Source organism: Eleutherodactylus coqui, chromosome 1 (genome assembly GCF_035609145.1).
Source record: "Eleutherodactylus coqui strain aEleCoq1 chromosome 1, aEleCoq1.hap1, whole genome shotgun sequence".
Classification (NCBI taxonomy): domain Eukaryota; kingdom Metazoa; phylum Chordata; class Amphibia; order Anura; family Eleutherodactylidae; genus Eleutherodactylus; species Eleutherodactylus coqui.
Window position 1 is genome coordinate 299696767 of NC_089837.1, and position 72089 is coordinate 299768855.

The following is a 72089-nucleotide window of genomic DNA, read 5'->3' on the forward strand; positions in this document are numbered from 1 at the left end:
GAGTTTAGCAGTATGACTGCTAAACTGCGTCCCCCTTTTCTTCTCCTCTCTGCCTCTTACCGTTTTTTGAAATTAGAGGGGTGGGACAGGGGCAGAGCTACGTCCCGCCCCTATCCCACCACTCCCATTGCAAACAGCGGAGAGGGGAGGGAGCTCAGAGCACTAGCTCCCGCTTCCTCCTATTGCAGAGAGACGGCGAGGGGAGGGAAGGGGAGCTAAGCTGTTTTTCCCACTCGACAGCGTATACACCACCACGTGCATCTCACGGTACCGTATATCAGTCGGCTGTTTTTACGAGCCGGCCAATATACAGTTGTGTGAATAAGCCCTTAAATGCAGCCTTCAGTTCTGACAGTGGCATATAAATGCTTCGATCAGAGTTATGGGGTCCTAAACGGCCCTCGTGATCTTATCGCATGGTGCTGTTCAGTTGCCATGTAACCTGGCGCATTGTGAAAGCCTGCGATCCGGCTTGATAGATTGGCTGTCCGTTTGCAGTATAATGTAATACTATGGGATTGATCAAACTGCCACAAGGACATGACTAAAAAAAAAAGGTAAAAATCAGTTTTAAAAAGTTTTATTAATTATTTATAGTAAAAGATAATAACAGTTTTAAAGCAAACCCTTTTTAATAAAAAAAATCTAAATAAAAAAACAAAACCTATTTGGTATCGCTGCATCCATAAAAGTCTGATCTATGAAAGTAACACATTATTTACCCCGCACGATGAAGGTTGTCAGAAATACATATCAGAATTGTCCTTTTTTTTGTCATATAAAAAATGTAATAAAAACTGATCAAATAGTCGAATGTACTCCAAGATGATAGCAATAGAAACTACAGGACGTCCCGCAAAAAATGAGCCCTCACAGAACTACATCGACGGAAAAATAAAAAAATTATGGCTGTCAGAAGATGGCGGCAGAAAATAAATTTTGGTTTTTTTCCCAAAGATATTTTATTTTTTTATAGGCAATAAAGGGGAAAAAAACTATATTAAGTCAGTCTTGTAGCAATCACACTGACCCATATGATCTTTTTTCAGTAGTGTGTACACGATAGAAAGAATCCCCCCACCCCACCCCAAAGATGGCGGAATTACACTGTTTTCTATTTCACTCCACTTAGAATTTTTTCTAAAAGTCTTTTAGTATACTATGTGGTACATTAAATAGTACCATTAAAAAATAGAACTTGTCCCGCAGGAAACAGGCCCTCAGACATCTATGTTGTGGGATAAATAAAAGAGTTATGATCTTTAAAAAGTGGGGAGGAAAAAACAGAAGAAAAGAGCCACATCCTTAAGGGGTTAAACGGAATCTGTCGGCTGTTTGTATCTAATTAAAGCTCTTGTAGCTAGATAATAAAACAATACTGCTCATTCCACATCTTGTAATGGCCCATTAAGACACAACGTGAATTGCTAAAAATATATACATCGCTCAAAGCCGTCTTTTGCATTGAGTGTCTCATGCACTGATATCGTGCAGTTTTCGTGCATGAGTCGTTGATCGCTCACTTCAATTTTTCTTGGATTGAGTGATCAGCTGTTATCAGTGCAGTGGTTGTTATCATAGCCGGCTGCGCTGATAAGATTCTCCCTTCCTGTGTCCTGCTGTGAATTCACAGCGGGACACGGGCTGCAGGCATGCAGAACAATATAGCTGTTTGCTTATGCAAAACAGCTGTCTTGTTCTATTAGTGGCTGTGGCTGTGTCCCGCTTCGGCTGCATAACTGTATAGTAGCTACTTAGCTACTATAAGGTATGCAAAGATGATCGCTCAAAACTGTCACTCCAAATGTCGTATGAGCAACTTTTGAGCGATCATCTGTCGGTGTAAATGGGGTCTTAGACTGTCTAATGCCTGCATGCCATGATCGGTTGACTTTCAATGTTTCCCATGCTGTATGTGACTGTGGCAGAACGGTACAGTGGAATACCTCGCCAATTGTTTGCAATGGGGCCTTAAAAGACTTCCCATGACACTCACAGGCTGTGTGATGTGCATGTCAGTGAAATCAATAGGAAACACTTGCGATTCTCCGACACACTTGAAACACGCGCCCGATGATCACAATTTCACAAGTGCGATGCGAGGCGGTTTAGAATGTAAAACAACTTGTATGGGCGTGAAAAACGCGTGTTGGCCAGCGCAATTCCAGACCAAATTTTACCCTCAGAGACTCATCCTTCATTTATACAGAACAGGTGCGCATCTACACTAAATTGTATCATAAGGGCTTCTTTGGACGATCGTCTTTTGCTGGTATTTGTGTGCACAAAATCTGCTTGCGCCAAACGCAGAGAATAGGACCCATTTATTTCAATAGGCTCATTATCATTGGTTTGTTTTGTGCTCGCAATGTGCACACGTGGAAAAGTGTAGGACCTGCGCTGCAAAGGCCACCATAGAAGTCTATGGGAAGTGAGCAAATAGGCAAGTGGAAGTGCAAAAAACGAAGCAAGACGCAGATAAAGAACACATCTGGACCTCATTAGGCTGAATAGCCCTTTAATCCATGGAAAGGGTGTGTCGTGCACATGTGTGAACTAGCCATGCATGCGAAAAAACTGCAGTTCTATGTGCCGTCATGTGCGCAAATCTTCCTCACCGACCTTGCTCATGCGCTGTGGCAACCATTTTTGCATATACACTCCTGTGAGGAAGCCCTAACTTCTGTGGATATCATTGTCTACATACAGGACATATAACCAAAAGGGTGTTTTTATTCTTGCACATTTACACATTGTTTCAGGCATCTCTCCTTGCATATTGTGCACCCCTCAATGACTTTTATGGGGACCTTTGGTGCAGCAATACGCAGAAAAATAGAACAACTGAAATGAGCACGGAGGATAACGAAATTGAACGAATGCATTGCAAGCAATGGGTTGTATTCTTTGCGTGTTCTACGCATAAGTGTATGCACACATGCGCACGCTTCAGCACAATGTATTTGTGCTATGAATGGGGCTGATTTGCGCTCATATTGGCATATTCCATACTATTTGCACAAGCATGGCTGGGTTTTTCCGCACACGGGACACTTCCATGTCCTGAGGACTTATTTACACGAGCATATATCAGCCGGCCGATATACGCTCCCATCTAAGCAGTTCCCCCCTTCCATCCCCCTCACTGGCTCTCCGTCTCTGGTGGAGATAAGCTCTGCTCTTTCCAGCCCACTCCCATTGCTGGCTATGGACAAGGGGCGGAAGCTTAGCTCCACCCCACCCTGCCTACTTCCATTGCAAACCGCTTGGAGGAGAGGCGGTAAAGGGGGACTGCTAAGACGGAAGCGTATATCAGCCGGCCGTTAAAACTCCGGCCAATATATGCTGGTGTAAATAAGCCCTGAGTTAATAGGCCATTTAGCTCAATGCGGCCCAGATGTGTTTTTTTTCAATGAATTGTGCAGCATATTGCACATTTGCGCATGCTTTGAGCACATATTTGCGCAGCTCCCATAGACTTCGATAGGGATCCTTGGTGCGCAGAAATGAGCACGTTCATTTTTTTGCACGCATGCAAAAAAATTAAACGTAAATGAAGCCACTGAAATCAATGGGTTATGTTGTCTGAGTATTGTGTATGCAAATTTCCATTGCGCAAATACACGCAGTATTACGCCGTATGTAGGAGCCCTAAGTGTTCTCAACTCTCCTCCACATCCTCTCTTTTTGGGTTTTTTGGCAGTTGTGTACGGGGTCATCTCCTGGTTCTTCTTCATTAGGGAGGAAATTAGCAGTGAGTACAAAAACACATAACTATTAAACCAATGAATTTCAATGGTTTTATTCAAATTTGGAATGTTTTCACTACTGCCATGCTGCAGGAAAAAAAACGACATCCCCCATTGGTTCCAATGGGGCCGACGGCAGCAGCGTCGGCACCATTAAAGACAATGGGATAAGATCACGATCGCCTACTGCGGCTGTGACAGCTGCGGCAGGGATGAGGGGAATCCCACAGGGATGTGAGGCTATTTCCATGTGAAAGCGCCTTGCATCCAAGGGTTTTTAGAAAGATTGCGGGAGTGATATCAGGGCTGATATCATTCTCGCCAGTGTGCCGGAGCCCTTAACCATCACAATATGCTGTCCTGCTACACTGTAAGTCCATCTGTGAAGTCCATCTGCTTGAGGGTTTAAACACATGGGTAATAGCACGGAGTTTGAATAGTCAAGCCCCCGTCCTGGTTAATGCACTACTGCACTCTATAGTGGTAAGTGTATTAGCGCATGCACCCGTCTGTTTAAGCTCTTACTAAGTAACACTAGTGAGTACTAGCGAACTCCACTGGCATGTATTTGGCTGGGCAGTACTTAAAAGTCAATCTTTCTTAAAGCCAAAGTCTTTTTTACTCCATCTTCTAATATTTCATTATATCTCATATATCTGTTTCTATATACAATCAGTCATTCTTGTTCTGATCTCTCTTTTAGGCATCTTTGCAGCGTATCGGCAAAAAAAACGTTGCTGTGTGGAAATCCCTCGACCAGCAGAAATCTTTGGAATGACTTCTGATGTTAACATAGAGCCAGCTGTCTTCTTTTCCGACCTTGGACGCAGTTAAACTCCCTACCCCTCCCTTGTTTTTCAGCTCCCATAGAAGTCTACGGGAGCTTCCAGTGTATCTCAGAAAAAGATAGGGCAAGACCTGTCTTTTGACACTGGTTATGAAATCGGCGACCGAAAACAGTTATTATTTTTTTCTCGATTTTTGGACGGTTGTGTGAATAAGGCCTTATCCTATATATTCAGCCATTCACCACTCTTGCTGTCTTCATGATAAGAATATACGGTATGCTGCATCTATTCTTGTCTTACTAGTAATACTACTAAAACATTAATATGTTCTCTTTACTCCTGGCCTTTAAGGAGCTTTCCATGGAAAATACTATTGATGACCTATCCTCGGGGTAAGTTATCAATAGTTGATCGGTTGGGGCCCATCGCTGCTGCTCTGTCTCCTGTATAATGGCTGGCGCTGGTAACTGAAGGCACAGTTCTCATTGTTTTCAATTAAATCTGCGCTTGCAATTACAAGCTCTGGCCACTACACAGAGGTTGGAACAGTGGCTACTCCTTTGCTGTCAGTAGGCTTACAATGAGCGGGTCGGTTGGAGTCCTGAGCAACGGATCCCTGCTGATCAACTATTGATGACCTATTATGAGGATAGATCATCAATACTTCTTTGATCCGTTGAGACTTCCGATGCTTCCCGTATGACCTCTGTGTATTTGCGGCACTATCAGCATGCGCCCGCTCAGCTGATCAATTGGGGTCCCGAGCGACAGACCCCAGCCGATCAACTATTGATGACCTATTCTAAGTAATATTCTCCCTGGAAAACTTCTTTTAGCATATTTTTTTCAGGAACTCTTCAGCTTGGTGAGCTAGACCCGAATTGGATACACACATGCATGTAATGTCCTTCAATGCAGCATATGCATAGTCTATTTATGTATCACTGTATAATGGGGCTGTATATATAGAGAATTGTCCTACATGTCCTGTGTCTTTATCCTCACTGCATGATTTCTGGTGATTTGATAATTCCTTAATGACGATTTTACTGGCCAAGTTCAGGATAGTCCATTATGATGTCCCAATGGAAACAATAGGAGTGATTTATCAATCATGCCAAAGAAATGGTTTAAAGTGTATCAAAATTTTGCACGTAGGGCTATTCGATATTATGCGCTTACCGTACTAGATCAGTTTTGTTCTATTCTTCAAGTCATATCTTATATACATATCTACATAAATATTTTGTGAGAACAGTCTTGCGTCTTACAATCCCCATCCCTTTAGTACATTTCAAAACCATTAAGGTATAATTAAAAAGTGTTTAAGATGCATTCTAAATAGAGATGAGCGAGCATACTCATAAGGGCAATTACTCGAGCGAGTATTGTCCTTATCGAGTACCTGCCCGCTCGGAAAAAAAGATTCGGGTGAGCGGTGAGTTGCGGGAGTGAGCGGGAGGGGGGGGGGGGGAGAGAGGGAGAGAGAGATCTCCCCTCCGTTCCCCCTCCGCTCTCCCCCGCCCCCCACCGGCACCCGAATCTTTTTTTCCGAGCGGGCAGGTACTTGCTAAGGACAATACTGGCTCAAGTAATTGCCCTAAACGAGTATGCTCGCTCATCTCTAATCCTAAACTTGCCACCTTGTGTACTTTAGGACATTTTACTTAGTATATCTCCTCTAGTATGTGTTAGGATACACCTAGAAATACCTATAATAGACACTCAGTGCACAGTTTTATTATAGGGGCCTCCACATTTTGCTGTACTTTGAGGTTTTGAGGGGTGTAATGAGGATCAGCTAGATAAACTGTCAGTAGGTCTCTTTAATGTCAGGTACTTTCTTACTTGGATACACTGCATAAGATGAGACTGCTGTATATCTACAATCCTCACCATGTGAATTAACCCCAGTATCAACCCAGCTTTGTCGAGTGCTAAGCTGGCCTTCCCCAGCAAAGTGACATTATCAGATTTTCTCCAATAAGCAGCTCCAAGCCTATAAGCCCCTCCCCCTTTTCAGCCCGCCCACATGTTACACTAGCTTTGTAACAATGCATTGAAATGATGATGTCACAAAGGAATTATGACATAATGCAATACTAACCAATATTCCGTGACACAGTGGACAGCAGTCCAAACAGCAGAGCAGGAGCCAGGAGAACATCACAGAGCAGCTGAGTTAAAGGAAGATCACCCAACAACTGGAAGGATAATCATCCCAACAGCTGGAAGGAGATCACCCAACAACTGGAAGGAGATCACCCAATGGCTACAAGGAGATCACCCAACAGACGATTTACTAGAGGAGGACCTACAGCTGGGATGAGAAGATCCCGTTTCAGGTAGGCAGACCCTCAACTTAGACAGTTTGCATTGATTTCATTGAGAACCATGCTTGCAGTTACAAGCACCAGCAACTACACAGAGGTCGGCGCAGAGACTTGCGATGCTTCCGCTCCGACCTCTGTGTATTTTGCGGTGCTGTCAGTATTCGCCCGCTCAGCTAATCAATCTCAGTCCTGAGCCATGGACCCCAGCCGATCAACTATTGATGACCTATCCTAAGGATTGGTCATCAGTAATATTCTCCCTGGAAAACCCTATTAAGCATCATTTTTTCAGGAACTCTTCAGCTTGGTGAACTAGACCCGAATTGGATACACACATGCATGTAATGTCCTTCAATGCAGCATATGCATAGTCTATATATGTATCACTGTATAATGGGGCTGTATATATAGAGAAATGTACTACATGTCCTGTGTTTTCATTCTTACTGGATGACATCTGGTGACTTGTTAATTCCTTAATGGCACTTCTACTGGGCAAGTTCAGGATAGTCCATTATGATGTTCATCTCCATGTGGAATTATCCCCGGTATTAACCCAGCTTTGTCGAGTGCTAAGCTGGCCTTTCCCAGCAAAGTGACATTGTCAGATTTTCTCCAATTAGCTGCTCCAAGCTTATAAGCCCCTCCCCTTTTTAGCCCTCCCACATACTACACTAGCTTTGTAACAATGCATTACAGTTATGATGTAACAAAGGAATGATGACATAATAATGCAATACTAACCAGAGAGAACACTTGTGGCAATGTCTGAGGCGAAGACAATAAATATATCACCTGTGCAATACTGAGGAAATCCTGAAAACATGACCTGTTAAGGGTCCCTGACAACAGGAGTTGGGAAACACTGATCTACATTGATGCACCAGATTTAATATGATTCCCATGACTGCGTCTCTTACTACATTTAGCACATATAAGGCCATCCATGTGTCAAAAAACTAAATCTGCGCAAATATGAACTGCAGTGTATTACTGGTACGATTTATGTACAGTAAATCTGTCAAAGCCACAGATGGTTTCCAAATTCTGCTTCCCTTATTAAACAGTGCCATATGCGGCATAAAACTAAAGAGGTTACACATTTTTTGCACAACAAAGTCCTGTGCCAAATTATGTAACTTTTTCACACCTTTTTTGCTTAAATAAATTCCCCCATATATATTTATGGGTTTTCTTTGCTTTACCTATATATACTTGGTAAGGAGATTGTAAGTTACTCACACTTCTGATATACCTCTACTGAACAACGCTTGGCGAGCCTGCAAGGCATTGGAATACAATGCGATAGAATCTCAGGGGCGAACTGTATTTATGTTAGTAAGTTTTTTTAACACCATGTGTGCATGTCCTGAAGGGCTGCATACTTGTTGTTAAATAAATGATTGAAATTTTTGATGGTCTAGAAAATTGCCAGTCTTGTCGCTATCAAAACGGGTGCCCTTGAGATGTTGAGGCAGTTTGGAGAGCACTCCTTAAATCCCTATTGCCATAGCGATTTTCCTGAACAGGAGTGGACTCTGTGCTTTCGCATCTCACAGGCGAATTGTATTTTGTTAATAGGTTTAAGGTAGCAAACTGTAACCCAAAACTGTTAGGTAGATGTTCTTGTAAGTTAGATAATGCAATGTAGTAGTTTTTTTTTTTTTTAGTAGTATAAGTAGGGTAGGCGTGAAAGTTAGGATGAGGAGTTAAACTAAATACAGAATGGAGACGACCGTCGGTAGCTGCGGTTCGACTGTCCCTTTCCTTTGAGCGGCCCCTCAATGTTTTGGGAACGGGCGGAGGACATTGTCTCCATTAGAATGGGCTCCCTTGTGATGCTGATGCGCATTGGTCTCCACTCCTTGAATCCACTCCCCTCCAGATGTCGAGTTCAACTCCATTCCAGAGGTCGAGTGTTGAGTTCCCCTTTCCATCAGAAGGAAGGGAGGCTTTGATGTGCGATAGAATCTCAGGGGCGAACTGTATTTATGTTAGTAAGTTTTAGGTGAGCAAAGCAGGTGATGACACTGGCAGACTGGACTGTCAAACTTTCTGGACCATCAGGCCATTTGCAATTTTTTTACCTAGTTAATAGGTGAGGTTGGTGTGACAAGTGCATCAATCAATTCTGGAGATGGATAGGCCGGCGAAAGGGGTTGGAGGTGCGCCGTTTGTTTTTTTAACACCATGTGTGCATGTCCTGAAGGGCTGCATACTTGTTGTTAAATAAATGTTTTAAATTTTTGATGGTCTAGAAAATTGACAGGCTTGTCGCTATCAAAACGGGTGCCCTTGAGATGTTGAGGCAGTTTGGAGAGCACTCCTTAAATCCACTTAAATCCCTATTGCCATAGCGATTTTCGTGAACAGGAGTGGACTCTGTGCTTTCGCATCTCACAGGCGAATTGTATTTTGTTAATAGGTTTAAGGTAGCAAACTGTAACCCAAAACTGTTAGGTAGATGCTGTTCTAAGTTAGATAATGCAATGTAGTAGTTTTTTTTTTTAGTACTATAAGTAGGGTAGGCGTGAAAGTTAGGATGAGGAGTTAAACTAAATACAGGATGGAGACGACCGTCGGTAGCTGCGGTTCGACTGTCCCTTTCCTTTGAGCGGCCCCTCAATGATTTGGGAACGGGCGGAGGACATTGTCTCCATTAGAATGGGCTCCCTTGTGATGCTGATGCGCATTGGTCTCCACTCCTTGAATCCACTCCCCTCCAGATGTCGAGTTCAACTCCATTCCAGAGGTCGAGTGTTGAGTTCCCCTTTCCATCAGAAGGAAGGGAGGCTTTGATGTGCGATAGAATCTCAGGGGCGAACTGTATTTATGTTAGTACGTTTTAGGTGAGCAAAGCAGGTGATGACACTGGCAGACTGGACTGCCAACTTTCTGGACTATCAGGCCATTTGCAATTTTTTTACCTAGTTAATAGGTGAGGTTGGTGTGACAAGTGTATTAATCAATTCTGGAGATGGATAGGCCGGCGAAAGGGGTTGGAGGTGCGCCGTTTTTTTTTTTTTAACACCATGTGTGCATGTCTTGAAGGGCTGCATACTTGTTGTTAAATAAATGTTTGAAATTTTTGATGGTCTAGAAAATTGACAGGCTTGTTGCTATCAAAACGGGGGCCCTTGAGATGTTGAGGCAGTTTGGAGAGCACTCCTTAAATCCACTTAAATCCCTATTGCCATAGCGATTTTCGTGAACAGGAGTGGACTCTGTGCTTTCGCATCTCACAGGCGAATTGTATTTTGTTAATAGGTTTAAGGTAGCAAACTGTAACCCAAAACTGTTAGGTAGATGCTCTTCTAAGTTAGATAATGCAATGTAGTAGTTTTTTTTTTTTTAGTACTATAAGTAGGGTAGGCGTGAAAGTTAGGATGAGGAGTTAAACTAAATACAGGATGGAGACGACCGTCGGTAGCTGCGGTTCGACTGTCCCTTTCCTTTGAGCGGCCCCTCAATGATTTGGGAACGGGCGGAGGACATTGTCTCCATTAGAATGGGCTCCCTTGTGATGCTGATGCGCATTGGTCTCCACTCCTTGAATCCACTCCCCTCCAGATGTCGAGTTCAACTCCATTCCAGAGGTCGAGTGTTGAGTTCCCCTTTCCATCAGAAGGAAGGGAGGCTTTGATGTGCGATAGAATCTCAGGGGCGAACTGTATTTATGTTAGTAAGTTTTAGGTGAGAAAGCAGGTGATGACACTGGCAGACTGGACTGCCAACTTTCTGGACTATCAGGCCATTTGCAATTTTTTTACCTAGTTAATAGGTGAGGTTGGTGTGACAAGTGCATCAATCAATTCTGGAGATGGATAGGCCGGCGAAAGGGGTTGGAGGTGCGCCGTTTTTTTTTTTTTAACACCATGTGTGCATGTCCTGAAGGGCTGCATACTTGTTGTTAAATAAATGTTTGAAATTTTTGATGGTCTAGAAAATTGACAGGCTTGTTGCTATCAAAACGGGGGCCCTTGAGATGTTGAGGCAGTTTGGAGAGCACTCCTTAAATCCACTTAAATCCCTATTGCCATAGCGATTTTCCTGAACAGGAGTGGACTCTGTGCTTTCGCATCTCACAGGCGAATTGTATTTTGTTAATAGGTTTAAGGTAGCAAACTGTAGCCCAAAACTGTTAGGTAGATGTTCTTCTAAGTTAGATAATGCAATGTAGTAGTTTTTTTTTTTTTTAGTAGTAGTAGTAGGGTAGGCGTGAAAGTTAGGATGAGGAGTTAAACTAAATACAGGATGGAGACGACCGTCGGTAGCTGCGGTTCGACTGTCCCTTTCCTTTGAGCGGCCCCTCAATGATTTGGGAATGGGCGGAGGACATTGTCTCCATTAGAATGGGCTCCCTTGTGATGCTGATGCGCATTGGTCTCCACTCCTTGAATCCACTCCCCTCCAGATGTCGAGTTCAACTCCATTCCAGAGGTCGAGTGTTGAGTTCCCCTTTCCATCAGAAGGAAGGGAGGCTTTGATGTGCGATAGAATCTCAGGGGCTAACTGTATTTATGTTAGTAAGTTTTAGGTGAGAAAGCAGGTGATGACACTGGCAGACTGGACTGCCAACTTTCTGGACTATCAGGCCATTTGCAATTTTTTTACCTAGTTAATAGGTGAGGTTGGTGTGACAAGTGCATCAATCAATTCTGGAGATGGATAGGCCGGCGAAAGGGGTTGGAGGTGCGCCGTTTTTTTTTTTTTAACACCATGTGTGCATGTCCTGAAGGGCTGCATACTTGTTGTTAAATAAATGTTTTAAATTTTTGATGGTCTAGAAAATTGACAGGCTTGTCGCTATCAAAACGGGTGCCCTTGAGATGTTGAGGCAGTTTGGAGAGCACTCCTTAAATCCACTTAAATCCCTATTGCCATAGCGATTTTCGTGAACAGGAGTGGACTCTGTGCTTTCGCATCTCACAGGCGAATTGTATTTTGTTAATAGGTTTAAGGTAGCAAACTGTAACCCAAAACTGTTAGGTAGATGCTCTTCTAAGTTAGATAATGCAATGTAGTAGTTTTTTTTTTTTTAGTACTATAAGTAGTGTAGGCGTGAATGTTAGGATGAGGAGTTAAACTAAATACAGGATGGAGACGACCGTCGGTAGCTGCGGTTCGACTGTCCCTTTCCTTTGAGCGGCCCCTCAATGATTTGGGAATGGGCGGAGGACATTGTCTCCATTAGAATGGGCTCCCTTGTGATGCTGATGCGCATTGGTCTCCACTCCTTGAATCCACTCCCCTCCAGATGTCGAGTTCAACTCCATTCCAGAGGTCGAGTGTTGAGTTCCCCTTTCCATCAGAAGGAAGGGAGGCTTTGATGTGCGATAGAATCTCAGGGGCGAACTGTATTTATGTTAGTAAGTTTTAGGTGAGCAAAGCAGGTGATGACACTGGCAGACTGGACTGCCAACTTTCTGGACTATCAGGCCATTTGCAATTTTTTTACCTAGTTAATAGGTGAGGTTGGTGTGACAAGTACATCAATCAATTCTGGAGATGGATAGGCCGGCGAAAGGGGTTGGAGGTGCGCCGTTTGTTTTTTTAACACCATGTGTGCATGTCCTGTAGGGCTGCATACTTGTTGTTAAATAAATGTTTTAAATTTTTGATGGTCTAGAAAATTGACAGGCTTGTCGCTATCAAAACGGGTGCCCTTGAGATGTTGAGGCAGTTTGGAGAGCACTCCTTAAATCCACTTAAATCCCTATTGCCATAGCGATTTTCCTGAACAGGAGTGGACTCTGTGCTTTCGCATCTCACAGGCGAATTGTATTTTGTTAATAGGTTTAAGGTAGCAAACTGTAGCCCAAAACTGTTAGGTAGATGTTCTTCTAAGTTAGATAATGAAATGTAGTAGTTTTTTTTTTTTTTAGTAGTATTAGTAGGGTAGGCGTGAAAGTTAGGATGAGGAGTTAAACTAAATACAGGATGGAGACGACCGTCGGTAGCTGCGGTTCGACTGTCCCTTTCCTTTGAGCGGCCCCTCAATGATTTGGGAATGGGCGGAGGACATTGTCTCCATTAGAATGGGCTCCCTTGTGATGCTGATGCGCATTGGTCTCCACTCCTTGAATCCACTCCCCTCCAGATGTCGAGTTCAACTCCATTCCAGAGGTCGAGTGTTGAGTTCCCCTTTCCATCAGAAGGAAGGGAGGCTTTGATGTGCGATAGAATCTCAGGGGCGAACTGTATTTATGTTAGTAAGTTTTAGGTGAGCAAAGCAGGTGATGACACTGGCAGACTGGACTGCCAACTTTCTGGACTATCAGGCCATTTGCAATTTTTTTTACCTAGTTAATAGGTGAGGTTGGTGTGACAAGTGCATCAATCAATTCTGGAGATGGATAGGCCGGCGAAAGGGGTTGGAGGTGCGTCGTTTTTTTTTTTTAACACCATGTGTGCATGTCCTGAAGGGCTGCATACTTGTTGTTAAATAAATGTTTTAAATTTTTGATGGTCTAGAAAATTGACAGGCTTGTTGCTATCAAAACGGGTGCCCTTGAGATGTTGAGGCAGTTTGGAGAGCACTCCTTAAATCCACTTAAATCCCTATTGCCATAGCGATTTTCCTGAACAGGAGTGGACTCTGTGCTTTCGCATCTCACAGGCGAATTGTATTTTGTTAATAGGTTTAAGGTAGCAAACTGTAACCCAAAACTGTTAGGTAGATGTTCTTGTAAGTTAGATAATGCAATGTAGTAGTTTTTTTTTTTTTAGTAGTATAAGTAGGGTAGGCGTGAAAGTTAGGATGAGGAGTTAAACTAAATACAGGATGGAGACGACCGTCGGTAGCTGCGGTTCGACTGTCCCTTTCCTTTGAGCGGCCCCTCAATGTTTTGGGAACGGGCGGAGGACATTGTCTCCATTAGAATGGGCTCCCTTGTGATGCTGATGCGCATTGGTCTCCACTCCTTGAATCCACTCCCCTCCCGATGTCGAGTTCAACTCCATTCCAGAGGTCGAGTGTTGAGTTCCCCTTTCCATCAGAAGGAAGGGAGGCTTTGATGTGCGATAGAATCTCAGGGGCGAACTGTATTTATGTTAGTAAGTTTTAGGTGAGCAAAGCAGGTGATGACACTGGCAGACTGGACTGCCAACTTTCTGGACTATCAGGCCATTTGCAATTTTTTTACCTAGTTAATAGGTGAGGTTGGTGTGACAAGTGCATCAATCAATTCTGGAGATGGATAGGCCGGCGAAAGGGGTTGGAGGTGCGCCGTTTTTTTTATTAACACCATGTGTGCATGTCCTGAAGGGCTGCATACTTGTTGTTAAATAAATGTTTTAAATTTTTGATGGTCTAGAAAATTGACAGGCTTGTTGCTATCAAAACGGGTGCCCTTGAGATGTTGAGGCAGTTTGGAGAGCACTCCTTAAATCCACTTAAATCCCTATTGCCATAGCGATTTTCCTGAACAGGAGTGGACTCTGTGCTTTCGCATCTCACAGGCGAATTGTATTTTGTTAATAGGTTTAAGGTAGCAAACTGTAACCCAAAACTGTTAGGTAGATGTTCTTGTAAGTTAGATAATGCAATGTAGTAGTTTTTTTTTTTTTTAGTAGTATAAGTAGGGTAGGCGTGAAAGTTAGGATGAGGAGTTAAACTAAATACAGGATGGAGACGACCGTCGGTAGCTGCGGTTCGACTGTCCCTTTCCTTTGAGCGGCCCCTCAATGTTTTGGGAACGGGCGGAGGACATTGTCTCCATTAGAATGGGCTCCCTTGTGATGCTGATGCGCATTGGTCTCCACTCCTTGAATCCACTCCCCTCCCGATGTCGAGTTCAACTCCATTCCAGAGGTCGAGTGTTGAGTTCCCCTTTCCATCAGAAGGAAGGGAGGCTTTGATGTGCGATAGAATCTCAGGGGCGAACTGTATTTATGTTAGTAAGTTTTAGGTGAGCAAAGCAGGTGATGACACTGGCAGACTGGACTGTCAAACTTTCTGGACCATCAGGCCATTTGCAATTTTTTTACCTAGTTAATAGGTGAGGTTGGTGTGACAAGTGCATCAATCAATTCTGGAGATGGATAGGCCGGCGAAAGGGGTTGGAGGTGCGCCGTTTGTTTTTTTAACACCATGTGTGCATGTCCTGTAGGGCTGCATACTTGTTGTTAAATAAATGTTTTAAATTTTTAATGGTCTAGAAAATTGACAGGCTTGTCGCTATCAAAACGGGTGCCCTTGAGATGTTGAGGCAGTTTGGAGAGCACTCCTTAAATCCACTTAAATCCCTATTGCCATAGCGATTTTCCTGAACAGGAGTGGACTCTGTGCTTTCGCATCTCACAGGCGAATTGTATTTTGTTAATAGGTTTAAGGTAGCAAACTGTAACCCAAAACTGTTAGGTAGATGTTCTTCTAAGTTAGATAATGCAATGTAGTAGTTTTTTTTTTTTTAGTACTATAAGTAGGGTAGGCGTGAATGTTAGGATGAGGAGTTAAACTAAATACAGGATGGAGACGACCGTCGGTAGCTGCGGTTCGACTGTCCCTTTCCTTTGAGCGGCCCCTCAATGATTTGGGAATGGGCGGAGGACATTGTCTCCATTAGAATGGGCTCCCTTGTGATGCTGATGCGCATTGGTCTCCACTCCTTGAATCCACTCCCCTCCAGATGTCGAGTTCAACTCCATTCCAGAGGTCGAGTGTTGAGTTCCCCTTTCCATCAGAAGGAAGGGAGGCTTTGATGTGCGATAGAATCTCAGGGGCGAACTGTATTTATGTTAGTAAGTTTTAGGTGAGCAAAGCAGGTGATGACACTGGCAGACTGGACTGCCAACTTTCTGGACTATCAGGCCATTTGCAATTTTTTTACCTAGTTAATAGGTGAGGTTGGTGTGACAAGTGCATCAATCAATTCTGGAGATGGATAGGCCGGCGAAAGGGGTTGGAGGTGCGCCGTTTTTTTTTTTAACACCATGTGTGCATGTCCTGAAGGGCTGCATACTTGTTGTTAAATAAATGTTTTAAATTTTTGATGGTCTAGAAAATTGACAGGCTTGTTGCTATCAAAACGGGTGCCCTTGAGATGTTGAGGCAGTTTGGAGAGCACTCCTTAAATCCACTTAAATCCCTATTGCCATAGCGATTTTCCTGAACAGGAGTGGACTCTGTGCTTTCGCATCTCACAGGCGAATTGTATTTTGTTAATAGGTTTAAGGTAGCAAACTGTAACCCAAAACTGTTAGGTAGATGTTCTTGTAAGTTAGATAATGCAATGTAGTAGTTTTTTTTTTTTTTTAGTAGTATAAGTAGGGTAGGCGTGAAAGTTAGGATGAGGAGTTAAACTAAATACAGGATGGAGACGACCGTCGGTAGCTGCGGTTCGACTGTCCCTTTCCTTTGAGCGGCCCCTCAATGTTTTGGGAACGGGCGGAGGACATTGTCTCCATTAGAATGGGCTCCCTTGTGATGCTGATGCGCATTGGTCTCCACTCCTTGAATCCACTCCCCTCCCGATGTCGAGTTCAACTCCATTCCAGAGGTCGAGTGTTGAGTTCCCCTTTCCATCAGAAGGAAGGGAGGCTTTGATGTGCGATAGAATCTCAGGGGCGAACTGTATTTATGTTAGTAAGTTTTAGGTGAGCAAAGCAGGTGATGACACTGGCAGACTGGACTGTCAAACTTTCTGGACCATCAGGCCATTTGCAATTTTTTTACCTAGTTAATAGGTGAGGTTAGTGTGACAAGTGCATCAATCAATTCTGGAGATGGATAGGCCGGCGAAAGGGGTTGGAGGTGCGCCGTTTGTTTTTTTAACACCATGTGTGCATGTCCTGTAGGGCTGCATACTTGTTGTTAAATAAATGCTTTAAATTTTTAATGGTCTAGAAAATTGACAGGCTTGTCGCTATCAAAACGGGTGCCCTTGAGATGTTGAGGCAGTTTGGAGAGCACTCCTTAAATCCACTTAAATCCCTATTGCCATAGCGATTTTCCTGAACAGGAGTGGACTCTGTGCTTTCGCATCTCACAGGCGAATTGTATTTTGTTAATAGGTTTAAGGTAGCAAACTGTAACCCAAAACTGTTAGTTAGATGTTCTTGTAAGTTAGATAATGCAATGTGGTATTTTTCTTTTTTTTTTAGTAGTATAAGTAGGGTAGGCGTGAAAGTTAGGATGAGGAGTTAAACTAAATACAGGATGGAGACGACCGTCGGTAGCTGCGGTTCGACTGTCCCTTTCCTTTGAGCGGCCCCTCAATGATTTGGGAACGGGCGGAGGACATTGTCTCCATTAGAATGGGCTCCCTTGTGATGCTGATGCGCATTGGTCTCCACTCCTTGAATCCATTCCCCTCCAGATGTCGAGTTCAACTCCATTCCAGAGGTCGAGTGTTGAGTTCCCCTTTCCATCAGAAGGAAGGGAGGCTTTGATGTGCGATAGAATCTCAGGGGCGAACTGTATTTATGTTAGTAAGTTTTAGGTGAGAAAGCAGGTGATGACACTGGCAGACTGGACTGCCAACTTTCTGGACTATCAGGCCATTTGCAATTTTTTTACCTAGTTAATAGGTGAGGTTGGTGTGACAAGTGCATCAATCAATTCTGGAGATGGATAGGCCGGCGAAAGGGGTTGGAGGTGCGCCGTTTTTTTTTTTTTTAACACCATGTGTGCATGTCCTGAAGGGCTGCATACTTGTTGTTAAATAAATGTTTTAAATTTTTGATGGTCTAGAAAATTGACAGGCTTGTTGCTATCAAAACGGGTGCCCTTGAGATGTTGAGACAGTTTGGAGAGCACTCCTTAAATCCACTTAAATCCCTATTGCCATAGCGATTTTCGTGAACAGGAGTGGACTCTGTGCTTTCGCATCTCACAGGCGAATTGTATTTTGTTAATAGGTTTAAGGTAGCAAACTGTAACCCAAAACTGTTAGGTAGATGCTCTTCTAAGTTAGATAATGCAATGTAGTAGTTTTTTTTTTTTTAGTACTATAAGTAGGGTAGGCGTGAAAGTTAGGATGAGGAGTTAAACTAAATACAGGATGGAGACGACCGTCGGTAGCTGCGGTTCGACTGTCCCTTTCCTTTGAGCGGCCCCTCAATGATTTGGGAACGGGCGGAGGACATTGTCTCCATTAGAATGGGCTCCCTTGTGATGCTGATGCGCATTGGTCTCCACTCCTTGAATCCACTCCCCTCCAGATGTCGAGTTCAACTCCATTCCAGAGGTCGAGTGTTGAGTTCCCCTTTCCATCAGAAGGAAGGGAGGCTTTGATGTGCGATAGAATCTCAGGGGCGAACTGTATTTATGTTAGTAAGTTTTAGGTGAGAAAGCAGGTGATGACACTGGCAGACTGGACTGCCAACTTTCTGGACTATCAGGCCATTTGCAATTTTTTTACCTAGTTAATAGGTGAGGTTGGTGTGACAAGTGCATCAATCAATTCTGGAGATGGATAGGCCGGCGAAAGGGGTTGGAGGTGCGCCGTTTTTTTTTTTTTAACACCATGTGTGCATGTCCTGAAGGGCTGCATACTTGTTGTTAAATAAATGTTTGAAATTTTTGATGGTCTAGAAAATTGACAGGCTTGTTGCTATCAAAACGGGGGCCCTTGAGATGTTGAGGCAGTTTGGAGAGCACTCCTTAAATCCACTTAAATCCCTATTGCCATAGCGATTTTCGTGAACAGGAGTGGACTCTGTGCTTTCGCATCTCACAGGCGAATTGTATTTTGTTAATAGGTTTAAAGGAGATGTCCCGAGGCAGCAAGTGGGTCTATACACTTCTGTATGGCCATAATAATGCACTTTGTAATATACATTGTGCATTAATTATGAGCCATACAGAAGTTATAAAAAGTTTTTTACTTACCTGCTCCGTTGCTAGCGTCCTGGTCTCCATGGTGCCGACTAATTTTTGGCCTCCGATGGCCAAATTAGCCGCGCTTGCGCAGTCCGGGTCTTCTGCTGTTCTCTATGGGGCTCCGTGTAGCTCCGTGTAGCTCCGCCCCGTCACGTGCCGATTCCAGCCAATCAGGAGGCTGGAATCGGCAGTGGACCGCACAGAAGAGCTGCGGTCCACGGAGGAAGAGGCCATCTTCAGCGGTGAGTAGAGAAGTCACCGGAGCGCCGGGATTCAGGTAAGCGCTGTGCGGGTGGTTTTTTTAACCCCTGCATCGGGGTTGTCTCGCGCCGAACGGGGGGGGGGTTTAAAAAAAAAAAAACCCGTTTCGGCGCGGGACATCTCCTTTAAGGTAGCAAACTGTAACCCAAAACTGTTAGGTAGATGCTCTTCTAAGTTAGATAATGCAATGTAGTAGTTTTTTTTTTTTTAGTACTATAAGTAGGGTAGGCGTGAAAGTTAGGATGAGGAGTTAAACTAAATACAGGATGGAGACGACCGTCGGTAGCTGCGGTTCGACTGTCCCTTTCCTTTGAGCGGCCCCTCAATGATTTGGGAATGGGCGGAGGACATTGTCTCCATTAGAATGGGCTCCCTTGTGATGCTGATGCGCATTGGTCTCCACTCCTTGAATCCACTCCCCTCCAGATGTCGAGTTCAACTCCATTCCAGAGGTCGAGTGTTGAGTTCCCCTTTCCATCAGAAGGAAGGGAGGCTTTGATGTGCGATAGAATCTCAGGGGCGAACTGTATTTATGTTAGTAAGTTTTAGGTGAGCAAAGCAGGTGATGACACTGGCAGACTGGACTGCCAACTTTCTGGACTATCAGGCCATTTGCAATTTTTTTACCTAGTTAATAGGTGAGGTTGGTGTGACAAGTGCATCAATCAATTCTGGAGATGGATAGGCCGGCGAAAGGGGTTGGAGGTGCGCCGTTTGTTTTTTTTTTAACACCATGTGTGCATGTCCTGAAGGGCTGCATACTTGTTGTTAAATAAATGTTTTAAATTTTTGATGGTCTAGAAAATTGACAGGCTTGTTGCTATCAAAACGGGTGCCCTTGAGATGTTGAGGCAGTTTGGAGAGCACTCCTTAAATCCACTTAAATCCCTATTGCCATAGCGATTTTCCTGAACAGGAGTGGACTCTGTGCTTTCGCATCTCACAGGCGAATTGTATTTTGTTAATAGGTTTAAGGTAGCAAACTGTAACCCAAAACTGTTAGGTAGATGTTCTTCTAAGTTAGATAATGCAATGTAGTAGTTTTTTTTTTTTTTAGTAGTATAAGTAGGGTAGGCGTGAAAGTTAGGATGAGGAGTTAAACTAAATACAGGATGGAGACGACCGTCGGTAGCTGCGGTTCGACTGTCCCTTTCCTTTGAGCGGCCCCTCAATGTTTTGGGAACGGGCGGAGGACATTGTCTCCATTAGAATGGGCTCCCTTGTGATGCTGATGCGCATTGGTCTCCACTCCTTGAATCCACTCCCCTCCAGATGTCGAGTTCAACTCCATTCCAGAGGTCGAGTGTTGAGTTCCCCTTTCCATCAGAAGGAAGGGAGGCTTTGATGTGCGATAGAATCTCAGGGGCGAACTGTATTTATGTTAGTAAGTTTTAGGTGAGCAAAGCAGGTGATGACACTGGCAGACTGGACTGCCAACTTTCTGGACTATCAGGCCATTTGCAATTTTTTTACCTAGTTAATAGGTGAGGTTGGTGTGACAAGTGCATCAATCAATTCTGGAGATGGATAGGCCGGCGAAAGGGGTTGGAGGTGCGCCGTTTGTTTTTTTTTTAACACCATGTGTGCATGTCCTGAAGGGCTGCATACTTGTTGTTAAATAAATGTTTTAAATTTTTGATGGTCTAGAAAATTGACAGGCTTGTTGCTATCAAAACGGGTGCCCTTGAGATGTTGAGACAGTTTGGAGAGCACTCCTTAAATCCACTTAAATCCCTATTGCCATAGCGATTTTCGTGAACAGGAGTGGACTCTGTGCTTTCGCATCTCACAGGCGAATTGTATTTTGTTAATAGGTTTAAGGTAGCAAACTGTAACCCAAAACTGTTAGGTAGATGCTGTTCTAAGTTAGATAATGCAATGTAGTAGTTTTTTTTTTTTTAGTACTATAAGTAGGGTAGGCGTGAAAGTTAGGATGAGGAGTTAAACTAAATACAGGATGGAGACGACCGTCGGTAGCTGCGGTTCGACTGTCCCTTTCCTTTGAGCGGCCCCTCAATGATTTGGGAATGGGCGGAGGACATTGTCTCCATTAGAATGGGCTCCCTTGTGATGCTGATGCGCATTGGTCTCCACTCCTTGAATCCACTCCCCTCCAGATGTCGAGTTCAACTCCATTCCAGAGGTCGAGTGTTGAGTTCCCCTTTCCATCAGAAGGAAGGGAGGCTTTGATGTGCGATAGAATCTCAGGGGCGAACTGTATTTATGTTAGTAAGTTTTAGGTGAGCAAAGCAGGTGATGACACTGGCAGACTGGACTGCCAACTTTCTGGACTATCAGGCCATTTGCAATTTTTTTACCTAGTTAATAGGTGAGGTTGGTGTGACAAGTGCATCAATCAATTCTGGAGATGGATAGGCCGGCGAAAGGGGTTGGAGGTGCGCCGTTTGTTTTTTTTTTAACACCATGTGTGCATGTCCTGAAGGGCTGCATACTTGTTGTTAAATAAATGTTTTAAATTTTTGATGGTCTAGAAAATTGACAGGCTTGTTGCTATCAAAACGGGTGCCCTTGAGATGTTGAGACAGTTTGGAGAGCACTCCTTAAATCCACTTAAATCCCTATTGCCATAGCGATTTTCGTGAACAGGAGTGGACTCTGTGCTTTCGCATCTCACAGGCGAATTGTATTTTGTTAATAGGTTTAAGGTAGCAAACTGTAACCCAAAACTGTTAGGTAGATGCTGTTCTAAGTTAGATAATGCAATGTAGTAGTTTTTTTTTTTTTAGTACTATAAGTAGGGTAGGCGTGAAAGTTAGGATGAGGAGTTAAACTAAATACAGGATGGAGACGACCGTCGGTAGCTGCGGTTCGACTGTCCCTTTCCTTTGAGCGGCCCCTCAATGATTTGGGAATGGGCGGAGGACATTGTCTCCATTAGAATGGGCTCCCTTGTGATGCTGATGCGCATTGGTCTCCACTCCTTGAATCCACTCCCCTCCAGATGTCGAGTTCAACTCCATTCCAGAGGTCGAGTGTTGAGTTCCCCTTTCCATCAGAAGGAAGGGAGGCTTTGATGTGCGATAGAATCTCAGGGGCGAACTGTATTTATGTTAGTAAGTTTTAGGTGAGCAAAGCAGGTGATGACACTGGCAGACTGGACTGCCAACTTTCTGGACTATCAGGCCATTTGCAATTTTTTTACCTAGTTAATAGGTGAGGTTGGTGTGACAAGTGCATCAATCAATTCTGGAGATGGATAGGCCGGCGAAAGGGGTTGGAGGTGCGCCGTTTGTTTTTTTTTTAACACCATGTGTGCATGTCCTGAAGGGCTGCATACTTGTTGTTAAATAAATGTTTTAAATTTTTGATGGTCTAGAAAATTGACAGGCTTGTTGCTATCAAAACGGGTGCCCTTGAGATGTTGAGGCAGTTTGGAGAGCACTCCTTAAATCCACTTAAATCCCTATTGCCATAGCGATTTTCCTGAACAGGAGTGGACTCTGTGCTTTCGCATCTCACAGGCGAATTGTATTTTGTTAATAGGTTTAAGGTAGCAAACTGTAACCCAAAACTGTTAGGTAGATGTTCTTCTAAGTTAGATAATGCAATGTAGTAGTTTTTTTTTTTTTTAGTAGTATAAGTAGGGTAGGCGTGAAAGTTAGGATGAGGAGTTAAACTAAATACAGGATGGAGACGACCGTCGGTAGCTGCGGTTCGACTGTCCCTTTCCTTTGAGCGGCCCCTCAATGTTTTGGGAACGGGCGGAGGACATTGTCTCCATTAGAATGGGCTCCCTTGTGATGCTGATGCGCATTGGTCTCCACTCCTTGAATCCACTCCCCTCCAGATGTCGAGTTCAACTCCATTCCAGAGGTCGAGTGTTGAGTTCCCCTTTCCATCAGAAGGAAGGGAGGCTTTGATGTGCGATAGAATCTCAGGGGCGAACTGTATTTATGTTAGTAAGTTTTAGGTGAGCAAAGCAGGTGATGACACTGGCAGACTGGACTGCCAACTTTCTGGACTATCAGGCCATTTGCAATTTTTTTACCTAGTTAATAGGTGAGGTTGGTGTGACAAGTGCATCAATCAATTCTGGAGATGGATAGGCCGGCGAAAGGGGTTGGAGGTGCGCCGTTTTGTTTTTTTTTAACACCATGTGTGCATGTCCTGAAGGGCTGCATACTTGTTGTTAAATAAATGTTTTAAATTTTTGATGGTCTAGAAAATTGACAGGCTTGTTGCTATCAAAACGGGTGCCCTTGAGATGCTGAGACAGTTTGGAGAGCACTCCTTAAATCCACTTAAATCCCTATTGCCATAGCGATTTTCGTGAACAGGAGTGGACTCTGTGCTTTCGCATCTCACAGGCGAATTGTATTTTGTTAATAGGTTTAAGGTAGCAAACTGTAACCCAAAACTGTTAGGTAGATGCTCTTCTAAGTTAGATAATGCAATGTAGTAGTTTTTTTTTTTTTAGTACTATAAGTAGGGTAGGCGTGAAAGTTAGGATGAGGAGTTAAACTAAATACAGGATGGAGACGACCGTCGGTAGCTGCGGTTCGACTGTCCCTTTCCTTTGAGCGGCCCCTCAATGATTTGGGAACGGGCGGAGGACATTGTCTCCATTAGAATGGGCTCCCTTGTGATGCTGATGCGCATTGGTCTCCACTCCTTGAATCCACTCCCCTCCAGATGTCGAGTTCAACTCCATTCCAGAGGTCGAGTGTTGAGTTCCCCTTTCCATCAGAAGGAAGGGAGGCTTTGATGTGCGATAGAATCTCAGGGGCGAACTGTATTTATGTTAGTAAGTTTTAGGTGAGAAAGCAGGTGATGACACTGGCAGACTGGACTGCCAACTTTCTGGACTATCAGGCCATTTGCAATTTTTTTACCTAGTTAATAGGTGAGGTTGGTGTGACAAGTGCATCAATCAATTCTGGAGATGGATAGGCCGGCGAAAGGGGTTGGAGGTGCGCCGTTTTTTTTTTTTTAACACCATGTGTGCATGTCCTGAAGGGCTGCATACTTGTTGTTAAATAAATGTTTGAAATTTTTGATGGTCTAGAAAATTGACAGGCTTGTTGCTATCAAAACGGGGGCCCTTGAGATGTTGAGGCAGTTTGGAGAGCACTCCTTAAATCCACTTAAATCCCTATTGCCATAGCGATTTTCGTGAACAGGAGTGGACTCTGTGCTTTCGCATCTCACAGGCGAATTGTATTTTGTTAATAGGTTTAAGGTAGCAAACTGTAACCCAAAACTGTTAGGTAGATGCTCTTCTAAGTTAGATAATGCAATGTAGTAGTTTTTTTTTTTTTAGTACTATAAGTAGGGTAGGCGTGAAAGTTAGGATGAGGAGTTAAACTAAATACAGGATGGAGACGACCGTCGGTAGCTGCGGTTCGACTGTCCCTTTCCTTTGAGCGGCCCCTCAATGATTTGGGAATGGGCGGAGGACATTGTCTCCATTAGAATGGGCTCCCTTGTGATGCTGATGCGCATTGGTCTCCACTCCTTGAATCCACTCCCCTCCAGATGTCGAGTTCAACTCCATTCCAGAGGTCGAGTGTTGAGTTCCCCTTTCCATCAGAAGGAAGGGAGGCTTTGATGTGCGATAGAATCTCAGGGGCGAACTGTATTTATGTTAGTAAGTTTTAGGTGAGCAAAGCAGGTGATGACACTGGCAGACTGGACTGCCAACTTTCTGGACTATCAGGCCATTTGCAATTTTTTTACCTAGTTAATAGGTGAGGTTGGTGTGACAAGTGCATCAATCAATTCTGGAGATGGATAGGCCGGCGAAAGGGGTTGGAGGTGCGCCGTTTGTTTTTTTTTTAACACCATGTGTGCATGTCCTGAAGGGCTGCATACTTGTTGTTAAATAAATGTTTTAAATTTTTGATGGTCTAGAAAATTGACAGGCTTGTTGCTATCAAAACGGGTGCCCTTGAGATGTTGAGGCAGTTTGGAGAGCACTCCTTAAATCCACTTAAATCCCTATTGCCATAGCGATTTTCGTGAACAGGAGTGGACTCTGTGCTTTCGCATCTCACAGGCGAATTGTATTTTGTTAATAGGTTTAAGGTAGCAAACTGTAACCCAAAACTGTTAGGTAGATGTTCTTCTAAGTTAGATAATGCAATGTAGTAGTTTTTTTTTTTTTTAGTAGTATAAGTAGGGTAGGCGTGAAAGTTAGGATGAGGAGTTAAACTAAATACAGGATGGAGACGACCGTCGGTAGCTGCGGTTCGACTGTCCCTTTCCTTTGAGCGGCCCCTCAATGATTTGGGAACGGGCGGAGGACATTGTCTCCATTAGAATGGGCTCCCTTGTGATGCTGATGCGCATTGGTCTCCACTCCTTGAATCCACTCCCCTCCAGATGTCGAGTTCAACTCCATTCCAGAGGTCGAGTGTTGAGTTCCCCTTTCCATCAGAAGGAAGGGAGGCTTTGATGTGCGATAGAATCTCAGGGGCGAACTGTATTTATGTTAGTAAGTTTTAGGTGAGAAAGCAGGTGATGACACTGGCAGACTGGACTGCCAACTTTCTGGACTATCAGGCCATTTGCAATTTTTTTACCTAGTTAATAGGTGAGGTTGGTGTGACAAGTGCATCAATCAATTCTGGAGATGGATAGGCCGGCGAAAGGGGTTGGAGGTGCGCCGTTTTTTTTTTTTTAACACCATGTGTGCATGTCCTGAAGGGCTGCATACTTGTTGTTAAATAAATGTTTGAAATTTTTGATGGTCTAGAAAATTGACAGGCTTGTTGCTATCAAAACGGGGGCCCTTGAGATGTTGAGGCAGTTTGGAGAGCACTCCTTAAATCCACTTAAATCCCTATTGCCATAGCGATTTTCGTGAACAGGAGTGGACTCTGTGCTTTCGCATCTCACAGGCGAATTGTATTTTGTTAATAGGTTTAAGGTAGCAAACTGTAACCCAAAACTGTTAGGTAGATGCTCTTCTAAGTTAGATAATGCAATGTAGTAGTTTTTTTTTTTTTAGTACTATAAGTAGGGTAGGCGTGAAAGTTAGGATGAGGAGTTAAACTAAATACAGGATGGAGACGACCGTCGGTAGCTGCGGTTCGACTGTCCCTTTCCTTTGAGCGGCCCCTCAATGATTTGGGAATGGGCGGAGGACATTGTCTCCATTAGAATGGGCTCCCTTGTGATGCTGATGCGCATTGGTCTCCACTCCTTGAATCCACTCCCCTCCAGATGTCGAGTTCAACTCCATTCCAGAGGTCGAGTGTTGAGTTCCCCTTTCCATCAGAAGGAAGGGAGGCTTTGATGTGCGATAGAATCTCAGGGGCGAACTGTATTTATGTTAGTAAGTTTTAGGTGAGCAAAGCAGGTGATGACACTGGCAGACTGGACTGCCAACTTTCTGGACTATCAGGCCATTTGCAATTTTTTTACCTAGTTAATAGGTGAGGTTGGTGTGACAAGTGCATCAATCAATTCTGGAGATGGATAGGCCGGCGAAAGGGGTTGGAGGTGCGCCGTTTGTTTTTTTTTTAACACCATGTGTGCATGTCCTGAAGGGCTGCATACTTGTTGTTAAATAAATGTTTTAAATTTTTGATGGTCTAGAAAATTGACAGGCTTGTTGCTATCAAAACGGGTGCCCTTGAGATGTTGAGGCAGTTTGGAGAGCACTCCTTAAATCCACTTAAATCCCTATTGCCATAGCGATTTTCGTGAACAGGAGTGGACTCTGTGCTTTCGCATCTCACAGGCGAATTGTATTTTGTTAATAGGTTTAAGGTAGCAAACTGTAACCCAAAACTGTTAGGTAGATGTTCTTCTAAGTTAGATAATGCAATGTAGTAGTTTTTTTTTTTTTTAGTAGTATAAGTAGGGTAGGCGTGAAAGTTAGGATGAGGAGTTAAACTAAATACAGGATGGAGACGACCGTCGGTAGCTGCGGTTCGACTGTCCCTTTCCTTTGAGCGGCCCCTCAATGATTTGGGAACGGGCGGAGGACATTGTCTCCATTAGAATGGGCTCCCTTGTGATGCTGATGCGCATTGGTCTCCACTCCTTGAATCCACTCCCCTCCAGATGTCGAGTTCAACTCCATTCCAGAGGTCGAGTGTTGAGTTCCCCTTTCCATCAGAAGGAAGGGAGGCTTTGATGTGCGATAGAATCTCAGGGGCGAACTGTATTTATGTTAGTAAGTTTTAGGTGAGAAAGCAGGTGATGACACTGGCAGACTGGACTGCCAACTTTCTGGACTATCAGGCCATTTGCAATTTTTTTACCTAGTTAATAGGTGAGGTTGGTGTGACAAGTGCATCAATCAATTCTGGAGATGGATAGGCCGGCGAAAGGGGTTGGAGGTGCGCCGTTTTTTTTTTTTTAACACCATGTGTGCATGTCCTGAAGGGCTGCATACTTGTTGTTAAATAAATGTTTGAAATTTTTGATGGTCTAGAAAATTGACAGGCTTGTTGCTATCAAAACGGGGGCCCTTGAGATGTTGAGGCAGTTTGGAGAGCACTCCTTAAATCCACTTAAATCCCTATTGCCATAGCGATTTTCGTGAACAGGAGTGGACTCTGTGCTTTCGCATCTCACAGGCGAATTGTATTTTGTTAATAGGTTTAAGGTAGCAAACTGTAACCCAAAACTGTTAGGTAGATGCTCTTCTAAGTTAGATAATGCAATGTAGTAGTTTTTTTTTTTTTTAGTACTATAAGTAGGGTAGGCGTGAAAGTTAGGATGAGGAGTTAAACTAAATACAGGATGGAGACGACCGTCGGTAGCTGCGGTTCGACTGTCCCTTTCCTTTGAGCGGCCCCTCAATGATTTGGGAATGGGCGGAGGACATTGTCTCCATTAGAATGGGCTCCCTTGTGATGCTGATGCGCATTGGTCTCCACTCCTTGAATCCACTCCCCTCCAGATGTCGAGTTCAACTCCATTCCAGAGGTCGAGTGTTGAGTTCCCCTTTCCATCAGAAGGAAGGGAGGCTTTGATGTGCGATAGAATCTCAGGGGCGAACTGTATTTATGTTAGTAAGTTTTAGGTGAGCAAAGCAGGTGATGACACTGGCAGACTGGACTGCCAACTTTCTGGACTATCAGGCCATTTGCAATTTTTTTACCTAGTTAATAGGTGAGGTTGGTGCGACAAGTGCATCAATCAATTCTGGAGATGGATAGGCCGGCGAAAGGGGTTGGAGGTGCGCCGTTTGTTTTTTTTTTAACACCATGTGTGCATGTCCTGAAGGGCTGCATACTTGTTGTTAAATAAATGTTTTAAATTTTTGATGGTCTAGAAAATTGACAGGCTTGTTGCTATCAAAACGGGTGCCCTTGAGATGTTGAGGCAGTTTGGAGAGCACTCCTTAAATCCACTTAAATCCCTATTGCCATAGCGATTTTCGTGAACAGGAGTGGACTCTGTGCTTTCGCATCTCACAGGCGAATTGTATTTTGTTAATAGGTTTAAGGTAGCAAACTGTAACCCAAAACTGTTAGGTAGATGTTCTTCTAAGTTAGATAATGCAATGTAGTAGTTTTTTTTTTTTTTAGTAGTATAAGTAGGGTAGGCGTGAAAGTTAGGATGAGGAGTTAAACTAAATACAGGATGGAGACGACCGTCGGTAGCTGCGGTTCGACTGTCCCTTTCCTTTGAGCGGCCCCTCAATGTTTTGGGAACGGGCGGAGGACATTGTCTCCATTAGAATGGGCTCCCTTGTGATGCTGATGCGCATTGGTCTCCACTCCTTGAATCCACTCCCCTCCAGATGTCGAGTTCAACTCCATTCCAGAGGTCGAGTGTTGAGTTCCCCTTTCCATCAGAAGGAAGGGAGGCTTTGATGTGCGATAGAATCTCAGGGGCGAACTGTATTTATGTTAGTAAGTTTTAGGTGAGCAAAGCAGGTGATGACACTGGCAGACTGGACTGCCAACTTTCTGGACTATCAGGCCATTTGCAATTTTTTTACCTAGTTAATAGGTGAGGTTGGTGTGACAAGTGCATCAATCAATTCTGGAGATGGATAGGCCGGCGAAAGGGGTTGGAGGTGCGCCGTTTGTTTTTTTTTTAACACCATGTGTGCATGTCCTGAAGGGCTGCATACTTGTTGTTAAATAAATGTTTTAAATTTTTGATGGTCTAGAAAATTGACAGACTTGTCGCTATCAAAACGGGTGCCCTTGAGATGTTGAGGCAGTTTGGAGAGCACTCCTTAAATCCACTTAAATCCCTATTGCCATAGCGATTTTCCTGAACAGGAGTGGACTCTGTGCTTTCGCATCTCACAGGCGAATTGTATTTTGTTAATAGGTTTAAGGTAGCAAACTGTAGCCCAAAACTGTTAGGTAGATGTTCTTCTAAGTTAGATAATGCAATGTAGTAGTTTTTTTTTTTTTTAGTAGTATTAGTAGGGTAGGCGTGAAAGTTAGGATGAGGAGTTAAACTAAATACAGGATGGAGACGACCGTCGGTAGCTGCGGTTCGACTGTCCCTTTCCTTTGAGCGGCCCCTCAATGATTTGGGAAGGGGCGGAGGACATTGTCTCCATTAGAATGGGCTCCCTTGTGATGCTGATGCGCATTGGTCTCCACTCCTTGAATCCACTCCCCTCCAGATGTCGAGTTCAACTCCATTCCAGAGGTCGAGTGTTGAGTTCCCCTTTCCATCAGAAGGAAGGGAGGCTTTGATGTGCGATAGAATCTCAGGGGCGAACTGTATTTATGTTAGTAAGTTTTAGGTGAGCAAAGCAGGTGATGACACTGGCAGACTGGACTGCCAACTTTCTGGACTATCAGGCCATTTGCAATTTTTTTTACCTAGTTAATAGGTGAGGTTGGTGTGACAAGTGCATCAATCAATTCTGGAGATGGATAGGCCGGCGAAAGGGGTTGGAGGTGCGTCGTTTTTTTTTTTTAACACCATGTGTGCATGTCCTGAAGGGCTGCATACTTGTTGTTAAATAAATGTTTTAAATTTTTGATGGTCTAGAAAATTGACAGGCTTGTTGCTATCAAAACGGGTGCCCTTGAGATGTTGAGGCAGTTTGGAGAGCACTCCTTAAATCCACTTAAATCCCTATTGCCATAGCGATTTTCCTGAACAGGAGTGGACTCTGTGCTTTCGCATCTCACAGGCGAATTGTATTTTGTTAATAGGTTTAAGGTAGCAAACTGTAACCCAAAACTGTTAGGTAGATGCTCTTCTAAGTTAGATAATGCAATGTAGTAGTTTTTTTTTTTTTAGTACTATAAGTAGGGTAGGCGTGAATGTTAGGATGAGGAGTTAAACTAAATACAGGATGGAGACGACCGTCGGTAGCTGCGGTTCGACTGTCCCTTTCCTTTGAGCGGCCCCTCAATGATTTGGGAATGGGCGGAGGACATTGTCTCCATTAGAATGGGCTCCCTTGTGATGCTGATGCGCATTGGTCTCCACTCCTTGAATCCACTCCCCTCCAGATGTCGAGTTCAACTCCATTCCAGAGGTCGAGTGTTGAGTTCCCCTTTCCATCAGAAGGAAGGGAGGCTTTGATGTGCGATAGAATCTCAGGGGCGAACTGTATTTATGTTAGTAAGTTTTAGGTGAGCAAAGCAGGTGATGACACTGGCAGACTGGACTGCCAACTTTCTGGACTATCAGGCCATTTGCAATTTTTTTACCTAGTTAATAGGTGAGGTTGGTGTGACAAGTGCATCAATCAATTCTGGAGATGGATAGGCCGGCAAAAGGGGTTGGAGGTGCGCCGTTTGTTTTTTTTTTAACACCATGTGTGCATGTCCTGAAGGGCTGCATACTTGTTGTTAAATAAATGTTTTAAATTTTTGATGGTCTAGAAAATTGACAGGCTTGTTGCTATCAAAACGGGTGCCCTTGAGATGTTGAGGCAGTTTGGAGAGCACTCCTTAAATCCACTTAAATCCCTATTGCCATAGCGATTTTCCTGAACAGGAGTGGACTCTGTGCTTTCGCATCTCACAGGCGAATTGTATTTTGTTAATAGGTTTAAGGTAGCAAACTGTAACCCAAAACTGTTAGGTAGATGTTCTTCTAAGTTAGATAATGCAATGTAGTAGTTTTTTTTTTTTTTAGTAGTATAAGTAGGGTAGGCGTGAAAGTTAGGATGAGGAGTTAAACTAAATACAGGATGGAGACGACCGTCGGTAGCTGCGGTTCGACTGTCCCTTTCCTTTGAGCGGCCCCTCAATGTTTTGGGAACGGGCGGAGGACATTGTCTCCATTAGAATGGGCTCCCTTGTGATGCTGATGCGCATTGGTCTCCACTCCTTGAATCCACTCCCCTCCAGATGTCGAGTTCAACTCCATTCCAGAGGTCGAGTGTTGAGTTCCCCTTTCCATCAGAAGGAAGGGAGGCTTTGATGTGCGATAGAATCTCAGGGGCGAACTGTATTTATGTTAGTAAGTTTTAGGTGAGCAAAGCAGGTGATGACACTGGCAGACTGGACTGTCAAACTTTCTGGACCATCAGGCCATTTGCAATTTTTTTACCTAGTTAATAGGTGAGGTTGGTGTGACAAGTGCATCAATCAATTCTGGAGATGGATAGGCCGGCGAAAGGGGTTGGAGGTGCGCCGTTTGTTTTTTTAACACCATGTGTGCATGTCCTGTAGGGCTGCATACTTGTTGTTAAATAAATGTTTTAAATTTTTAATCGTCTAGAAAATTGACAGGCTTGTCGCTATCAAAACGGGTGCCCTTGAGATGTTGAGGCAGTTTGGAGAGCACTCCTTAAATCCACTTAAATCCCTATTGCCATAGCGATTTTCCTGAACAGGAGTGGACTCTGTGCTTTCGCATCTCACAGGCGAATTGTATTTTGTTAATAGGTTTAAGGTAGCAAACTGTAGCCCAAAACTGTTAGGTAGATGTTCTTCTAAGTTAGATAATGCAATGTAGTAGTTTTTTTTTTTTTTAGTAGTATTAGTAGGGTAGGCGTGAAAGTTAGGATGAGGAGTTAAACTAAATACAGGATGGAGACGACCGTCGGTAGCTGCGGTTCGACTGTCCCTTTCCTTTGAGCGGCCCCTCAATGATTTGGGAAGGGGCGGAGGACATTGTCTCCATTAGAATGGGCTCCCTTGTGATGCTGATGCGCATTGGTCTCCACTCCTTGAATCCACTCCCCTCCAGATGTCGAGTTCAACTCCATTCCAGAGGTCGAGTGTTGAGTTCCCCTTTCCATCAGAAGGAAGGGAGGCTTTGATGTGCGATAGAATCTCAGGGGCGAACTGTATTTATGTTAGTAAGTTTTAGGTGAGCAAAGCAGGTGATGACACTGGCAGACTGGACTGCCAACTTTCTGGACTATCAGGCCATTTGCAATTTTTTTTACCTAGTTAATAGGTGAGGTTGGTGTGACAAGTGCATCAATCAATTCTGGAGATGGATAGGCCGGCGAAAGGGGTTGGAGGTGCGTCGTTTTTTTTTTTTAACACCATGTGTGCATGTCCTGAAGGGCTGCATACTTGTTGTTAAATAAATGTTTTAAATTTTTGATGGTCTAGAAAATTGACAGGCTTGTTGCTATCAAAACGGGTGCCCTTGAGATGTTGAGGCAGTTTGGAGAGCACTCCTTAAATCCACTTAAATCCCTATTGCCATAGCGATTTTCCTGAACAGGAGTGGACTCTGTGCTTTCGCATCTCACAGGCGAATTGTATTTTGTTAATAGGTTTAAGGTAGCAAACTGTAACCCAAAACTGTTAGGTAGATGCTCTTCTAAGTTAGATAATGCAATGTAGTAGTTTTTTTTTTTTTAGTACTATAAGTAGGGTAGGCGTGAATGTTAGGATGAGGAGTTAAACTAAATACAGGATGGAGACGACCGTCGGTAGCTGCGGTTCGACTGTCCCTTTCCTTTGAGCGGCCCCTCAATGATTTGGGAATGGGCGGAGGACATTGTCTCCATTAGAATGGGCTCCCTTGTGATGCTGATGCGCATTGGTCTCCACTCCTTGAATCCACTCCCCTCCAGATGTCGAGTTCAACTCCATTCCAGAGGTCGAGTGTTGAGTTCCCCTTTCCATCAGAAGGAAGGGAGGCTTTGATGTGCGATAGAATCTCAGGGGCGAACTGTATTTATGTTAGTAAGTTTTAGGTGAGCAAAGCAGGTGATGACACTGGCAGACTGGACTGCCAACTTTCTGGACTATCAGGCCATTTGCAATTTTTTTACCTAGTTAATAGGTGAGGTTGGTGTGACAAGTGCATCAATCAATTCTGGAGATGGATAGGCCGGCAAAAGGGGTTGGAGGTGCGCCGTTTGTTTTTTTTTTAACACCATGTGTGCATGTCCTGAAGGGCTGCATACTTGTTGTTAAATAAATGTTTTAAATTTTTGATGGTCTAGAAAATTGACAGGCTTGTTGCTATCAAAACGGGTGCCCTTGAGATGTTGAGGCAGTTTGGAGAGCACTCCTTAAATCCACTTAAATCCCTATTGCCATAGCGATTTTCCTGAACAGGAGTGGACTCTGTGCTTTCGCATCTCACAGGCGAATTGTATTTTGTTAATAGGTTTAAGGTAGCAAACTGTAACCCAAAACTGTTAGGTAGATGTTCTTCTAAGTTAGATAATGCAATGTAGTAGTTTTTTTTTTTTTAGTAGTATAAGTAGGGTAGGCGTGAAAGTTAGGATGAGGAGTTAAACTAAATACAGGATGGAGACGACCGTCGGTAGCTGCGGTTCGACTGTCCCTTTCCTTTGAGCGGCCCCTCAATGTTTTGGGAACGGGCGGAGGACATTGTCTCCATTAGAATGGGCTCCCTTGTGATGCTGATGCGCATTGGTCTCCACTCCTTGAATCCACTCCCCTCCAGATGTCGAGTTCAACTCCATTCCAGAGGTCGAGTGTTGAGTTCCCCTTTCCATCAGAAGGAAGGGAGGCTTTGATGTGCGATAGAATCTCAGGGGCGAACTGTATTTATGTTAGTAAGTTTTAGGTGAGCAAAGCAGGTGATGACACTGGCAGACTGGACTGTCAAACTTTCTGGACCATCAGGCCATTTGCAATTTTTTTACCTAGTTAATAGGTGAGGTTGGTGTGACAAGTGCATCAATCAATTCTGGAGATGGATAGGCCGGCGAAAGGGGTTGGAGGTGCGCCGTTTGTTTTTTTAACACCATGTGTGCATGTCCTGTAGGGCTGCATACTTGTTGTTAAATAAATGTTTTAAATTTTTAATGGTCTAGAAAATTGACAGGCTTGTCGCTATCAAAACGGGTGCCCTTGAGATGTTGAGGCAGTTTGGAGAGCACTCCTTAAATCCACTTAAATCCGTATTGCCATAGCGATTTTCCTGAACAGGAGTGGACTCTGTGCTTTCGCATCTCACAGGCGAATTGTATTTTGTTAATAGGTTTAAGGTAGCAAACTGTAACCCAAAACTGTTAGGTAGATGTTCTTGTAAGTTAGATAATGCAATGTGGTATTTTTCTTTTTTTTTTAGTAGTATAAGTAGGGTAGGCGTGAAAGTTAGGATGAGGAGTTAAACTAAATACAGGATGGAGACGACCGTCGGTAGCTGCGGTTCGACTGTCCCTTTCCTTTGAGCGGCCCCTCAATGATTTGGGAACGGGCGGAGGACATTGTCTCCATTAGAATGGGCTCCCTTGTGATGCTGATGCGCATTGGTCTCCACTCCTTGAATCCACTCCCCTCCAGATGTCGAGTTCAACTCCATTCCAGAGGTCGAGTGTTGAGTTCCCCTTTCCATCAGAAGGAAGGGAGGCTTTGATGTGCGATAGAATCTCAGGGGCGAACTGTATTTATGTTAGTAAGTTTTAGGTGAGCAAAGCAGGTGATGACACTGGCAGACTGGACTGCCAACTTTCTGGACTATCAGGCCATTTGCAATTTTTTTACCTAGTTAATAGGTGAGGTTGGTGTGACAAGTGCATCAATCAATTCTGGAGATGGATAGGCCGGCGAAAGGGGTTGGAGGTGCGCCGTTTTTTTTTTTTTTAACACCATGTGTGCATGTCTTGAAGGGCTGCATACTTGTTGTTAAATAAATGTTTGAAATTTTTGATGGTCTAGAAAATTGACAGGCTTGTTGCTATCAAAACGGGGGCCCTTGAGATGTTGAGGCAGTTTGGAGAGCACTCCTTAAATCCACTTAAATCCCTATTGCCATAGCGATTTTCGTGAACAGGAGTGGACTCTGTGCTTTCGCATCTCACAGGCGAATTGTATTTTGTTAATAGGTTTAAGGTAGCAAACTGTAACCCAAAACTGTTAGGTAGATGCTCTTCTAAGTTAGATAATGCAATGTAGTAGTTTTTTTTTTTTTAGTACTATAAGTAGGGTAGGCGTGAAAGTTAGGATGAGGAGTTAAACTAAATACAGGATGGAGACGACCGTCGGTAGCTGCGGTTCGACTGTCCCTTTCCTTTGAGCGGCCCCTCAATGATTTGGGAACGGGCGGAGGACATTGTCTCCATTAGAATGGGCTCCCTTGTGATGCTGATGCGCATTGGTCTCCACTCCTTGAATCCACTCCCCTCCAGATGTCGAGTTCAACTCCATTCCAGAGGTCGAGTGTTGAGTTCCCCTTTCCATCAGAAGGAAGGGAGGCTTTGATGTGCGATAGAATCTCAGGGGCGAACTGTATTTATGTTAGTAAGTTTTAGGTGAGCAAAGCAGGTGATGACACTGGCAGACTGGACTGCCAACTTTCTGGACTATCAGGCCATTTGCAATTTTTTTACCTAGTTAATAGGTGAGGTTGGTGTGACAAGTGCATCAATCAATTCTGGAGATGGATAGGCCGGCGAAAGGGGTTGGAGGTGCGCCGTTTTTTTTTTTTTAACACCATGTGTGCATGTCTTGAAGGGCTGCATACTTGTTGTTAAATAAATGTTTGAAATTTTTGATGGTCTAGAAAATTGACAGGCTTGTTGCTATCAAAACGGGGGCCCTTGAGATGTTGAGGCAGTTTGGAGAGCACTCCTTAAATCCACTTAAATCCCTATTGCCATAGCGATTTTCGTGAACAGGAGTGGACTCTGTGCTTTCGCATCTCACAGGCGAATTGTATTTTATTAATAGGTTTAAGGTAGCAAACTGTAACCCAAAACTGTTAGGTAGATGCTCTTCTAAGTTAGATAATGCAATGTAGTAGTTTTTTTTTTTTAGTACTATAAGTAGGGTAGGCGTGAAAGTTAGGATGAGGAGTTAAACTAAATACAGGATGGAGACGACCGTCGGTAGCTGCGGTTCGACTGTCCCTTTCCTTTGAGCGGCCCCTCAATGATTTGGGAATGGGCGGAGGACATTGTCTCCATTAGAATGGGCTCCCTTGTGATGCTGATGCGCATTGGTCTCCACTCCTTGAATCCACTCCCCTCCAGATGTCGAGTTCAACTCCATTCCAGAGGTCGAGTGTTGAGTTCCCCTTTCCATCAGAAGGAAGGGAGGCTTTGATGTGCGATAGAATCTCAGGGGCGAACTGTATTTATGTTAGTAAGTTTTAGGTGAGCAAAGCAGGTGATGACACTGGCAGACTGGACTGCCAACTTTCTGGACTATCAGGCCATTTGCAATTTTTTTTACCTAGTTAATAGGTGAGGTTGGTGTGACAAGTGCATCAATCAATTCTGGAGATGGATAGGCCGGCGAAAGGGGTTGGAGGTGCGTCGTTTTTTTTTTTTAACACCATGTGTGCATTTCCTGAAGGGCTGCATACTTGTTGTTAAATAAATGTTTTAAATTTTTGATGGTCTAGAAAATTGACAGGCTTGTTGCTATCAAAACGGGTGCCCTTGAGATGTTGAGGCAGTTTGGAGAGCACTCCTTAAATCCACTTAAATCCCTATTGCCATAGCGATTTTCGTGAACAGGAGTGGACTCTGTGCTTTCGCATCTCACAGGCGAATTGTATTTTGTTAATAGGTTTAAGGTAGCAAACTGTAACCCAAAACTGTTAGGTAGATGTTCTTCTAAGTTAGATAATGCAATGTAGTAGTTTTTTTTTTTTTTAGTAGTATAAGTAGGGTAGGCGTGAAAGTTAGGATGAGGAGTTAACTAAATACAGGATGGAGACGACCGTCGGTAGCTGCGGTTCGACTGTCCCTTTCCTTTGAGCGGCCCCTCAATGTTTTGGGAACGGGCGGAGGACATTGTCTCCATTAGAATGGGCTCCCTTGTGATGCTGATGCGCATTGGTCTCCACTCCTTGAATCCACTCCCCTCCCGATGTCGAGTTCAACTCCATTCCAGAGGTCGAGTGTTGAGTTCCCCTTTCCATCAGAAGGAAGGGAGGCTTTGATGTGCGATAGAATCTCAGGGGCGAACTGTATTTATGTTAGTAAGTTTTAGGTGAGCAAAGCAGGTGATGACACTGGCAGACTGGACTGCCAACTTTCTGGACTATCAGGCCATTTGCAATTTTTTTACCTAGTTAATAGGTGAGGTTGGTGTGACAAGTGCATCAATCAATTCTGGAGATGGATAGGCCGGCGAAAGGGGTTGGAGGTGCGCTGTTTTTTTTTTTTTAACACCATGTGTGCATGTCCTGAAGGGCTGCATACTTGTTGTTAAATAAATGTTTGAAATTTTTGATGGTCTAGAAAATTGACAGGCTTGTTGCTATCAAAACGGGGGCCCTTGAGATGTTGAGGCAGTTTGGAGAGCACTCCTTAAATCCACTTAAATCCCTATTGCCATAGCGATTTTCGTGAACAGGAGTGGACTCTGGGCTTTCGCATCTCACAGGCGAATTGTATTTTGTTAATAGGTTTAAGGTAGCAAACTGTAACCCAAAACTGTTAGGTAGATGCTCTTCTAAGTTAGATAATGCAATGTAGTAGTTTTTTTTTTTTTAGTAGTATAAGTAGGGTAGGCGTGAATGTTAGGATGAGGAGTTAAACTAAATACAGGATGGAGACGACCGTCGGTAGCTGCGGTTCGACTGTCCCTTTCCTTTGAGCGGCCCCTCAATGATTTGGGAACGGGCGGAGGACATTGTCTCCATTAGAATGGGCTCCCTTGTGATGCTGATGCGCATTGGTCTCCACTCCTTGAATCCACTCCCCTCCAGATGTCGAGTTCAACTCCATTCCAGAGGTCGAGTGTTGAGTTCCCCTTTCCATCAGAAGGAAGGGAGGCTTTGATGTGCGATAGAATCTCAGGGGCGAACTGTATTTATGTTAGTAAGTTTTAGGTGAGCAAAGCAGGTGATGACACTGGCAGACTGGACTGCCAACTTTCTGGACTATCAGGCCATTTGCAATTTTTTTACCTAGTTAATAGGTGAGGTTGGTGTGACAAGTGCATCAATCAATTCTGGAGATGGATAGGCCGGCAAAAGGGGTTGGAGGTGCGCCGTTTGTTTTTTTTTTAACACCATGTGTGCATGTCCTGAAGGGCTGCATTCTTGTTGTTAAATAAATGTTTTAAATTTTTGATGGTCTAGAAAATTGACAGGCTTGTTGCTATCAAAACGGGTGCCCTTGAGATGTTGAGGCAGTTTGGAGAGCACTCCTTAAATCCACTTAAATCCCTATTGCCATAGCGATTTTCCTGAACAGGAGTGGACTCTGTGCTTTCGCATCTCACAAGCGAATTGTATTTTGTTAATAGGTTTAAGGTAGCAAACTGTAACCCAAAACTGTTAGGTAGATGTTCTTCTAAGTTAGATAATGCAATGTAGTAGTTTTTTTTTTTTTTAGTAGTATAAGTAGGGTAGGCGTGAAAGTTAGGATGAGGAGTTAAACTAAATACAGGATGGAGACGACCGTCGGTAGCTGCGGTTCGACTGTCCCTTTCCTTTGAGCGGCCCCTCAATGTTTTGGGAACGGGCGGAGGACATTGTCTCCATTAGAATGGGCTCCCTTGTGATGCTGATGCGCATTGGTCTCCACTCCTTGAATCCACTCCCCTCCCGATGTCGAGTTCAACTCCATTCCAGAGGTCGAGTGTTGAGTTCCCCTTTCCATCAGAAGGAAGGGAGGCTTTGATGTGCGATAGAATCTCAGGGGCGAACTGTATTTATGTTAGTAAGTTTTAGGTGAGCAAAGCAGGTGATGACACTGGCAGACTGGACTGCCAACTTTCTGGACTATCAGGCCATTTGCAAGTTTTTTTACCTAGTTAATAGGTGAGGTTGGTGTGACAAGTGCATCAATCAATTCTGGAGATGGATAGGCCGGCGAAAGGGGTTGGAGGTGCGCCGTTTTTTTTATTAACACCATGTGTGCATGTCCTGAAGGGCTGCATACTTGTTGTTAAATAAATGTTTGAAATTTTTGATGGTCTAGAAAATTGACAGGCTTGTTGCTATCAAAACGGGGGCCCTTGAGATGTTGAGGCAGTTTGGAGAGCACTCCTTAAATCCACTTAAATCCCTATTGCCATAGCGATTTTCGTGAACAGGAGTGGACTCTGTGCTTTCGCATCTCACAGGCGAATTGTATTTTGTTAATAGGTTTAAGGTAGCAAACTGTAACCCAAAACTGTTAGGTAGATGCTCTTCTAAGTTAGATAATGCAATGTAGTAGTTTTTTTTTTTTTAGTACTATAAGTAGGGTAGGCGTGAATGTTAGGATGAGGAGTTAAACTAAATACAGGATGGAGACGACCGTCGGTAGCTGCGGTTCGACTGTCCCTTTCCTTTGAGCGGCCCCTCAATGATTTGGGAATGGGCGGAGGACATTGTCTCCATTAGAATGGGCTCCCTTGTGATGCTGATGCGCATTGGTCTCCACTCCTTGAATCCACTCCCCTCCAGATGTCGAGTTCAACTCCATTCCAGAGGTCGAGTGTTGAGTTCCCCTTTCCATCAGAAGGAAGGGAGGCTTTGATGTGCGATAGAATCTCAGGGGCGAACTGTATTTATGTTAGTAAGTTTTAGGTGAGCAAAGCAGGTGATGACACTGGCAGACTGGACTGCCAACTTTCTGGACTATCAGGCCATTTGCAATTTTTTTACCTAGTTAATAGGTGAGGTTGGTGTGACAAGTGCATCAATCAATTCTGGAGATGGATAGGCCGGCAAAAGGGGTTGGAGGTGCGCCGTTTGTTTTTTTTTTAACACCATGTGTGCATGTCCTGAAGGGCTGCATTCTTGTTGTTAAATAAATGTTTTAAATTTTTGATGGTCTAGAAAATTGACAGGCTTGTTGCTATCAAAACGGGTGCCCTTGAGATGTTGAGGCAGTTTGGAGAGCACTCCTTAAATCCACTTAAATCCCTATTGCCATAGCGATTTTCCTGAACAGGAGTGGACTCTGTGCTTTCGCATCTCACAAGCGAATTGTATTTTGTTAATAGGTTTAAGGTAGCAAACTGTAACCCAAAACTGTTAGGTAGATGTTCTTCTAAGTTAGATAATGCAATGTAGTAGGTTTTTTTTTTGTTAGTAGTATAAGTAGGGTAGGCGTGAAAGTTAGGATGAGGAGTTAAACTAAATACAGGATGGAGACGACCGTCGGTAGCTGCGGTTCGACTGTCCCTTTCCTTTGAGCGGCCCCTCAATGTTTTGGGAACGGGCGGAGGACATTGTCTCCATTAGAATGGGCTCCCTTGTGATGCTGATGCGCATTGGTCTCCACTCCTTGAATCCACTCCCCTCCCGATGTCGAGTTCAACTCCATTCCAGAGGTCGAGTGTTGAGTTCCCCTTTCCATCAGAAGGAAGGGAGGCTTTGATGTGCGATAGAATCTCAGGGGCGAACTGTATTTATGTTAGTAAGTTTTAGGTGAGCAAAGCAGGTGATGACACTGGCAGACTGGACTGCCAACTTTCTGGACTATCAGGCCATTTGCAATTTTTTTACCTAGTTAATAGGTGAGGTTGGTGTGACAAGTGCATCAATCAATTCTGGAGATGGATAGGCCGGCGAAAGGGGTTGGAGGTGCGCCGTTTTTTTTTTTAACACCATGTGTGCATGTCCTGAAGGGCTGCATACTTGTTGTTAAATAAATGTTTGAAATTTTTGATGGTCTAGAAAATTGACAGGCTTGTTGCTATCAAAACGGGGGCCCTTGAGATGTTGAGGCAGTTTGGAGAGCACTCCTTAAATCCACTTAAATCCCTATTGCCATAGCGATTTTCGTGAACAGGAGTGGACTCTGTGCTTTCGCATCTCACAGGCGAATTGTATTTTGTTAATAGGTTTAAGGTAGCAAACTGTAACCCAAAACTGTTAGGTAGATGCTCTTCTAAGTTAGATAATGCAATGTAGTAGTTTTTTTTTTTTTAGTACTATAAGTAGGGTAGGCGTGAATGTTAGGATGAGGAGTTAAACTAAATACAGGATGGAGACGACCGTCGGTAGCTGCGGTTCGACTGTCCCTTTCCTTTGAGCGGCCCCTCAATGATTTGGGAATGGGCGGAGGACATTGTCTCCATTAGAATGGGCTCCCTTGTGATGCTGATGCGCATTGGTCTCCACTCCTTGAATCCACTCCCCTCCAGATGTCGAGTTCAACTCCATTCCAGAGGTCGAGTGTTGAGTTCCCCTTTCCATCAGAAGGAAGGGAGGCTTTGATGTGCGATAGAATCTCAGGGGCGAACTGTATTTATGTTAGTAAGTTTTAGGTGAGCAAAGCAGGTGATGACACTGGCAGACTGGACTGCCAACTTTCTGGACTATCAGGCCATTTGCAATTTTTTTACCTAGTTAATAGGTGAGGTTGGTGTGACAAGTGCATCAATCAATTCTGGAGATGGATAGGCCGGCAAAAGGGGTTGGAGGTGCGCCGTTTGTTTTTTTTTTAACACCATGTGTGCATGTCCTGAAGGGCTGCATACTTGTTGTTAAATAAATGTTTTAAATTTTTGATGGTCTAGAAAATTGACAGGCTTGTTGCTATCAAAACGGGTGCCCTTGAGATGTTGAGGCAGTTTGGAGAGCACTCCTTAAATCCACTTAAATCCCTATTGCCATAGCGATTTTCCTGAACAGGAGTGGACTCTGTGCTTTCGCATCTCACAGGCGAATTGTATTTTGTTAATAGGTTTAAGGTAGCAAACTGTAACCCAAAACTGTTAGGTAGATGTTCTTGTAAGTTAGATAATGCAATGTAGTAGTTTTTTTTTTTTTTAGTAGTATAAGTAGGGTAGGCGTGAAAGTTAGGATGAGGAGTTAAACTAAATACAGGATGGAGACGACCGTCGGTAGCTGCGGTTCGACTGTCCCTTTCCTTTGAGTGGCCCCTCAATGTTTTGGGAACGGGCGGAGGACATTGTCTCCATTAGAATGGGCTCCCTTGTGATGCTGATGCGCATTGGTCTCCACTCCTTGAATCCACTCCCCTCCCGATGTCGAGTTCAACTCCATTCCAGAGGTCGAGTGTTGAGTTCCCCTTTCCATCAGAAGGAAGGGAGGCTTTGATGTGCGATAGAATCTCAGGGGCGAACTGTATTTATGTTAGTAAGTTTTAGGTGAGCAAAGCAGGTGATGACACTGGCAGACTGGAGTGCCAACTTTCTGGACTATCAGGCCATTTGCAATTTTTTTACCTAGTTAATAGGTGAGGTTGGTGTGACAAGTGCATCAATCAATTCTGGAGATGGATAGGCCGGCGAAAGGGGTTGGAAGTGCGCCGTTTGTTTTTTTTTAACACCATGTGTGCATGTCCTGTAGGGCTGCATACTTGTTGTTAAATAAATGTTTTAAATTTTTGATGGCGAAAGGGGTTGGAGGTGCGCCGTTTTTTTTTTTTTTAACACCATGTGTGCATGTCCTGAAGGGCTGCATACTTGTTGTTAAATAAATGTTTGAAATTTTTGATGGTCTAGAAAATTGACAGGCTTGTTGCTATCAAAACGGGGGCCCTTGAGATGTTGAGGCAGTTTGGAGAGCACTCCTTAAATCCACTTAAATCCCTATTGCCATAGCGATTTTCGTGAACAGGAGTGGACTCTGTGCTTTCGCATCTCACAGGCGAATTGTATTTTGTTAATAGGTTTAAGGTAGCAAACTGTAACCCAAAACTGTTAGGTAGATGCTCTTCTAAGTTAGATAATGCAATGTAGTATTTTTTTTTTTTTTAGTAGTATAAGTAGGGTAGGCGTGAAAGTTAGGATGAGGAGTTAAACTAAATACAGGATGGAGACGACCGTCGGTAGCTGCGGTTCGACTGTCCCTTTCCTTTGAGCGGCCCCTCAATGTTTTGGGAACGGGCGGAGGACATTGTCTCCGTTAGAATGGGCTCCCTTGTGATGCTGATGCGCATTGGTCTCCACTCCTTGAATCCACTCCCCTCCAGATGTCGAGTTCAACTCCATTCCAGAGGTCGAGTGTTGAGTTCCCCTTTCCATCAGAAGGAAGGGAGGCTTTGATGTGCGATAGAATCTCAGGGGCAAACTGTATTTATGTTAGTATGTTTTAGGTGAGCAAAGCAGGTGATGACACTGGCAGACTGGACTGTCAAACTTTCTGGACCATCAGGCCATTTGCAATTTTTTTACCTAGTTAATAGGTGAGGTTGGTGTGACAAGTGCATCAATCAATTCTGGAGATGGATAGGCCGGCGAAAGGGGTTGGAGGTGCGCCGTTTGTTTTTTTAACACCATGTGTGCATGTCCTGAAGGGCTGCATACTTGTTGTTAAATAAATGTTTTAAATTTTTGATGGTCTAGAAAATTGACAGGCTTGTTGCTATCAAAACGGGTGCCCTTGAGATGTTGAGGCAGTTTGCAGAGCACTCCTTAAATCCACTTAAATCCCTATTGCCATAGCGATTTTCCTGAACAGGAGTGGACTCTGTGCTTTCGCATCTCACAAGCGAATTGTATTTTGTTAATAGGTTTAAGGTAGCAAACTGTAACCCAAAACTGTTAGGTAGATGCTCTTCTAAGTTAGATAATGCAATGTAGTAGTTTTTTTTTTTTTTAGTAGTATAAGTAGGGTAGGCGTGAAAGTTAGGATGAGGAGTTAAACTAAATACAGGATGGAGACGACCGTCGGTAGCTGCGGTTCGACTGTCCCTTTCCTTTGAGCGGCCCCTCAATGTTTTGGGAACGGGCGGAGGACATTGTCTCCATTAGAATGGGCTCCCTTGTGATGCTGATGCGCATTGGTCTCCACTCCTTGAATCCACTCCCCTCCCGATGTCGAGTTCAACTCCATTCCAGAGGTCGAGTGTTGAGTTCCCCTTTCCATCAGAAGGAAGGGAGGCTTTGATGTGCGATAGAATCTCAGGGGCGAACTGTATTTATGTTAGTAAGTTTTAGGTGAGCAAAGCAGGTGATGACACTGGCAGACTGGACTGCCAACTTTCTGGACTATCAGGCCATTTGCAATTTTTTTACCTAGTTAATAGGTGAGGTTGGTGTGACAAGTGCATCAATCAATTCTGGAGATGGATAGGCCGGCGAAAGGGGTTGGAGGTGCGCCGTTTTTTTTTTTAACACCATGTGTGCATGTCCTGAAGGGCTGCATACTTGTTGTTAAATAAATGTTTGAAATTTTTGATGGTCTAGAAAATTGACAGGCTTGTTGCTATCAAAACGGGTGCCCTTGAGATGTTGAGGCAGTTTGGAGAGCACTCCTTAAATCCACTTAAATCCCTATTGCCATAGCGATTTTCCTGAACAGGAGTGGACTCTGTGCTTTCGCATCTCACAAGCGAATTGTATTTTGTTAATAGGTTTAAGGTAGCAAACTGTAACCCAAAACTGTTAGGTAGATGTTCTTCTAAGTTAGATAATGCAATGTAGTAGGTTTTTTTTTTGTTAGTAGTATAAGTAGGGTAGGCGTGAAAGTTAGGATGAGGAGTTAAACTAAATACAGGATGGAGACGACCGTCGGTAGCTGCGGTTCGACTGTCCCTTTCCTTTGAGCGGCCCCTCAATGTTTTGGGAACGGGCGGAGGACATTGTCTCCATTAGAATGGGCTCCCTTGTGATGCTGATGCGCATTGGTCTCCACTCCTTGAATCCACTCCCCTCCCGATGTCGAGTTCAACTCCATTCCAGAGGTCGAGTGTTGAGTTCCCCTTTCCATCAGAAGGAAGGGAGGCTTTGATGTGCGATAGAATCTCAGGGGCGAACTGTATTTATGTTAGTAAGTTTTAGGTGAGCAAAGCAGGTGATGACACTGGCAGACTGGACTGCCAACTTTCTGGACTATCAGGCCATTTGCAATTTTTTTACCTAGTTAATAGGTGAGGTTGGTGTGACAAGTGCATCAATCAATTCTGGAGATGGATAGGCCGGCGAAAGGGGTTGGAGGTGCGCCGTTTTTTTTTTTAACACCATGTGTGCATGTCCTGAAGGGCTGCATACTTGTTGTTAAATAAATGTTTGAAATTTTTGATGGTCTAGAAAATTGACAGGCTTGTTGCTATCAAAACGGGGGCCCTTGAGATGTTGAGGCAGTTTGGAGAGCACTCCTTAAATCCACTTAAATCCCTATTGCCATAGCGATTTTCGTGAACAGGAGTGGACTCTGTGCTTTCGCATCTCACAGGCGAATTGTATTTTGTTAATAGGTTTAAGGTAGCAAACTGTAACCCAAAACTGTTAGGTAGATGCTCTTCTAAGTTAGATAATGCAATGTAGTAGTTTTTTTTTTTTTAGTACTATAAGTAGGGTAGGCGTGAATGTTAGGATGAGGAGTTAAACTAAATACAGGATGGAGACGACCGTCGGTAGCTGCGGTTCGACTGTCCCTTTCCTTTGAGCGGCCCCTCAATGATTTGGGAATGGGCGGAGGACATTGTCTCCATTAGAATGGGCTCCCTTGTGATGCTGATGCGCATTGGTCTCCACTCCTTGAATCCACTCCCCTCCAGATGTCGAGTTCAACTCCATTCCAGAGGTCGAGTGTTGAGTTCCCCTTTCCATCAGAAGGAAGGGAGGCTTTGATGTGCGATAGAATCTCAGGGGCGAACTGTATTTATGTTAGTAAGTTTTAGGTGAGCAAAGCAGGTGATGACACTGGCAGACTGGACTGCCAACTTTCTGGACTATCAGGCCATTTGCAATTTTTTTACCTAGTTAATAGGTGAGGTTGGTGTGACAAGTGCATCAATCAATTCTGGAGATGGATAGGCCGGCGAAAGGGGTTGGAAGTGCGCCGTTTGTTTTTTTTTAACACCATGTGTGCATGTCCTGTAGGGCTGCATACTTGTTGTTAAATAAATGTTTTAAATTTTTGATGGCGAAAGGGGTTGGAGGTGCGCCGTTTTTTTTTTTTTTAACACCATGTGTGCATGTCCTGAAGGGCTGCATACTTGTTGTTAAATAAATGTTTGAAATTTTTGATGGTCTAGAAAATTGACAGGCTTGTTGCTATCAAAACGGGGGCCCTTGAGATGTTGAGGCAGTTTGGAGAGCACTCCTTAAATCCACTTAAATCCCTATTGCCATAGCGATTTTCGTGAACAGGAGTGGACTCTGTGCTTTCGCATCTCACAGGCGAATTGTATTTTGTTAATAGGTTTAAGGTAGCAAACTGTAACCCAAAACTGTTAGGTAGATGCTCTTCTAAGTTAGATAATGCAATGTAGTATTTTTTTTTTTTTTAGTAGTATAAGTAGGGTAGGCGTGAAAGTTAGGATGAGGAGTTAAACTAAATACAGGATGGAGACGACCGTCGGTAGCTGCGGTTCGACTGTCCCTTTCCTTTGAGCGGCCCCTCAATGTTTTGGGAACGGGCGGAGGACATTGTCTCCGTTAGAATGGGCTCCCTTGTGATGCTGATGCGCATTGGTCTCCACTCCTTGAATCCACTCCCCTCCAGATGTCGAGTTCAACTCCATTCCAGAGGTCGAGTGTTGAGTTCCCCTTTCCATCAGAAGGAAGGGAGGCTTTGATGTGCGATAGAATCTCAGGGGCAAACTGTATTTATGTTAGTATGTTTTAGGTGAGCAAAGCAGGTGATGACACTGGCAGACTGGACTGTCAAACTTTCTGGACCATCAGGCCATTTGCAATTTTTTTACCTAGTTAATAGGTGAGGTTGGTGTGACAAGTGCATCAATCAATTCTGGAGATGGATAGGCCGGCGAAAGGGGTTGGAGGTGCGCCGTTTGTTTTTTTAACACCATGTGTGCATGTCCTGAAGGGCTGCATACTTGTTGTTAAATAAATGTTTTAAATTTTTGATGGTCTAGAAAATTGACAGGCTTGTTGCTATCAAAACGGGTGCCCTTGAGATGTTGAGGCAGTTTGCAGAGCACTCCTTAAATCCACTTAAATCCCTATTGCCATAGCGATTTTCCTGAACAGGAGTGGACTCTGTGCTTTCGCATCTCACAAGCGAATTGTATTTTGTTAATAGGTTTAAGGTAGCAAACTGTAACCCAAAACTGTTAGGTAGATGCTCTTCTAAGTTAGATAATGCAATGTAGTAGTTTTTTTTTTTTTTAGTAGTATAAGTAGGGTAGGCGTGAAAGTTAGGATGAGGAGTTAAACTAAATACAGGATGGAGACGACCGTCGGTAGCTGCGGTTCGACTGTCCCTTTCCTTTGAGCGGCCCCTCAATGTTTTGGGAACGGGCGGAGGACATTGTCTCCATTAGAATGGGCTCCCTTGTGATGCTGATGCGCATTGGTCTCCACTCCTTGAATCCACTCCCCTCCCGATGTCGAGTTCAACTCCATTCCAGAGGTCGAGTGTTGAGTTCCCCTTTCCATCAGAAGGAAGGGAGGCTTTGATGTGCGATAGAATCTCAGGGGCGAACTGTATTTATGTTAGTAAGTTTTAGGTGAGCAAAGCAGGTGATGACACTGGCAGACTGGACTGCCAACTTTCTGGACTATCAGGCCATTTGCAATTTTTTTACCTAGTTAATAGGTGAGGTTGGTGTGACAAGTGCATCAATCAATTCTGGAGATGGATAGGCCGGCGAAAGGGGTTGGAGGTGCGCCGTTTTTTTTTTTAACACCATGTGTGCATGTCCTGAAGGGCTGCATACTTGTTGTTAAATAAATGTTTGAAATTTTTGATGGTCTAGAAAATTGACAGGCTTGTTGCTATCAAAACGGGGGCCCTTGAGATGTTGAGGCAGTTTGGAGAGCACTCCTTAAATCCACTTAAATCCCTATTGCCATAGCGATTTTCGTGAACAGGAGTGGACTCTGTGCTTTCGCATCTCACAGGCGAATTGTATTTTGTTAATAGGTTTAAGGTAGCAAACTGTAACCCAAAACTGTTAGGTAGATGCTCTTCTAAGTTAGATAATGCAATGTAGTAGTTTTTTTTTTTTTAGTACTATAAGTAGGGTAGGCGTGAATGTTAGGATGAGGAGTTAAACTAAATACAGGATGGAGACGACCGTCGGTAGCTGCGGTTCGACTGTCCCTTTCCTTTGAGCGGCCCCTCAATGATTTGGGAATGGGCGGAGGACATTGTCTCCATTAGAATGGGCTCCCTTGTGATGCTGATGCGCATTGGTCTCCACTCCTTGAATCCACTCCCCTCCAGATGTCGAGTTCAACTCCATTCCAGAGGTCGAGTGTTGAGTTCCCCTTTCCATCAGAAGGAAGGGAGGCTTTGATGTGCGATAGAATCTCAGGGGCGAACTGTATTTATGTTAGTAAGTTTTAGGTGAGCAAAGCAGGTGATGACACTGGCAGACTGGACTGCCAACTTTCTGGACTATCAGGCCATTTGCAATTTTTTTACCTAGTTAATAGGTGAGGTTGGTGTGACAAGTGCATCAATCAATTCTGGAGATGGATAGGCCGGCAAAAGGGGTTGGAGGTGCGCCGTTTGTTTTTTTTTTATCACCATGTGTGCATGTCCTGAAGGGCTGCATACTTGTTGTTAAATAAATGTTTTACATTTTTGATGGTCTAGAAAATTGACAGGCTTGTTGCTATCAAAACGGGTGCCCTTGAGATGTTGAGGCAGTTTGGAGAGCACTCCTTAAATCCACTTAAATCCCTATTGCCATAGCGATTTTCGTGAACAGGAGTGGACTCTGTGCTTTCGCATCTCACAGGCGAATTGTATTTTGTTAATAGGTTTAAGGTAGCAAACTGTAACCCAAAACTGTTAGGTAGATGCTCTTCTAAGTTAGATAATGCAATGTAGTATTTTTTTTTTTTTTAGTAGTATAAGTAGGGTAGGCGTGAAAGTTAGGATGAGGAGTTAAACTAAATACAGGATGGAGACGACCGTCGGTAGCTGCGGTTCGACTGTCCCTTTCCTTTGAGCGGCCCCTCAATGTTTTGGGAACGGGCGGAGGACATTGTCTCCGTTAGAATGGGCTCCCTTGTGATGCTGATGCGCATTGGTCTCCACTCCTTGAATCCACTCCCCTCCAGATGTCGAGTTCAACTCCATTCCAGAGGTCGAGTGTTGAGTTCCCCTTTCCATCAGAAGGAAGGGAGGCTTTGATGTGCGATAGAATCTCAGGGGCGAACTGTATTTATGTTAGTATGTTTTAGGTGAGCAAAGCAGGTGATGACACTGGCAGACTGGACTGTCAAACTTTCTGGACCATCAGGCCATTTGCAATTTTTTTACCTAGTTAATAGGTGAGGTTGGTGTGACAAGTGCATCAATCAATTCTGGGGATGGATAGGCCGGCGAAAGGGGTTGGAGGTGCGCCGTTTGTTTTTTTAACACCATGTGTGCATGTCCTGAAGGGCTGCATACTTGTTGTTAAATAAATGTTTTAAATTTTTGATGGTCTAGAAAATTGACAGGCTTGTTGCTATCAAAACGGGTGCCCTTGAGATGTTGAGGCAGTTTGCAGAGCACTCCTTAAATCCACTTAAATCCCTATTGCCATAGCGATTTTCGTGAACAGGAGTGGACTCTGTGCTTTCGCATCTCACAAGCGAATTGTATTTTGTTAATAGGTTTAAGGTAGCAAACTGTAACCCAAAACTGTTAGGTAGATGTTCTTCTAAGTTAGATAATGCAATGTAGTAGTTTTTTTTTTTTTTAGTAGTATAAGTAGGGTAGGCGTGAAAGTTAGGATGAGGAGTTAAACTAAATACAGGATGGAGACGACCGTCGGTAGCTGCGGTTCGACTGTCCCTTTCCTTTGAGCGGCCCCTCAATGTTTTGGGAACGGGCGGAGGACATTGTCTCCATTAGAATGGGCTCCCTTGTGATGCTGATGCGCATTGGTCTCCACTCCTTGAATCCACTCCCCTCCCGATGTCGAGTTCAACTCCATTCCAGAGGTCGAGTGTTGAGTTCCCCTTTCCATCAGAAGGAAGGGAGGCTTTGATGTGCGATAGAATCTCAGGGGCGAACTGTATTTATGTTAGTAAGTTTTAGGTGAGCAAAGCAGGTGATGACACTGGCAGACTGGACTGCCAACTTTCTGGACTATCAGGCCATTTGCAATTTTTTTACCTAGTTAATAGGTGAGGTTGGTGTGACAAGTGCATCAATCAATTCTGGAGATGGATAGGCCGGCGAAAGGGGTTGGAGGTGCGCCGTTTTTTTTTTTAACACCATGTGTGCATGTCCTGAAGGGCTGCATACTTGTTGTTAAATAAATGTTTGAAATTTTTGATGGTCTAGAAAATTGACAGGCTTGTTGCTATCAAAACGGGTGCCCTTGAGATGTTGAGGCAGTTTGGAGAGCACTCCTTAAATCCACTTAAATCCCTATTGCCATAGCGATTTTCCTGAACAGGAGTGGACTCTGTGCTTTCGCATCTCACAAGCGAATTGTATTTTGTTAATAGGTTTAAGGTAGCAAACTGTAACCCAAAACTGTTAGGTAGATGTTCTTCTAAGTTAGATAATGCAATGTAGTAGGTTTTTTTTTTGTTAGTAGTATAAGTAGGGTAGGCGTGAAAGTTAGGATGAGGAGTTAAACTAAATACAGGATGGAGACGACCGTCGGTAGCTGCGGTTCGACTGTCCCTTTCCTTTGAGCGGCCCCTCAATGTTTTGGGAACGGGCGGAGGACATTGTCTCCATTAGAATGGGCTCCCTTGTGATGCTGATGCGCATTGGTCTCCACTCCTTGAATCCACTCCCCTCCCGATGTCGAGTTCAACTCCATTCCAGAGGTCGAGTGTTGAGTTCCCCTTTCCATCAGAAGGAAGGGAGGCTTTGATGTGCGATAGAATCTCAGGGGCGAACTGTATTTATGTTAGTAAGTTTTAGGTGAGCAAAGCAGGTGATGACACTGGCAGACTGGACTGCCAACTTTCTGGACTATCAGGCCATTTGCAATTTTTTTACCTAGTTAATAGGTGAGGTTGGTGTGACAAGTGCATCAATCAATTCTGGAGATGGATAGGCCGGCGAAAGGGGTTGGAGGTGCGCCGTTTTTTTTTTTAACACCATGTGTGCATGTCCTGAAGGGCTGCATACTTGTTGTTAAATAAATGTTTGAAATTTTTGATGGTCTAGAAAATTGACAGGCTTGTTGCTATCAAAACGGGGGCCCTTGAGATGTTGAGGCAGTTTGGAGAGCACTCCTTAAATCCACTTAAATCCCTATTGCCATAGCGATTTTCGTGAACAGGAGTGGACTCTGTGCTTTCGCATCTCACAGGCGAATTGTATTTTGTTAATAGGTTTAAGGTAGCAAACTGTAACCCAAAACTGTTAGGTAGATGCTCTTCTAAGTTAGATAATGCAATGCAGTAGTTTTTTTTTTTTTAGTACTATAAGTAGGGTAGGCGTGAATGTTAGGATGAGGAGTTAAACTAAATACAGGATGGAGACGACCGTCGGTAGCTGCGGTTCGACTGTCCCTTTCCTTTGAGCGGCCCCTCAATGATTTGGGAATGGGCGGAGGACATTGTCTCCATTAGAATGGGCTCCCTTGTGATGCTGATGCGCATTGGTCTCCACTCCTTGAATCCACTCCCCTCCAGATGTCGAGTTCAACTCCATTCCAGAGGTCGAGTGTTGAGTTCCCCTTTCCATCAGAAGGAAGGGAGGCTTTGATGTGCGATAGAATCTCAGGGGCGAACTGTATTTATGTTAGTAAGTTTTAGGTGAGCAAAGCAGGTGATGACACTGGCAGACTGGACTGCCAACTTTCTGGACTATCAGGCCATTTGCAATTTTTTTACCTAGTTAATAGGTGAGGTTGGTGTGACAAGTGCATCAATCAATTCTGGAGATGGATAGGCCGGCGAAAGGGGTTGGAAGTGCGCCGTTTGTTTTTTTTTAACACCATGTGTGCATGTCCTGTAGGGCTGCATACTTGTTGTTAAATAAATGTTTTAAATTTTTGATGGCGAAAGGGGTTGGAGGTGCGCCGTTTTTTTTTTTTTAACACCATGTGTGCATGTCCTGAAGGGCTGCATACTTGTTGTTAAATAAATGTTTGAAATTTTTGATGGTCTAGAAAATTGACAGGCTTGTTGCTATCAAAACGGGGGCCCTTGAGATGTTGAGGCAGTTTGGAGAGCACTCCTTAAATCCACTTAAATCCCTATTGCCATAGCGATTTTCGTGAACAGGAGTGGACTCTGTGCTTTCGCATCTCACAGGCGAATTGTATTTTGTTAATAGGTTTAAGGTAGCAAACTGTAACCCAAAACTGTTAGGTAGATGCTCTTCTAAGTTAGATAATGCAATGTAGTATTTTTTTTTTTTTTAGTAGTATAAGTAGGGTAGGCGTGAAAGTTAGGATGAGGAGTTAAACTAAATACAGGATGGAGACGACCGTCGGTAGCTGCGGTTCGACTGTCCCTTTCCTTTGAGCGGCCCCTCAATGTTTTGGGAACGGGCGGAGGACATTGTCTCCGTTAGAATGGGCTCCCTTGTGATGCTGATGCGCATTGGTCTCCACTCCTTGAATCCACTCCCCTCCAGATGTCGAGTTCAACTCCATTCCAGAGGTCGAGTGTTGAGTTCCCCTTTCCATCAGAAGGAAGGGAGGCTTTGATGTGCGATAGAATCTCAGGGGCAAACTGTATTTATGTTAGTATGTTTTAGGTGAGCAAAGCAGGTGATGACACTGGCAGACTGGACTGTCAAACTTTCTGGACCATCAGGCCATTTGCAATTTTTTTACCTAGTTAATAGGTGAGGTTGGTGTGACAAGTGCATCAATCAATTCTGGAGATGGATAGGCCGGCGAAAGGGGTTGGAGGTGCGCCGTTTGTTTTTTTAACACCATGTGTGCATGTCCTGAAGGGCTGCATACTTGTTGTTAAATAAATGTTTTAAATTTTTGATGGTCTAGAAAATTGACAGGCTTGTTGCTATCAAAACGGGTGCCCTTGAGATGTTGAGGCAGTTTGCAGAGCACTCCTTAAATCCACTTAAATCCCTATTGCCATAGCGATTTTCCTGAACAGGAGTGGACTCTGTGCTTTCGCATCTCACAAGCGAATTGTATTTTGTTAATAGGTTTAAGGTAGCAAACTGTAACCCAAAACTGTTAGGTAGATGCTCTTCTAAGTTAGATAATGCAATGTAGTAGTTTTTTTTTTTTTTAGTAGTATAAGTAGGGTAGGCGTGAAAGTTAGGATGAGGAGTTAAACTAAATACAGGATGGAGACGACCGTCGGTAGCTGCGGTTCGACTGTCCCTTTCCTTTGAGCGGCCCCTCAATGTTTTGGGAACGGGCGGAGGACATTGTCTCCATTAGAATGGGCTCCCTTGTGATGCTGATGCGCATTGGTCTCCACTCCTTGAATCCACTCCCCTCCCGATGTCGAGTTCAACTCCATTCCAGAGGTCGAGTGTTGAGTTCCCCTTTCCATCAGAAGGAAGGGAGGCTTTGATGTGCGATAGAATCTCAGGGGCGAACTGTATTTATGTTAGTAAGTTTTAGGTGAGCAAAGCAGGTGATGACACTGGCAGACTGGACTGCCAACTTTCTGGACTATCAGGCCATTTGCAATTTTTTTACCTAGTTAATAGGTGAGGTTGGTGTGACAAGTGCATCAATCAATTCTGGAGATGGATAGGCCGGCGAAAGGGGTTGGAGGTGCGCCGTTTTTTTTTTTAACACCATGTGTGCATGTCCTGAAGGGCTGCATACTTGTTGTTAAATAAATGTTTGAAATTTTTGATGGTCTAGAAAATTGACAGGCTTGTTGCTATCAAAACGGGGGCCCTTGAGATGTTGAGGCAGTTTGGAGAGCACTCCTTAAATCCACTTAAATCCCTATTGCCATAGCGATTTTCGTGAACAGGAGTGGACTCTGTGCTTTCGCATCTCACAGGCGAATTGTATTTTGTTAATAGGTTTAAGGTAGCAAACTGTAACCCAAAACTGTTAGGTAGATGCTCTTCTAAGTTAGATAATGCAATGTAGTAGTTTTTTTTTTTTTAGTACTATAAGTAGGGTAGGCGTGAATGTTAGGATGAGGAGTTAAACTAAATACAGGATGGAGACGACCGTCGGTAGCTGCGGTTCGACTGTCCCTTTCCTTTGAGCGGCCCCTCAATGATTTGGGAATGGGCGGAGGACATTGTCTCCATTAGAATGGGCTCCCTTGTGATGCTGATGCGCATTGGTCTCCACTCCTTGAATCCACTCCCCTCCAGATGTCGAGTTCAACTCCATTCCAGAGGTCGAGTGTTGAGTTCCCCTTTCCATCAGAAGGAAGGGAGGCTTTGATGTGCGATAGAATCTCAGGGGCGAACTGTATTTATGTTAGTAAGTTTTAGGTGAGCAAAGCAGGTGATGACACTGGCAGACTGGACTGCCAACTTTCTGGACTATCAGGCCATTTGCAATTTTTTTACCTAGTTAATAGGTGAGGTTGGTGTGACAAGTGCATCAATCAATTCTGGAGATGGATAGGCCGGCAAAAGGGGTTGGAGGTGCGCCGTTTGTTTTTTTTTTATCACCATGTGTGCATGTCCTGAAGGGCTGCATACTTGTTGTTAAATAAATGTTTTACATTTTTGATGGTCTAGAAAATTGACAGGCTTGTTGCTATCAAAACGGGTGCCCTTGAGATGTTGAGGCAGTTTGGAGAGCACTCCTTAAATCCACTTAAATCCCTATTGCCATAGCGATTTTCGTGAACAGGAGTGGACTCTGTGCTTTCGCATCTCACAGGCGAATTGTATTTTGTTAATAGGTTTAAGGTAGCAAACTGTAACCCAAAACTGTTAGGTAGATGCTCTTCTAAGTTAGATAATGCAATGTAGTATTTTTTTTTTTTTTAGTAGTATAAGTAGGGTAGGCGTGAAAGTTAGGATGAGGAGTTAAACTAAATACAGGATGGAGACGACCGTCGGTAGCTGCGGTTCGACTGTCCCTTTCCTTTGAGCGGCCCCTCAATGTTTTGGGAACGGGCGGAGGACATTGTCTCCGTTAGAATGGGCTCCCTTGTGATGCTGATGCGCATTGGTCTCCACTCCTTGAATCCACTCCCCTCCAGATGTCGAGTTCAACTCCATTCCAGAGGTCGAGTGTTGAGTTCCCCTTTCCATCAGAAGGAAGGGAGGCTTTGATGTGCGATAGAATCTCAGGGGCGAACTGTATTTATGTTAGTATGTTTTAGGTGAGCAAAGCAGGTGATGACACTGGCAGACTGGACTGTCAAACTTTCTGGACCATCAGGCCATTTGCAATTTTTTTACCTAGTTAATAGGTGAGGTTGGTGTGACAAGTGCATCAATCAATTCTGGGGATGGATAGGCCGGCGAAAGGGGTTGGAGGTGCGCCGTTTGTTTTTTTAACACCATGTGTGCATGTCCTGAAGGGCTGCATACTTGTTGTTAAATAAATGTTTTAAATTTTTGATGGTCTAGAAAATTGACAGGCTTGTTGCTATCAAAACGGGTGCCCTTGAGATGTTGAGGCAGTTTGCAGAGCACTCCTTAAATCCACTTAAATCCCTATTGCCATAGCGATTTTCGTGAACAGGAGTGGACTCTGTGCTTTCGCATCTCACAAGCGAATTGTATTTTGTTAATAGGTTTAAGGTAGCAAACTGTAACCCAAAACTGTTAGGTAGATGTTCTTCTAAGTTAGATAATGCAATGTAGTAGTTTTTTTTTTTTTTAGTAGTATAAGTAGGGTAGGCGTGAAAGTTAGGATGAGGAGTTAAACTAAATACAGGATGGAGACGACCGTCGGTAGCTGCGGTTCGACTGTCCCTTTCCTTTGAGCGGCCCCTCAATGTTTTGGGAACGGGCGGAGGACATTGTCTCCATTAGAATGGGCTCCCTTGTGATGCTGATGCGCATTGGTCTCCACTCCTTGAATCCACTCCCCTCCCGATGTCGAGTTCAACTCCATTCCAGAGGTCGAGTGTTGAGTTCCCCTTTCCATCAGAAGGAAGGGAGGCTTTGATGTGCGATAGAATCTCAGGGGCGAACTGTATTTATGTTAGTAAGTTTTAGGTGAGCAAAGCAGGTGATGACACTGGCAGACTGGACTGCCAACTTTCTGGACTATCAGGCCATTTGCAATTTTTTTACCTAGTTAATAGGTGAGGTTGGTGTGACAAGTGCATCAATCAATTCTGGAGATGGATAGGCCGGCGAAAGGGGTTGGAGGTGCGCCGTTTTTTTTTTTAACACCATGTGTGCATGTCCTGAAGGGCTGCATACTTGTTGTTAAATAAATGTTTGAAATTTTTGATGGTCTAGAAAATTGACAGGCTTGTTGCTATCAAAACGGGGGCCCTTGAGATGTTGAGGCAGTTTGGAGAGCACTCCTTAAATCCACTTAAATCCCTATTGCCATAGCGATTTTCGTGAACAGGAGTGGACTCTGTGCTTTCGCATCTCACAGGCGAATTGTATTTTGTTAATAGGTTTAAGGTAGCAAACTGTAACCCAAAACTGTTAGGTAGATGCTCTTCTAAGTTAGATAATGCAATGTAGTAGTTTTTTTTTTTTTAGTACTATAAGTAGGGTAGGCGTGAATGTTAGGATGAGGAGTTAAACTAAATACAGGATGGAGACGACCGTCGGTAGCTGCGGTTCGACTGTCCCTTTCCTTTGAGCGGCCCCTCAATGATTTGGGAATGGGCGGAGGACATTGTCTCCATTAGAATGGGCTCCCTTGTGATGCTGATGCGCATTGGTCTCCACTCCTTGAATCCACTCCCCTCCAGATGTCGAGTTCAACTCCATTCCAGAGGTCGAGTGTTGAGTTCCCCTTTCCATCAGAAGGAAGGGAGGCTTTGATGTGCGATAGAATCTCAGGGGCGAACTGTATTTATGTTAGTAAGTTTTAGGTGAGCAAAGCAGGTGATGACACTGGCAGACTGGACTGCCAACTTTCTGGACTATCAGGCCATTTGCAATTTTTTTACCTAGTTAATAGGTGAGGTTGGTGTGACAAGTGCATCAATCAATTCTGGAGATGGATAGGCCGGCAAAAGGGGTTGGAGGTGCGCCGTTTGTTTTTTTTTTATCACCATGTGTGCATGTCCTGAAGGGCTGCATACTTGTTGTTAAATAAATGTTTTACATTTTTGATGGTCTAGAAAATTGACAGGCTTGTTGCTATCAAAACGGGTGCCCTTGAGATGTTGAGGCAGTTTGGAGAGCACTCCTTAAATCCACTTAAATCCCTATTGCCATAGCGATTTTCCTGAACAGGAGTGGACTCTGTGCTTTCGCATCTCACAGGCGAATTGTATTTTGTTAATAGGTTTAAGGTAGCAAACTGTAACCCAAAACTGTTAGGTAGATGTTCTTGTAAGTTAGATAATGCAATGTAGTAGTTTTTTTTTTTTTTAGTAGTATAAGTAGGGTAGGCGTGAAAGTTAGGATGAGGAGTTAAACCAAATACAGGATGGAGACGACCGTCGGTAGCTGCGGTTCGACTGTCCCTTTCCTTTGAGCGGCCCCTCAATGTTTTGGGAACGGGCGGAGGACATTGTCTCCATTAGAATGGGCTCCCTTGTGATGCTGATGCGCATTGGTCTCCACTCCTTGAATCCATTCCCCTCCCGATGTCGAGTTCAACTCCATTCCAGAGGTCGAGTGTTGAGTTCCCCTTTCCATCAGAAGGAAGGGAGGCTTTGATGTGCGATAGAATCTCAGGGGCGAACTGTATTTATGTTAGTAAGTTTTAGGTGAGCAAAGCAGGTGATGACACTGGCAGACTGGACTGTCAAACTTTCTGGACCATCAGGCCATTTGCAATTTTTTTACCTAGTTAATAGGTGAGGTTGGTGTGACAAGTGCATCAATCAATTCTGGAGATGGATAGGCCGGCGAAAGGGGTTGGAGGTGCGCCGTTTGTTTTTTTAACACCATGTGTGCATGTCCTGTAGGGCTGCATACTTGTTGTTAAATAAATGTTTTAAATTTTTAATGGTCTAGAAAATTGACAGGCTTGTCGCTATCAAAACGGGTGCCCTTGAGATGTTGAGGCAGTTTGAAGAGCACTCCTTAAATGCACTTAAATCCCTATTGCCATAGCGATTTTCCTGAACAGGAGTGGACTCTGTGCTTTCGCATCTCACAGGCGAATTGTATTTTGTTAATAGGTTTAAGGTAGCAAACTGTAACCCAAAACTGTTAGGTAGATGTTCTTGTAAGTTAGATAATGCAATGTGGTATTTTTCTTTTTTTTTTAGTAGTATTAGTAGGGTAGGCGTGAAAGTTAGGATGAGGAGTTAAACTAAATACAGGATGGAGACGACCGTCGGTAGCTGCGGTTCGACTGTCCCTTTCCTTTGAGCGGCCCCTCAATGATTTGGGAACGGGCGGAGGACATTGTCTCCATTAGAATGGGCTCCCTTGTGATGCTGATGCGCATTGGTCTCCACTCCTTGAATCCACTCCCCTCCAGATGTCGAGTTCAACTCCATTCCAGAGGTCGAGTGTTGAGTTCCCCTTTCCATCAGAAGGAAGGGAGGCTTTGATGTGCGATAGAATCTCAGGGGCGAACTGTATTTATGTTAGTAAGTTTTTGGTGAGCAAAGCAGGTGATGACACTGGCAGACTGGACTGCCAACTTTCTGGACTATCAGGCCATTTGCAATTTTTTTACCTAGTTAATAGGTGAGGTTGGTGTGACAAGTGCATCAATCAATTCTGGAGATGGATAGGCCGGCGAAAGGGGTTGGAGGTGCGCCGTTTTTTTTTTTTTAACACCATGTGTGCATGTCCTGAAGGGCTGCATACTTGTTGTTAAATAAATGTTTGAAATTTTTGATGGTCTAGAAAATTGACAGGCTTGTTGCTATCAAAACGGGGGCCCTTGAGATGTTGAGGCAGTTTGGAGAGCACTCCTTAAATCCACTTAAATCCCTATTGCCATAGCGATTTTCGTGAACAGGAGTGGACTCTGTGCTTTCGCATCTCACAGGCGAATTGTATTTTGTTAATAGGTTTAAGGTAGCAAACTGTAACCCAAAACTGTTAGGTAGATGCTCTTCTAAGTTAGATAATGCAATGTAGTATTTTTTTTTTTTTTAGTAGTATAAGTAGGGTAGGCGTGAAAGTTAGGATGAGGAGTTAAACTAAATACAGGATGGAGACGACCGTCGGTAGCTGCGGTTCGACTGTCCCTTTCCTTTGAGCGGCCCCTCAATGTTTTGGGAACGGGCGGAGGACATTGTCTCCGTTAGAATGGGCTCCCTTGTGATGCTGATGCGCATTGGTCTCCACTCCTTGAATCCACTCCCCTCCAGATGTCGAGTTCAACTCCATTCCAGAGGTCGAGTGTTGAGTTCCCCTTTCCATCAGAAGGAAGGGAGGCTTTGATGTGCGATAGAATCTCAGGGGCAAACTGTATTTATGTTAGTATGTTTTAGGTGAGCAAAGCAGGTGATGACACTGGCAGACTGGACTGTCAAACTTTCTGGACCATCAGGCCATTTGCAATTTTTTTACCTAGTTAATAGGTGAGGTTGGTGTGACAAGTGCATCAATCAATTCTGGAGATGGATAGGCCGGCGAAAGGGGTTGGAGGTGCGCCGTTTGTTTTTTTAACACCATGTGTGCATGTCCTGAAGGGCTGCATACTTGTTGTTAAATAAATGTTTTAAATTTTTGATGGTCTAGAAAATTGACAGGCTTGTTGCTATCAAAACGGGTGCCCTTGAGATGTTGAGGCAGTTTGCAGAGCACTCCTTAAATCCACTTAAATCCCTATTGCCATAGCGATTTTCCTGAACAGGAGTGGACTCTGTGCTTTCGCATCTCACAAGCGAATTGTATTTTGTTAATAGGTTTAAGGTAGCAAACTGTAACCCAAAACTGTTAGGTAGATGCTCTTCTAAGTTAGATAATGCAATGTAGTAGTTTTTTTTTTTTTTAGTAGTATAAGTAGGGTAGGCGTGAAAGTTAGGATGAGGAGTTAAACTAAATACAGGATGGAGACGACCGTCGGTAGCTGCGGTTCGACTGTCCCTTTCCTTTGAGCGGCCCCTCAATGTTTTGGGAACGGGCGGAGGACATTGTCTCCATTAGAATGGGCTCCCTTGTGATGCTGATGCGCATTGGTCTCCACTCCTTGAATCCACTCCCCTCCCGATGTCGAGTTCAACTCCATTCCAGAGGTCGAGTGTTGAGTTCCCCTTTCCATCAGAAGGAAGGGAGGCTTTGATGTGCGATAGAATCTCAGGGGCGAACTGTATTTATGTTAGTAAGTTTTAGGTGAGCAAAGCAGGTGATGACACTGGCAGACTGGACTGCCAACTTTCTGGACTATCAGGCCATTTGCAATTTTTTTACCTAGTTAATAGGTGAGGTTGGTGTGACAAGTGCATCAATCAATTCTGGAGATGGATAGGCCGGCGAAAGGGGTTGGAGGTGCGCCGTTTTTTTTTTTAACACCATGTGTGCATGTCCTGAAGGGCTGCATACTTGTTGTTAAATAAATGTTTGAAATTTTTGATGGTCTAGAAAATTGACAGGCTTGTTGCTATCAAAACGGGGGCCCTTGAGATGTTGAGGCAGTTTGGAGAGCACTCCTTAAATCCACTTAAATCCCTATTGCCATAGCGATTTTCGTGAACAGGAGTGGACTCTGTGCTTTCGCATCTCACAGGCGAATTGTATTTTGTTAATAGGTTTAAGGTAGCAAACTGTAACCCAAAACTGTTAGGTAGATGCTCTTCTAAGTTAGATAATGCAATGTAGTAGTTTTTTTTTTTTTAGTACTATAAGTAGGGTAGGCGTGAATGTTAGGATGAGGAGTTAAACTAAATACAGGATGGAGACGACCGTCGGTAGCTGCGGTTCGACTGTCCCTTTCCTTTGAGCGGCCCCTCAATGATTTGGGAATGGGCGGAGGACATTGTCTCCATTAGAATGGGCTCCCTTGTGATGCTGATGCGCATTGGTCTCCACTCCTTGAATCCACTCCCCTCCAGATGTCGAGTTCAACTCCATTCCAGAGGTCGAGTGTTGAGTTCCCCTTTCCATCAGAAGGAAGGGAGGCTTTGATGTGCGATAGAATCTCAGGGGCGAACTGTATTTATGTTAGTAAGTTTTAGGTGAGCAAAGCAGGTGATGACACTGGCAGACTGGACTGCCAACTTTCTGGACTATCAGGCCATTTGCAATTTTTTTACCTAGTTAATAGGTGAGGTTGGTGTGACAAGTGCATCAATCAATTCTGGAGATGGATAGGCCGGCAAAAGGGGTTGGAGGTGCGCCGTTTGTTTTTTTTTTAACACCATGTGTGCATGTCCTGAAGGGCTGCATACTTGTTGTTAAATAAATGTTTTAAATTTTTGATGGTCTAGAAAATTGACAGGCTTGTTGCTATCAAAACGGGTGCCCTTGAGATGTTGAGGCAGTTTGGAGAGCACTCCTTAAATCCACTTAAATCCCTATTGCCATAGCGATTTTCCTGAACAGGAGTGGACTCTGTGCTTTCGCATCTCACAGGCGAATTGTATTTTGTTAATAGGTTTAAGGTAGCAAACTGTAACCCAAAACTGTTAGGTAGATGCTCTTCTAAGTTAGATAATGCAATGTAGTAGTTTTTTTTTTTTTAGTACTATAAGTAGGGTAGGCGTGAATGTTAGGATGAGGAGTTAAACTAAATACAGGATGGAGACGACCGTCGGTAGCTGCGGTTCGACTGTCCCTTTCCTTTGAGCGGCCCCTCAATGATTTGGGAATGGGCGGAGGACATTGTCTCCATTAGAATGGGCTCCCTTGTGATGCTGATGCGCATTGGTCTCCACTCCTTGAATCCACTCCCCTCCAGATGTCGAGTTCAACTCCATTCCAGAGGTCGAGTGTTGAGTTCCCCTTTCCATCAGAAGGAAGGGAGGCTTTGATGTGCGATAGAATCTCAGGGGCGAACTGTATTTATGTTAGTAAGTTTTAGGTGAGCAAAGCAGGTGATGACACTGGCAGACTGGACTGCCAACTTTCTGGACTATCAGGCCATTTGCAATTTTTTTACCTAGTTAATAGGTGAGGTTGGTGTGACAAGTGCATCAATCAATTCTGGAGATGGATAGGCCGGCAAAAGGGGTTGGAGGTGCGCCGTTTGTTTTTTTTTTAACACCATGTGTGCATGTCCTGAAGGGCTGCATACTTGTTGTTAAATAAATGTTTTAAATTTTTGATGGTCTAGAAAATTGACAGGCTTGTTGCTATCAAAACGGGTGCCCTTGAGATGTTGAGGCAGTTTGGAGAGCACTCCTTAAATCCACTTAAATCCCTATTGCCATAGCGATTTTCCTGAACAGGAGTGGACTCTGTGCTTTCGCATCTCACAGGCGAATTGTATTTTGTTAATAGGTTTAAGGTAGCAAACTGTAACCCAAAACTGTTAGGTAGATGTTCTTGTAAGTTAGATAATGCAATGTAGTAGTTTTTTTTTTTTTTAGTAGTATAAGTAGGGTAGGCGTGAAAGTTAGGATGAGGAGTTAAACTAAATACAGGATGGAGACGACCGTCGGTAGCTGCGGTTCGACTGTCCCTTTCCTTTGAGTGGCCCCTCAATGTTTTGGGAACGGGCGGAGGACATTGTCTCCATTAGAATGGGCTCCCTTGTGATGCTGATGCGCATTGGTCTCCACTCCTTGAATCCACTCCCCTCCCGATGTCGAGTTCAACTCCATTCCAGAGGTCGAGTGTTGAGTTCCCCTTTCCATCAGAAGGAAGGGAGGCTTTGATGTGCGATAGAATCTCAGGGGCGAACTGTATTTATGTTAGTAAGTTTTAGGTGAGCAAAGCAGGTGATGACACTGGCAGACTGGACTGCCAACTTTCTGGACTATCAGGCCATTTGCAATTTTTTTACCTAGTTAATAGGTGAGGTTGGTGTGACAAGTGCATCAATCAATTCTGGAGATGGATAGGCCGGCGAAAGGGGTTGGAAGTGCGCCGTTTGTTTTTTTTTAACACCATGTGTGCATGTCCTGTAGGGCTGCATACTTGTTGTTAAATAAATGTTTTAAATTTTTGATGGCGAAAGGGGTTGGAGGTGCGCCGTTTTTTTTTTTTTTAACACCATGTGTGCATGTCCTGAAGGGCTGCATACTTGTTGTTAAATAAATGTTTGAAATTTTTGATGGTCTAGAAAATTGACAGGCTTGTTGCTATCAAAACGGGGGCCCTTGAGATGTTGAGGCAGTTTGGAGAGCACTCCTTAAATCCACTTAAATCCCTATTGCCATAGCGATTTTCGTGAACAGGAGTGGACTCTGTGCTTTCGCATCTCACAGGCGAATTGTATTTTGTTAATAGGTTTAAGGTAGCAAACTGTAACCCAAAACTGTTAGGTAGATGCTCTTCTAAGTTAGATAATGCAATGTAGTATTTTTTTTTTTTTTAGTAGTATAAGTAGGGTAGGCGTGAAAGTTAGGATGAGGAGTTAAACTAAATACAGGATGGAGACGACCGTCGGTAGCTGCGGTTCGACTGTCCCTTTCCTTTGAGCGGCCCCTCAATGTTTTGGGAACGGGCGGAGGACATTGTCTCCGTTAGAATGGGCTCCCTTGTGATGCTGATGCGCATTGGTCTCCACTCCTTGAATCCACTCCCCTCCAGATGTCGAGTTCAACTCCATTCCAGAGGTCGAGTGTTGAGTTCCCCTTTCCATCAGAAGGAAGGGAGGCTTTGATGTGCGATAGAATCTCAGGGGCAAACTGTATTTATGTTAGTATGTTTTAGGTGAGCAAAGCAGGTGATGACACTGGCAGACTGGACTGTCAAACTTTCTGGACCATCAGGCCATTTGCAATTTTTTTACCTAGTTAATAGGTGAGGTTGGTGTGACAAGTGCATCAATCAATTCTGGAGATGGATAGGCCGGCGAAAGGGGTTGGAGGTGCGCCGTTTGTTTTTTTAACACCATGTGTGCATGTCCTGAAGGGCTGCATACTTGTTGTTAAATAAATGTTTTAAATTTTTGATGGTCTAGAAAATTGACAGGCTTGTTGCTATCAAAACGGGTGCCCTTGAGATGTTGAGGCAGTTTGCAGAGCACTCCTTAAATCCACTTAAATCCCTATTGCCATAGCGATTTTCCTGAACAGGAGTGGACTCTGTGCTTTCGCATCTCACAAGCGAATTGTATTTTGTTAATAGGTTTAAGGTAGCAAACTGTAACCCAAAACTGTTAGGTAGATGCTCTTCTAAGTTAGATAATGCAATGTAGTAGTTTTTTTTTTTTTTAGTAGTATAAGTAGGGTAGGCGTGAAAGTTAGGATGAGGAGTTAAACTAAATACAGGATGGAGACGACCGTCGGTAGCTGCGGTTCGACTGTCCCTTTCCTTTGAGCGGCCCCTCAATGTTTTGGGAACGGGCGGAGGACATTGTCTCCATTAGAATGGGCTCCCTTGTGATGCTGATGCGCATTGGTCTCCACTCCTTGAATCCACTCCCCTCCCGATGTCGAGTTCAACTCCATTCCAGAGGTCGAGTGTTGAGTTCCCCTTTCCATCAGAAGGAAGGGAGGCTTTGATGTGCGATAGAATCTCAGGGGCGAACTGTATTTATGTTAGTAAGTTTTAGGTGAGCAAAGCAGGTGATGACACTGGCAGACTGGACTGCCAACTTTCTGGACTATCAGGCCATTTGCAATTTTTTTACCTAGTTAATAGGTGAGGTTGGTGTGACAAGTGCATCAATCAATTCTGGAGATGGATAGGCCGGCGAAAGGGGTTGGAGGTGCGCCGTTTTTTTTTTTAACACCATGTGTGCATGTCCTGAAGGGCTGCATACTTGTTGTTAAATAAATGTTTGAAATTTTTGATGGTCTAGAAAATTGACAGGCTTGTTGCTATCAAAACGGGGGCCCTTGAGATGTTGAGGCAGTTTGGAGAGCACTCCTTAAATCCACTTAAATCCCTATTGCCATAGCGATTTTCGTGAACAGGAGTGGACTCTGTGCTTTCGCATCTCACAGGCGAATTGTATTTTGTTAATAGGTTTAAGGTAGCAAACTGTAACCCAAAACTGTTAGGTAGATGCTCTTCTAAGTTAGATAATGCAATGTAGTAGTTTTTTTTTTTTAGTACTATAAGTAGGGTAGGCGTGAATGTTAGGATGAGGAGTTAAACTAAATACAGGATGGAGACGACCGTCGGTAGCTGCGGTTCGACTGTCCCTTTCCTTTGAGCGGCCCCTCAATGATTTGGGAATGGGCGGAGGACATTGTCTCCATTAGAATGGGCTCCCTTGTGATGCTGATGCGCATTGGTCTCCACTCCTTGAATCCACTCCCCTCCAGATGTCGAGTTCAACTCCATTCCAGAGGTCGAGTGTTGAGTTCCCCTTTCCATCAGAAGGAAGGGAGGCTTTGATGTGCGATAGAATCTCAGGGGCGAACTGTATTTATGTTAGTAAGTTTTAGGTGAGCAAAGCAGGTGATGACACTGGCAGACTGGACTGCCAACTTTCTGGACTATCAGGCCATTTGCAATTTTTTTACCTAGTTAATAGGTGAGGTTGGTGTGACAAGTGCATCAATCAATTCTGGAGATGGATAGGCCGGCAAAAGGGGTTGGAGGTGCGCCGTTTGTTTTTTTTTTAACACCATGTGTGCATGTCCTGAAGGGCTGCATACTTGTTGTTAAATAAATGTTTTAAATTTTTGATGGTCTAGAAAATTGACAGGCTTGTTGCTATCAAAACGGGTGCCCTTGAGATGTTGAGGCAGTTTGGAGAGCACTCCTTAAATCCACTTAAATCCCTATTGCCATAGCGATTTTCCTGAACAGGAGTGGACTCTGTGCTTTCGCATCTCACAGGCGAATTGTATTTTGTTAATAGGTTTAAGGTAGCAAACTGTAACCCAAAACTGTTAGGTAGATGTTCTTGTAAGTTAGATAATGCAATGTAGTAGTTTTTTTTTTTTTTAGTAGTATAAGTAGGGTAGGCGTGAAAGTTAGGATGAGGAGTTAAACTAAATACAGGATGGAGACGACCGTCGGTAGCTGCGGTTCGACTGTCCCTTTCCTTTGAGTGGCCCCTCAATGTTTTGGGAACGGGCGGAGGACATTGTCTCCATTAGAATGGGCTCCCTTGTGATGCTGATGCGCATTGGTCTCCACTCCTTGAATCCACTCCCCTCCCGATGTCGAGTTCAACTCCATTCCAGAGGTCGAGTGTTGAGTTCCCCTTTCCATCAGAAGGAAGGGAGGCTTTGATGTGCGATAGAATCTCAGGGGCGAACTGTATTTATGTTAGTAAGTTTTAGGTGAGCAAAGCAGGTGATGACACTGGCAGACTGGACTGCCAACTTTCTGGACTATCAGGCCATTTGCAATTTTTTTACCTAGTTAATAGGTGAGGTTGGTGTGACAAGTGCATCAATCAATTCTGGAGATGGATAGGCCGGCGAAAGGGGTTGGAAGTGCGCCGTTTGTTTTTTTTTAACACCATGTGTGCATGTCCTGTAGGGCTGCATACTTGTTGTTAAATAAATGTTTTAAATTTTTGATGGCGAAAGGGGTTGGAGGTGCGCCGTTTTTTTTTTTTTTAACACCATGTGTGCATGTCCTGAAGGGCTGCATACTTGTTGTTAAATAAATGTTTGAAATTTTTGATGGTCTAGAAAATTGACAGGCTTGTTGCTATCAAAACGGGGGCCCTTGAGATGTTGAGGCAGTTTGCAGAGCACTCCTTAAATCCACTTAAATCCCTATTGCCATAGCGATTTTCGTGAACAGGAGTGGACTCTGTGCTTTCGCATCTCACAGGCGAATTGTATTTTGTTAATAGGTTTAAGGTAGCAAACTGTAACCCAAAACTGTTAGGTAGATGCTCTTCTAAGTTAGATAATGCAATGTAGTATTTTTTTTTTTTTTAGTAGTATAAGTAGGGTAGGCGTGAAAGTTAGGATGAGGAGTTAAACTAAATACAGGATGGAGACGACCGTCGGTAGCTGCGGTTCGACTGTCCCTTTCCTTTGAGCGGCCCCTCAATGTTTTGGGAACGGGCGGAGGACATTGTCTCCGTTAGAATGGGCTCCCTTGTGATGCTGATGCGCATTGGTCTCCACTCCTTGAATCCACTCCCCTCCAGATGTCGAGTTCAACTCCATTCCAGAGGTCGAGTGTTGAGTTCCCCTTTCCATCAGAAGGAAGGGAGGCTTTGATGTGCGATAGAATCTCAGGGGCAAACTGTATTTATGTTAGTATGTTTTAGGTGAGCAAAGCAGGTGATGACACTGGCAGACTGGACTGTCAAACTTTCTGGACCATCAGGCCATTTGCAATTTTTTTACCTAGTTAATAGGTGAGGTTGGTGTGACAAGTGCATCAATCAATTCTGGAGATGGATAGGCCGGCGAAAGGGGTTGGAGGTGCGCCGTTTGTTTTTTTAACACCATGTGTGCATGTCCTGAAGGGCTGCATACTTGTTGTTAAATAAATGTTTTAAATTTTTGATGGTCTAGAAAATTGACAGGCTTGTTGCTATCAAAACGGGTGCCCTTGAGATGTTGAGGCAGTTTGCAGAGCACTCCTTAAATCCACTTAAATCCCTATTGCCATAGCGATTTTCCTGAACAGGAGTGGACTCTGTGCTTTCGCATCTCACAAGCGAATTGTATTTTGTTAATAGGTTTAAGGTAGCAAACTGTAACCCAAAACTGTTAGGTAGATGCTCTTCTAAGTTAGATAATGCAATGTAGTAGTTTTTTTTTTTTTTAGTAGTATAAGTAGGGTAGGCGTGAAAGTTAGGATGAGGAGTTAAACTAAATACAGGATGGAGACGACCGTCGGTAGCTGCGGTTCGACTGTCCCTTTCCTTTGAGCGGCCCCTCAATGTTTTGGGAACGGGCGGAGGACATTGTCTCCATTAGAATGGGCTCCCTTGTGATGCTGATGCGCATTGGTCTCCACTCCTTGAATCCACTCCCCTCCCGATGTCGAGTTCAACTCCATTCCAGAGGTCGAGTGTTGAGTTCCCCTTTCCATCAGAAGGAAGGGAGGCTTTGATGTGCGATAGAATCTCAGGGGCGAACTGTATTTATGTTAGTAAGTTTTAGGTGAGCAAAGCAGGTGATGACACTGGCAGACTGGACTGCCAACTTTCTGGACTATCAGGCCATTTGCAATTTTTTTACCTAGTTAATAGGTGAGGTTGGTGTGACAAGTGCATCAATCAATTCTGGAGATGGATAGGCCGGCGAAAGGGGTTGGAGGTGCGCCGTTTTTTTTTTTAACACCATGTGTGCATGTCCTGAAGGGCTGCATACTTGTTGTTAAATAAATGTTTGAAATTTTTGATGGTCTAGAAAATTGACAGGCTTGTTGCTATCAAAACGGGGGCCCTTGAGATGTTGAGGCAGTTTGGAGAGCACTCCTTAAATCCACTTAAATCCCTATTGCCATAGCGATTTTCGTGAACAGGAGTGGACTCTGTGCTTTCGCATCTCACAGGCGAATTGTATTTTGTTAATAGGTTTAAGGTAGCAAACTGTAACCCAAAACTGTTAGGTAGATGCTCTTCTAAGTTAGATAATGCAATGTAGTAGTTTTTTTTTTTTTAGTACTATAAGTAGGGTAGGCGTGAATGTTAGGATGAGGAGTTAAACTAAATACAGGATGGAGACGACCGTCGGTAGCTGCGGTTCGACTGTCCCTTTCCTTTGAGCGGCCCCTCAATGATTTGGGAATGGGCGGAGGACATTGTCTCCATTAGAATGGGCTCCCTTGTGATGCTGATGCGCATTGGTCTCCACTCCTTGAATCCACTCCCCTCCAGATGTCGAGTTCAACTCCATTCCAGAGGTCGAGTGTTGAGTTCCCCTTTCCATCAGAAGGAAGGGAGGCTTTGATGTGCGATAGAATCTCAGGGGCGAACTGTATTTATGTTAGTAAGTTTTAGGTGAGCAAAGCAGGTGATGACACTGGCAGACTGGACTGCCAACTTTCTGGACTATCAGGCCATTTGCAATTTTTTTACCTAGTTAATAGGTGAGGTTGGTGTGACAAGTGCATCAATCAATTCTGGAGATGGATAGGCCGGCAAAAGGGGTTGGAGGTGCGCCGTTTGTTTTTTTTTTAACACCATGTGTGCATGTCCTGAAGGGCTGCATACTTGTTGTTAAATAAATGTTTTAAATTTTTGATGGTCTAGAAAATTGACAGGCTTGTTGCTATCAAAACGGGTGCCCTTGAGATGTTGAGGCAGTTTGGAGAGCACTCCTTAAATCCACTTAAATCCCTATTGCCATAGCGATTTTCCTGAACAGGAGTGGACTCTGTGCTTTCGCATCTCACAGGCGAATTGTATTTTGTTAATAGGTTTAAGGTAGCAAACTGTAACCCAAAACTGTTAGGTAGATGTTCTTGTAAGTTAGATAATGCAATGTAGTAGTTTTTTTTTTTTTTAGTAGTATAAGTAGGGTAGGCGTGAAAGTTAGGATGAGGAGTTAAACTAAATACAGGATGGAGACGACCGTCGGTAGCTGCGGTTCGACTGTCCCTTTCCTTTGAGTGGCCCCTCAATGTTTTGGGAACGGGCGGAGGACATTGTCTCCATTAGAATGGGCTCCCTTGTGATGCTGATGCGCATTGGTCTCCACTCCTTGAATCCACTCCCCTCCCGATGTCGAGTTCAACTCCATTCCAGAGGTCGAGTGTTGAGTTCCCCTTTCCATCAGAAGGAAGGGAGGCTTTGATGTGCGATAGAATCTCAGGGGCGAACTGTATTTATGTTAGTAAGTTTTAGGTGAGCAAAGCAGGTGATGACACTGGCAGACTGGACTGCCAACTTTCTGGACTATCAGGCCATTTGCAATTTTTTTACCTAGTTAATAGGTGAGGTTGGTGTGACAAGTGCATCAATCAATTCTGGAGATGGATAGGCCGGCGAAAGGGGTTGGAAGTGCGCCGTTTGTTTTTTTTTAACACCATGTGTGCATGTCCTGTAGGGCTGCATACTTGTTGTTAAATAAATGTTTTAAATTTTTGATGGCGAAAGGGGTTGGAGGTGCGCCGTTTTTTTTTTTTTAACACCATGTGTGCATGTCCTGAAGGGCTGCATACTTGTTGTTAAATAAATGTTTGAAATTTTTGATGGTCTAGAAAATTGACAGGCTTGTTGCTATCAAAACGGGGGCCCTTGAGATGTTGAGGCAGTTTGGAGAGCACTCCTTAAATCCACTTAAATCCCTATTGCCATAGCGATTTTCGTGAACAGGAGTGGACTCTGTGCTTTCGCATCTCACAGGCGAATTGTATTTTGTTAATAGGTTTAAGGTAGCAAACTGTAACCCAAAACTGTTAGGTAGATGCTCTTCTAAGTTAGATAATGCAATGTAGTAGTTTTTTTTTTTTTAGTAGTATAAGTAGGGTAGGCGTGAAAGTTAGGATGAGGAGTTAAACTAAATACAGGATGGAGACGACCGTCGGTAGCTGCGGTTCGACTGTCCCTTTCCTTTGAGCGGCCCCTCAATGTTTTGGGAACGGGCGGAGGACATTGTCTCCGTTAGAATGGGCTCCCTTGTGATGCTGATGCGCATTGGTCTCCACTCCTTGAATCCACTCCCCTCCAGATGTCGAGTTCAACTCCATTCCAGAGGTCGAGTGTTGAGTTCCCCTTTCCATCAGAAGGAAGGGAGGCTTTGATGTGCGATAGAATCTCAGGGGCAAACTGTATTTATGTTAGTATGTTTTAGGTGAGCAAAGCAGGTGATGACACTGGCAGACTGGACTGTCAAACTTTCTGGACCATCAGGCCATTTGCAATTTTTTTACCTAGTTAATAGGTGAGGTTGGTGTGACAAGTGCATCAATCAATTCTGGAGATGGATAGGCCGGCGAAAGGGGTTGGAGGTGCGCCGTTTGTTTTTTTAACACCATGTGTGCATGTCCTGAAGGGCTGCATACTTGTTGTTAAATAAATGTTTTAAATTTTTGATGGTCTAGAAAATTGACAGGCTTGTTGCTATCAAAACGGGTGCCCTTGAGATGTTGAGGCAGTTTGCAGAGCACTCCTTAAATCCACTTAAATCCCTATTGCCATAGCGATTTTCCTGAACAGGAGTGGACTCTGTGCTTTCGCATCTCACAAGCGAATTGTATTTTGTTAATAGGTTTAAGGTAGCAAACTGTAACCCAAAACTGTTAGGTAGATGCTCTTCTAAGTTAGATAATGCAATGTAGTAGTTTTTTTTTTTTTAGTAGTATAAGTAGGGTAGGCGTGAAAGTTAGGATGAGGAGTTAAACTAAATACAGGATGGAGACGACCGTCGGTAGCTGCGGTTCGACTGTCCCTTTCCTTTGAGCGGCCCCTCAATGTTTTGGGAACGGGCGGAGGACATTGTCTCCATTAGAATGGGCTCCCTTGTGATGCTGATGCGCATTGGTCTCCACTCCTTGAATCCACTCCCCTCCCGATGTCGAGTTCAACTCCATTCCAGAGGTCGAGTGTTGAGTTCCCCTTTCCATCAGAAGGAAGGGAGGCTTTGATGTGCGATAGAATCTCAGGGGCGAACTGTATTTATGTTAGTAAGTTTTAGGTGAGCAAAGCAGGTGATGACACTGGCAGACTGGACTGCCAACTTTCTGGACTATCAGGCCATTTGCAATTTTTTTACCTAGTTAATAGGTGAGGTTGGTGTGACAAGTGCATCAATCAATTCTGGAGATGGATAGGCCGGCGAAAGGGGTTGGAGGTGCGCCGTTTTTTTTTTTAACACCATGTGTGCATGTCCTGAAGGGCTGCATACTTGTTGTTAAAAAAATGTTTGAAATTTTTGATGGTCTAGAAAATTGACAGGCTTGTTGCTATCAAAACGGGGGCCCTTGAGATGTTGAGGCAGTTTGGAGAGCACTCCTTAAATCCACTTAAATCCCTATTGCCATAGCGATTTTCGTGAACAGGAGTGGACTCTGTGCTTTCGCATCTCACAGGCGAATTGTATTTTGTTAATAGGTTTAAGGTAGCAAACTGTAACCCAAAACTGTTAGGTAG